The sequence below is a fragment of the Camarhynchus parvulus genome, chromosome 3 (genome assembly GCF_901933205.1).
Source record: "Camarhynchus parvulus chromosome 3, STF_HiC, whole genome shotgun sequence".
Lineage (NCBI taxonomy): Eukaryota > Metazoa > Chordata > Aves > Passeriformes > Thraupidae > Camarhynchus > Camarhynchus parvulus.
The window spans coordinates 56,366,828-56,437,615 of NC_044573.1; the positions used below are offsets into that span (position 1 = coordinate 56,366,828).

The window sequence follows — 70,788 nt, forward strand, 5'->3', positions numbered from 1 at the left end:
ATTCAAATTGGTAAGCAGAGACAGGTTTCCACCAAGTATTTTCTATTTGCACTGCTCTGGGTAGAGTGATGCCAGTCCTGCCAGCAGAGCAGCAAAGTTTAAGAAACATAACCCCAGAAATTAACAGACTTGGTATTCTTTTTGTCAACTGCTTCTGTCTTTTTGAGCATTTGAGTTGGTGTCATCAAGCTTCTCTTTAAACTATATAGGCTGGAGTCATAAAAGCAGACGACAGGAATTCTTGGGTAATCAGATTTGGAACTCTCGGGAATCCACTGAAGGCTAAAATAAAAGACAGAATTGACAATAATCCTTTATATTGCAGTAGAAAACTGTAGAGAACAATAGCATTTACTCAGTCCCTTTTATTAAGTATTTTTCTGCAGTTCCTCTGCCCCTTCTGGAGCTGGTGGTGTTTGTGCAGATATGCAGTGAGCCTAGCAAGCCAGGTGACAGGTTCAGCTGCAAACCTGCACAAAACAATCAGAACAGCGTGCCAGCTTTCAGCCAGGGCAGCACCTTCAGGCAGCTCCCTGCCCTGCTGCAGAGCTAATGCTACCAGAGCTGGGCTGTACCTGAGAGAAAAGAGAGGAAAAGGAGATCACAGCAGCCTGGAGCCATGCTGAACTGCCTGAGAGGCAGATCTGCAGTGCTGCCTCATTCTCATGGATGCTAGGGAATGGAGCAAGAAAAACTATTTCAGTTTTAAGCCTTTTTCGGGTGCTTTTTTGTGCAAATGGCTTTTGGAAAGTATTCATAATTAGAGAACAGGATTTCTTCACACAAGACAGCTGTCTGTTTAATGAGTGTAGCTTTTAGTTTTCTTTCTCTCTCCCACCCTTATGCCTCTTACCACTCCCAAAGGTGCTTTTCTTCTTAACTGCACTTTCATAAAAATTTACTAATTAATTCCTTCTTGAATCTTTACATTGCAGTTAAAATTTGCTAAATTCTGGAGATAATTATGCAAGCTCCAGGCTGGATCACTTTTCTCTGTAGGCCAGGAGGCAGTGGAGGTAGGACAGCGTGTGCTCCACTTCCTGCTGACAAGGCTGCTGCTGCCTTGTGCAAGCCTCCCCTCCCGCCCTCTGCTGAAATGGGGGCAATTTCCACGCCCCACCAGCCTCCCTGCTGCAGTAGTAATTCTTGCAGCCAGGCAACTAACCACTGTCATTGCCTCCTCAGCCTTCATCCCTAATGGGTTTTGTCTCTTGATCTCTCACAAGATTTCACTGTACATCTTTAATAACCTATTTAAAACCTCACTAATGTTTCCCAAACAGCATTTCTTGGACTCAATCACCAAGCCACAGAATCACAGAGTGGTTCAGGTCAGAAGGGACCACAGTGGATCATCTGGTCCAACCTCCCAGGGCGGTCCCAGAGCCCACGGCACAGGATTGTGTCCAGGTGATTCCAGTGAGGGAGTCTCCAGTGAGGGAGACTCCACCACCCCTCTGGGCAACCTGCTGCAGTGCCTGGTTACCCGCACGGTAAAGAAGTTCTTCCTCATGTTCAGCAGGATCTTCTTGTGCATGTTTCTGCCAGTCGCCTCTTGTTCTATTGCTGGGCACCACAAGGAGAGCCTGGAACACCCTCTCGGCACTCCCCCTTAACACACTTACAGACATTGACGAGATCCCTTCTCCAGGCCCAGCTCCCCCAGCCTGTCCTTGTTAAGACTTGCTCGGGTCCCTTCATCTTTGTTGCCCTCAGGGGGACTCGCTCCGGGACACTGCAACCCACAGGCGGTGCACCCCACCGGCCGGGCCCCTGCGCTCCTCAGCCGGCAGGACAGCAGGCACGGGGACAGAGGTGCCGGTGTGCCGATATCCCGGCGTGCCGATATCCCGGCGTCCCGGCGCCACCGCAGAGCCCGGGGGTGGGGCGCCTCACGTGAGCGCCGTGCCCGCGCACGGCGGCGGTCACATGGCCGGTGCGGGGGCGCGCGGCGGTCACATGACGCGGCGGCGCCTGACGTCCCGGGGCAGCCCGGCCTATGGCGCCCATGGCCTCGCTGCTGCTCGGCGCCGTCCTGGCGCTGCTCCCACCCGCCGCGCCGGCCGCCGCCGCGCTCCCCGACTCCTACCAGGACCTGTGCAGGTGGGCGGCCGCCGGGACGCGATGGGGCAGCTGGAGAAGGGCCGTACCGGGGGATACGGGCGAGCGGGGGGGCGGTGTATCTTGGTTCCCGTGCTGCTCCTGCCCTCCGCGGAGCGCAGCACCGGGACTCGGCAGCGCGGGCACGGTCCCCCGGGCTATTGCTCGCCCGTCCCGGGAAGAGTCAGGCCGGGGATCTCCGGGGGAGGCGGCGGCCGTGTCCCCGGGCGTGAGGCCGAGGCTGGTCCGTGGCGAAGGCGCCGCAGGGCTGGGAGCCTGAGGGGCGGCTGAGGGGCCGCTGCCTGCGGGACCTCTCAGCGTGGGTCTCTGCAGATACAGGAAATCTGCGGGCGAGAGGATGGGTAGGCTTGCGCTGTGCAAGGCGCCTGTGGTCGGTCTAGTCTGAAAAACAGAGCGGTGTTGGTTTGGAAGGGATGTCACTTGAGTGTTGGCTTCTTGCTAAGAATATCACCATGTGCCATTCGGTTGCTTACAGGTGAGTTGAGAAAGCTTTGGGAAACTTAGCATGTGGAAGCGCCACCATGATTCATGTCTTGACATTTTTCTGCTCTAGTTTCAGCCGTGAATTTAATATAGCACCAATATCTTGCCAGTCTTAATTATTTAGCCAGAATATGTGGGGTACATACAAGAACACGTTATTTCAATCAGTGTCACTGTGGAGGCACCAATATAGCAGGGTGAGTGTAGCACTAAGGGCAGAGGTTGGATCGCTGATGGGCTCTCCACCTGGCAGAATCTGGGATATGATATAATAAACAATATTATATCCTGCTGACAAGGTTGCTGCTGCCTTGTGCAAGCCATATTGTTAAATGATGAAAAAAGGGGGGGGGGGAAGTGGGTTGGCTTGCAAGAATAACCCATGAGGGTGGCAAAAATTTGTTTTGTCAGATGACCACCCTAATTGCAGAATCGAGGTACTATTGTGTAGCTTTTGGAGGGAATTTAGCTACTCTGATGAGTGATTTTGGTTGTTGTTGGTTTTTTTTCCTCTTTTTTTCTTGGCCTTTGTTGTGTATCTGTGACTAGAAGAATATTTGAGAATCCTATGGAGAGATATGCAGTCTCATTTTCGATGCAAATTACTTCAGCTGGTTTCATTTTGTTACTGGCAAATGGAAATAATTTGCATGTGGATAGCACAATCAGCAGGGATTCCTTTTAAGATGGACTGCTTCAAAAGCATGTATTTGCTGTTGTGCCATGATGGGGAAAAACTGCTTTGGAGGATTTATGTCCAGTAATCCATAATGGGTGAAAGAAAAAATAAGGACTTGTGCTCTGATGGGTGGGAAGTCCCCATGGAGTTCAGTGGTGAAGTTTCTTCTTGGCTACACTTGCCAAAAGACTTTACCAAGTGAGGAATGATGCAGGCAGTGCAGACACACTACTGGTAGATTTCCGAGCCAAAAGTTACAATGTCAGTGTGCAGGGCAAGTCCCTGACCAACCTATTTTTGTACTGGCTTAAAGCGAGGTTTTTATTTGTTTTACAGCTGTTAAGAAAACAGCGTCCTGGGTTTTGTGTGCTGTCATAGGGCTGGTGAAACATCAGCAGCTGCTGTGTCTGGTGTGTGAGTGCAGAAGGTGGGCAAAGAAGGAAATTGCTGGGCGTTAGAAGGCACACTGGCTTTCCTTTAAGTAAGAGTAGGAAAGCTGTTTTGCAGGGAGGAGGAAAGGTGTCAAAACTGTTTTGCGCAAGAACTGCCGCATGAGGCCACTTAAGCTTGAGTTGGAGCTTTTCATTGTTTACTTTGTGTAGCCTTACTGCTGCTATGCTTGGATGGTCTCGGGAAAGAAGAAAAGCTTTCATTCCCTGAAACTTTGTCTAATGGCATGGCTTCAGTCACTGATTTTGTTATGCTTTCTCCTTTGTTCTTGTGTGCTCTGACAGCTGACTGTGGCTGTCATGTGACTTGCAGTTGGAATTCTTTTTTTATCTTCTGTGTAGAGGTTTCTCCAGGATTGCTGCAGTATGAGTACCTGGGAAAGAGCACAGGGAAATGGTTGGATATAGGGAGTTACTGGCCAGCTTGGTCTCTCCCAGTTTTTCTTCTTCCCCTTATATATTTCACGTTATGATGCAGGAAAAATTCTGGAGTCAGAGTTAATTTTGTGACATGTTATTTAACAAAAGAAATCTTGACAGTTTGGGTTTGCCTTCTACATAACACTGCAAAAGTTGCTGTGTAATTTTCCTTTCTTTCTAAAAAAAAAAAGGAGAATATGTTTTGAGTGTGATGGTAGAGCAGCAAATGCAAACTGCAGCCTCTGTGAGCTGTTTTGCCTGAAAATCTATACTGGATGACAGGTGATTTAATGACTGGTGATATTTTTGCCCCTTGCAAGGATAGGAGCTGGTGCATAACTTCAATGATTTTTTTGACTTGTGGATGTAAGGGAATCTCAAACTGCTGAACAACACAGGACTGCTATTACACAGACTCAAAATTTTGGAGGTGTAAGTCAATTTTATTTTATGTTAAATGTGTAGTTTTTAATAACACAACTCCTACAGCTGACTGTACCTACACTTCTGCTCATTCAAAACAGTCTTTTCAGTCTTTGTTGTGAAACCACAGCGGTGCTCATCTGTGCTGCTTGAAAGCCCAAGCTTGGCCTTGGTGAAGAAGCACATGCGGAGTACAGGGAGGTGACCTTTGGGTGCACTCATTCAGCTCTATTAAGTGCTTTGCCATATTGAAGTGGGAGATGTCATAAATAAGATATTACCAGACTTATATACCAATGTGGATGGGTGTGTCACGTGCCTGGGAAGCTGCCACTGTAGTGTCTGAATGTGATTTCTCAGCACATGAGCCTCCTCCTATAGCTCTTGCTTACTTAAATTTCAGGTTGCTACCCCTTTTCTTAAGCATTCTGTGAAATGGTGTAGTAGATGTGGTTTGGAGTGCAGCATGAAAGACCAAATGTCTTCTGGATGCAAAAAGCAGAAGAGCTTGTAGTGTAGCTGTGAGGCTGTCATGCATGATGCACACACAAGAAAACTTGCCTGAAGATACACAGTGTGCGTGGTAGCTGGAAAAGGGGACGGGTGAGCTAGAGCAGAATTATGCATGGGTAGGGATGCATTAACAAGCTCTTGAGGCATAGTGATGGCTGTACTTTGTGCTGTTCAAGCTCTCATTTTCTGTAAGGAGAGCTTACTTTGACATAGAGATTTCTTTACTGTACACATTAATTTGAAAATGGTAGTCACATTTAATAGTGATTTCTGTGGCAAGTGAGCTGCAAGCTTCAAATTTACAGTGGCCATCCTGGAAATTGTTCCTGATCTTGTCTGCCTGAGATTGTGCTGGTTGAAACTGCTGGTGAAGAGCTTTGGATACTCGTTTAATCTCTGCAGATAGCTGAGAAACATCTGGGCACAAAATTGTGTGGCTGCATAATCACATGTGGATGTGCTTTCCAGCTCTGTAGCCGTGGGTTGCCTTGTCTCTCTGCCAGGTCGTCTGTACAACACCCCCTCAGCAAAATGAGCTATTTCAGTGCATTCCCCCGAGAGGAAACACATGATTCTTTGCAACTGTGCTTTACAGCCCTTTGGAGCAGGGTGCACTGTACCTCCCAGCAGTCATGCCTTGGGTGACGCTTTGAGAGCCAAAAAGCTTGAACTGTTGTTGGGGATTGGTGGCAGTGGTCTCTCTGGTGCTCTGCTGATTTGAAGTGGTTCCCTAGCGCTCAGGCCTCAAAGTGGCTCTGGCGTTGGGATTGTGAAAAATGCGTATTTTATGATTGGCTTTTCGCAAATTTTAAAATGAATATTATATGTGTTATGTTAGAAAGTTATGCTGTACTAATTTTCTTAAGTTGTGTGTTAAATACAATTTTAGGTTATAACATAAAGTTAAAATAGAAACTATGCTATGCAAGATACTTTTTTTAAAGAAAGGACTCACACCAAAATAGCAGCCACAAGACACCTAAATCTTTCAGAAAAAAATAATTTATTGCTCTCTTATCAAAAGAAACAAAATTCTTCCTGCCATGCTCAGGCCTGAAGATGCCTTTAGGATTAAGAGGAAGAAGTTGACGATGACCAGACAGAATCCTGTGTTTGAATGGAATTTATGCATCGTGTATGAGGTGTATGCAACAAGCTATTGTTTCTAAGGGTTAATCCTCTGTTAACGTGTGTCATTTTTTGGGCTTATTTTGTCCAGAAAAACCTACCCAGACATCCATTACTCTTTGTTTCTATTGTCTCATATTGTCCTAATACAAATTGTCCAAATTATTATTACTCTAATTATATTGCTATTTTTATAACAATTTTATTACTATTAAACCTTTAAAATTTTAAAAACAAGTGATTAGTGTTTTTCACAGGATGCGCTTGGTGTGACAGGAGTTAGCCTTTCGCACCTTGCTTGACTTCAGTGCCTCAGCTTCTCATCACAAAGTAAACTAGGCTTGGTTTTCCCTTTCTCATGTTATTTTTTATATTGCTTCTTTGATTTGTTAAAAAAACAGAGCTCTCATTTGATGTTGCAGCTTGCCAAAAAGTAGATTAATTTTCTTTTTCGTATGATTGCTGCAGTGTCTCAAGAACAATACTAGGTAGCTGAAAAGGCTGACCTGCAGGCAGGGTTATTCCCAATAACTCGTTTGGACCTTGCTTGCGCAACTGCTTTTGACAGTGGTCTGAGCTGGCCCTGTGTCCTTCTGTGCCTGCTGCTGCTGGTGCATGGCCAGAAACCACCGTGAGCCAGACAGGGAACTGGCCAGGCTCAGTCCCCCTCCGCACACATTCACATGCACCTGTTGTTTTTGCTGAGTTAATTTGGAGAGAGGACAGTCCCTGGGCCCAGCTTGTGTCAGGTGCTTGGGCCAGCAACGCTGGCAGGAGACAGGAGAGCCTGCCCTGGGGGGATTGACGTGGGTGTGTGTTTCATCCCTTAATTGTGGGATAGCTCGCAGTTGGGCTTATCAGAAAACAAGCGTCGTGTTGTGGTTTCAGCAAAAATAACTGTTTGACAGTTTTATTTAGGGCAGACAGCCCTGACCTTGAACTGCTCCAGAAATGGCTGTTTGAATGGTTTAATCTGTGAGATGGCATCTGCACTGAGCCCCCTGGATCAGAGGATGCATCGTGCCCCACCCCACCATTGTAGCTGTTGCTTTTTAAAGGTGCTGATATAACAGCTCCCTAAACTAGCTCAACTGCATTGAAGCAGGGTAGCTTAAGCCCTTCAAACAAGATAACTTCTTCTGGTCCTGGCAAAGAGGTGATTACATCAGGCATCACCACTGGTGGAGGTGAGTGCTGAGCAGGCTGGAGGAAGCCAGTCCATGTGACTCACATGGTCAGGATGGGCAGTGTGGTTGCCAACAGATTGTTTCCATTATGGATTGCAGTACAGAGGTCAGCTTGTATCTTACTGGAAAGTAGAGCACATGCAACTTGAAACTACTCCCAGATACTGATTTAATGCCTGGAGTCTTACTTGTATGAGAAATAATTCTTGCTTTTACTGTGAGAGTACTTTGCATCTCTGTGAGAACAGCTGCTTAGGCTACATCTGGGCTGCTGTTACTCACAATGAATAAATCCCACCTTGCTCCTCCTACACATTAGAAAAAATAGAAGTCTCTGTAACATCTATGAAAGTAATACTACTCTGAAACTGCACTAGATGTTCACTTCTCTGTGCCCCTGAAGTTGTGGTTTGGAACATGACTGAACATTGGATTTGATATTTCTTTTGTGTAGACTGTTTTGAAGGATTCCTCAACCTTCCCTGTCCAGGGGCCTGTTACAGGGCAGGGGGAAGGTCTGGCTTCAGTGACTGCTTTGCTTCTGTTCTGTAAGCTGCACATCTTGTTTCTGTTTTGCTTCTGGCCTGTGGGTGAACTGACTTGAAGCTGCTTATTTCCTCTATTTCATAACATGGAACTGGAAAAGCAAAACCTTAATCTCAGAGTGATAATTCTGTTGTGTGAAGGACTTAAATTCTTGTTCCATTCACAAATAGATTTTAGCTTGCAAGGTCTCTATAAAAACCAACAACACACTGAAGAACAGCCCAGCTTGATCAAAAACATTGTGCCTTAGTATTATATGTTACCTTTTTGTCATCTTCGAAACCAGTAAAAAAAAAAAAAATAGACTACTGAAGCCCTTCAGAAATTTTCAGTTCTCAATTTGAGAAATGCTAACTTTCTGGAACTTCATTGTGAAGAAATTTGGTTTGGATTGAAATGCATTTTCTCCTGGATGTAAAAGCAGCTTTGGTTTTCATCTCTTGCTGTTTTCAGAGCTCTTGAAGATAGGTTCTTCTAACTTCTTTTTTTTTTTTTTTTTTTTTTTTGTGTGTGTGTGTTTGTTGAGAAGCTTTATTCCATTGCTGAACTTTGGTTATTCTGTATTGTGGCTAAATTCTCATCATCCTCCTGCATCGATATTGCCTTTATCCACTTCAGAAATGCAATGGACTAATCTGAGAGAACTAATCAGTATGATTGTAAAAGGTCAGGTCTGCCTGCTTATGAGGAAAGAATAATGGCAAGTATTTGTCCAGGATTGAGACACACACAGTCCTTGAATGCATACTTTTGTTGATGCTTTGGGTATGGCTCAATACCTGGCAAGTAATTTTTGACCCTTATTTTAGGATATAAAGCCTCAAATATAATATTATGCTAATGTATAAAGATTTTCTTTGTTTTTTCAGTTCACAGAGAATGCTCTTGTATTTGCCCTAACTTGTTCCAGCCATCAGTAGTCTGAATTGAACATGGCTGCTGTAGTACAGGGAATCCAAGAGCCCCATAGTCAGTAATTAAAATGGAAAAGTATGTGATATCTTACTGCTGGCTCTTTGATTAGATATTGGATGCACTGGGTTTGAGAGGAATTCTCAGAGGATTTAAAATTTAAAATAAAGTAGCTGAACTGTTGTTGTCCCTTTCCCATCCAAGGACTGAAGTTCAGAGCTGAACAGGAATGGTTTCTCCTCCTGGGGGAATCTGGAGTATGATTATGCTGAGTGGTGCAACACATATGACCTAGAGATTAAGGCAAACAAACCTGATGGGTGAAGCTTCTTATCAACTGAGATTTGTACATTAAGACAAATGCTTCTGTGGGTCAGATAGGTGCACTAAATTTTGTATGAGTTTTAAATAACAGGAATGCCTAATAAGTCCTGTAGTATCCTCAGTTTTCTGATGTATTGATGAATGTGTATTAATCCTACTGATGTTTCCACTTGGAATAGTAAGGCAGCTGGGGAATCCGTTATGTTGCAAAAATCAAGTGTCCAGGAGATGCAGGCTGCTGCCAGTGCCAGAAGAGGGATAGCTGAGCCAAGGTGACAACAAACATTTATTGAGTTGTGCTTTTTTAACAGAGCTTGGCCAGAGCACCCTGATAGTAAGCCAGGCTGTCTAAAGAGCTCCTGGCTCTAAACTAGATGACCTGGGCCTGCCTCAAAACTGAGCTGTGCTGTGTCATGCAGCTGACCACATTTCACTGCAGTCATACTGCCTGCTGTGAGGGGAAGGAATCCTTGCTCTGTCTCTGAACTTTGCTGCATTTGATTTCTTTTCTGCTGTTACTTGGATTTATTCCTGGTTATATTTAACCTGAACTTCGTGTTCCTTTTCCAGTTTTTAGACAGCTGGTTTTCTGATAGGCCTGTAGCTAGGTAGTGTGATCTTTCACTGGGTGTCTTGAGGATAGCTCTGCTTGGTTTCCAGCTTTTGGCATATATGTAATGCCTGAAGGTGCAGCTAGGCCCTAAAAAGCACTGTTAGCATCTTTTGGTCAGAATACTGTAAGACTCTCAACCCCAATTTTGACCCTGATGCTGGGAGACTCTACTGCTCTATTCCACTTAGACTTAGCACTTCTGCCACTGTTGTTGGGCAGAACACTAAGGTGCAGTAGTGTCCAGCCTGACAAAGTCATGTGAGAAATTTATTGGGCTGTCAAGGATAACATATCACAGGTGGTGATCCTTAATCAGGGTGGCCTTCACAGAGATTTGATGGGGAAGAATGGATAATTGGGTGTTCAAGACAGGGAAATATGGACTCAATGTTACATTCCGCAAGTGGTTAAATCTGTTCTGCTCTTAGTCCCAACAAAATAGCAATTATTTCTGGCATTTACAAATATAGAACATAAATAGGAGTTTAAGTTAGTGGTGCTCTTAGCCTTTAACTTGGTTATTTCAGGGACTGGTATCTAGATGGGATGCAATTCAGACAATTTGAATACCATCTGACAGGCATTTTTGTCTTTTCAGTTACACTTGGGAAGCAATTGATGCAGACAAAGAGGTGCTTTATAAAATAAATTTCTGTTCTGGTGTTGAAGAGTGTGGAAGGACAAGTGCAGTCTGTGCGTATGACATCAAGACGAATACCCATCTGTCTGTAGGTAAGTATGTAAGTGTCTTGTAGGTAGTTCAGAACCATGTTAATGGATGCTCTTATAACTGTTGCAAAGTTTGATGTGTTAGCAAAGATTTCCCTCCACTCCCCCCTGCCCTTGGAACTGTGTAAAGCTTTGTTTTTTTGCAGATTTACTAGGGAGATTTGGTAAAACATGATCTGGTTGTAGGTAATGACTTTATGGGGCAGTAAAATGTATCTTATGCTCTAGTTAACTGTAATCTAGTGTGAAAGTATGCAAGGCTACCTCTGGTACATTAAGTGCATCTACTGTGGCAGGGAATGGGCTGTGCACAACTTTGTAAATACTGAACACAGGATAGAGCTTGAGTTACAGCTCTAAAGTATACTTAGCCTAGCCTGATGTAATGTCAGGTCTTTGTTCAGCGCAGGTTACTCTTTGTAATGCAATCTTGGGAGTATTGCTAAGTGTCTGGGGTGTCATCTTCAAGTTGTTCCACACGGAAAGGAAGCCAATTACATGCAGTTCTCTGGTTGTGGTTACACTTGTGAAATCTGGTGTCAGCTTCAGTAGTTCACAGATGTCCTTGGTATTCTGAGGAGAGGCGGACTTGTGCATGCTGATCTAAATATGAAACTGCTGTATTCCTCCACATGTACACGTGATTTCATCAGTCAGAACCACCTTGTGTCTGAACAGTATTTTTTCATGAGTTCATGTGATTTATTTTCATGGATGTTTGTCGCTTTCAAGTTGCTTTTGTGTTTTGGCTAATGAGACAATAACATGAGTACTGTTCAAGAGGTTTCTCACAGTTGACTGTAAGTTCTAATAGAATAAAGTAATAGCGTTCTGAAGAGCAATATCTCCTCAGACTGCTTCATGGTGTCTGCAGAGCTGAAGTCTGATTTAACATGCTTGCCAATCTTGCCAGCCATTGTCAGACAGCTCTTAAAAGAAGCTATGATTCTTCATTGAATTGCTTGAGCTTGAGCTGCCAGAATGCGGTGAAGAGGAAAGTTTCTCATCTGTATGCCAATGCATAGTCAGCTGCCATTCTCCCCACAGCTCTCTATTAACAGTAGAGATGCTTTGGTTTCAGTCTATGGTCGATGAGTGCTTTTCAAACAAACTCTGTTAATGTTGGCACCCAGGCTTTCAGAATCACTGAGTGCATGAAAAAAGGTATATTCAGGCTCCAGAGTTCTCTGGGATGACTGGTTAGATTGCATTTGTATTCAAACTGCAACTGCATGTAGTGTAGCATCTTCTCTGAGGAGTATGGCATGTTAGAGCACTTGATGCTGTTATTCTTGTTGTACATTTTAGGAATGAAACACATTTTTATTTCCTGCTGATGGGGGTCTTAGCTCATATGCTGTTGAGGCTTCAGTTGCCTATGGGTTAGAAGAGAAAGCAGCATCTGAGTGTCTGTTTTAATGTGCTGCTTTGGGTGAGACTGGAATGTGGCAGGTGGAGCGAGATTGAGGAAGTCTGTTCTCCACAGAGAAGTGTGAGAGCTAGAGGCTTGTGTAGATTTTGTTCCAGACTTCTTGTGGAGAGAGAAAGGGTGAACAGAGCTGGGTGGTGAATGAGCAGTATCAAATACTCCTCTGTGTGCAAACCTTGAGTTCCTGAGTGCCTCTGTGCTTCTGAGTAGAAGAGGATTTAGCAACAGATATACTGTGGTCTTGCCAAGGCAGTTTGAAATGACTTTCAAAGGTTAAGCCATGAGTCTTGTTCAAATGGGATATGTTTTTAACTACCCTGCAATAAAGTGCAAAAACAGGGTGAGCAGTTAACATTGTCATTGAATTTTTTTTTTTTATTGGTCAAATTGTCCAAGTTTTGTTCTTGCTTATGCCTCTAAATGCCTTTAAATGCCTTAAAGCTTCATCACCATCACACTGAGTTTAGATCATGCTAATGGGTCATCAAACTTTTTTGTTAAAAAAAATGTAAAAAATCACTCCTAGTGAGAAAAGAGGAAATCTCTCTTATCCAGGTCTAGGCAGGTGTAGACTCCTGGTTACCTAAACCAGCTAAACCACATACTTGTCTTCAAGCAATCCAGATGACATGAGGTTACCTGTATGCCAAAGCTGTGGGCTGATGAAAGACATTTACTTTGGGGAAGAGGGCAGTTTGCCTAATGATAAATTTTGTTAAGTAGTAAGCTTTCTTCAAATATGGGCTAAATCAGTTCTCTTCTTCATTCTTCCAGAAAAAAAATGCAATGCAAACAGTTGTGTTTTTTTTTTTTTTTTTTTTTTTTTTTATATTAGCTGTGCAAGGGATGACAGCTTTAGAACATATGTTTAGGCCATATGTTCTGAGGCAGTAATCAGCCTGTATCCCAGGCAAGCCTTGTGGCTAATCTGAACTGTGTGTCAGTGGCATAGCAGGGTTTTCATGGAGACCCCAAAGGCCTCTCCTCTGCAGTTTTATTGATTAATCCTAGAAGTTTTCAAGGACAGGCAAATGTTTAGTTCATGAACATCAGTGAGGATGGAAATGACATAGTAGTTATTTAACTTTTCAGCTTACCATGATGCCTAGTGCCATGTAGTTGGACTGCTCCTAGAAAATTGAGCTATTACTTTAAGTGTCTCTTAACCCGATGGTGGAAGGTGCACTTTGTCCAGCTGCTGTAGGATGAGTGGACATGAAATGATAGCTGCCACCTAAATCCCTCTTTCTCCTGGGCAACTGATAGATATCGTCCATGAGCGCCTTTATCCTACTAAGTAGCTAAACAGATGGAGTCAATGAACAGAAGATGTTGTGGACAGTGCCTTTGCTACTGATTTAGCACACCTGTGTAATATGAAGTATTTGGTGCTAATTTCTGTGAACAGTACTAGCTGATTTGTAGCGTGTTGCTTTGTGGAAGCAACATATCTCTGAAGGCATGAAGAAACACGAATGATGATTGTAGAGGGAGTTTGATGCAGCTGTGGAAGGAAGCTGATCATGTGAGGGGCTGATGTTCCTTGCCCTGTGAGCAAGGGTGTGATGAGGCATGTGCCCCTGAAGAGACTTACTTTTAGCAAGTTCCCAAACTAATTGTAAGCATGTAAGGGGGAAGAGAGCATATGTGTTGGCCTGTAGTAAACAAGATTTACTGGCTAAACTTGTTTTTTCTTGAATATTACTTTAACTGAGAAAATTGGAATCAGCTCAGAAGTGCCTTTAACACAACGCACTGTGTTTTTAGCACGGAGAGAAGCTAGTGCTTACAGAGCACGAAGTCCTCAGATGGTGCTGCCATAAGTTCCCTGCTAAATGGGAACTTGTAGCTGTATACATTTATAACTGGAGAAGTTTTAAGTCATGTGCATATTGTTACTATATACATCTCTTGCCTAAAAAGTTGTGTTGGCTTCCTTCTGCTAATCTGTGGAAGAAAAGAGGACACCTTGACAGTATCTTCTAAGCAATCATGTGATAAGTAACGCTCTTGCTCCCAAAGCAGTGTGTAGCTCTCAGGTTTAAGACAGCTGCATGGCACTTCGGCTAGCATCAGTGCTGGAAGCTGTAGAACCTGAAGATGGCCTTTTGATAATGTAGGAAATAAAAAAGGCACAAACCACATGTATGATCTTTCTGTGCAGTTTTTTGACTTCTGCTCCTCTTCTGTTCTCTAGGCTGTATTATGTGGGTGCAGTGTAGTTTTCCTTGCCTTAAGTGAGGAGGTAACAGGCTTGGCAAAGCTCCTACAAACGTATTTTTTAAAATAAAACAACATTTGCCCTCTGTGCAAAGCTGCTATCTGCAATGATTACAGATTTGACTTGCTTTCTCCCTAGTGTAGACATAAACTAAAGTGGAAAGGGGGAAGCTGATCCATGCTCACACTTTATAGCATTTTCTGTAGTTCAAACCAAACTAATTGCAGAATTAAAATCTAGTTCTTTAAAAAAAAAAAAAGGAACAGGCTGGAGTTAGCATGTAAGGTCTAAAAGCAGTTGGTGTTTAATATTAACCAAAATGGGCTTGAGCAGGAGTACTTCAGTGGCCTGAGCTGGTGCTCAGCATGACTTGCAATGTGCTCCACCTCTCCCCTTCATGTCAAGTGCTGGGGAGGAGAGCAGTGTGCAGTGGCAAAGCACTGCCCCTACTCATCATGCAGCATGTGAGCTGTGCTAAAGTGGATGGGGGATTTGCACTGAGGCAGTGGATCTGTGCTGGGTTTGTCTGCAGAGAGTGCCTGTGCATGGGCACCAGTGTGTTCTTCATTAAGTAGATTAAAGATTAAGTGGAGCCAGCAATGTGCACCTGCAGCCCAGAAAGCCAGCTGTGTCAAAAGCGATGTGGCCAGCAGGTCGAGGGAGGTGATTCTGCCCCTCCTTTCCCTCTGGTGAGACTGCACCTGGGCTACTGTATCCAGTTTTGGGGTCCTCAGCACAGGAAGGACATGCCTGTTGGAGCGGGTCCAGAGGAGGGTCACAAAAATGCTCACAGGACTGCAGCACCTCTCCTATGAAGACAGAATGAGAGAGTTGAGGTTGGTAAGCTTGGGGAAGAGAAGACTCCAGGGAGACCTTATTGCAGCATTCTGGTGCTTATAGGAGGCTCAAAGGAAAAATGAGGACTTAGCAGGGCCTGTAGTTACAGGACAAGAGGTAATAATTTTAAACCAAAGGAGGGTAGATCCAGACTAGATATAAGGAATAAATTTCTTAGTGATGATGGTGGTGAGGCAGTGGAACAAGTTGTCCAGAGAGGTTGCAGATGCCCCATCCTGAAAATGTTCAAGGTCAGGCTGAACAGGGCTCTGAGCAACTGATAGAGTTGAAGATGTCCCTGCTTATTGCAGAGGGCTCCCTTCTAAACAACAACCATTCTATGATAGACTCTCTCTCATCTTGTGCCGATGCTATTAATATAAATGATATAAAGGCTGAGAAACTGATAAATAGAAACTCGTAGGAGGAAGGAGTGAATTGTGATTGAAACTAGTTGGTAGCAGCTTTCCTTGTTCCTAAGGAGGTGACTGGATTGTAGTAGCACCTGCTGTTGTACTTTTATTTTAGAAAGTGTTTGCAAAAAACCTTTTAGAAAGTACAAGTGTGACTAGAGAGTCAAATGCGATCTTAACTTGGATCTGATCTTCCAAATCAGAAAATCCACAAAGATCTTTAGTTGTACTGTCTTCAAGCATACTGGTATCTCCTGTGCTGCTCAGTGGTTGAAACTAGACCCTGTTTGTTGAACTCCTATGAAGGTGTTTTATTATAACACTATTTTTTCCCCCACCTTCTCATTTTTAAACCCTAGGTGAATTGGCCTTGCAAAAAGTTTCTGAAAGTCTTCTGGAGCTCAACACTACACGTAACTGCTTGCAGCAAGGCAGTGAACACCAAATTCAAAGCAATATTAACTTCCTGTGTGGGAAAACACTGGTAAGTCTAAATCATGTGCTGTATTCTTCAATGGCAATGACAAGTAGTTCTGACTTGCTTTTTACAGAGACTTGCTGTGCTTTTGGACGTACTGATTACTCAACTTCACAGCTTAAAGAAGAGCCAATTATGTTTTACTGTTAAGTTAAAAGTCATAATTTATTGTGGCTTTCAAAATTCAGTCCTGGTAGAAAATTGTTGCAGGTCTGCAGTTTAGCTCTGGTTCTGGGCTCTTCTTTGTCTTCAGTGTTTCTACATGGTTGGCACTGTAGTATTTTATTAGCTTAATATGGAGGAATGAGTCAGCAGTGTGCAGGGTACCATAACAGTGTGAGCCGTTGTTTAATTGTTGGCTGTGCCTTAGCTGGTGAATCTGGCAGGACTGTTTAATAGAACAGTATTGAAGAAAATGACTGACCTCTGTTGTGGGGCAGCATAGTTGACAGCAGTAAACCTTAGGCTTGGTCTGCACATTATTGCACTAATAGTGCTTCTACAGCTAGGTGGGCTTCTGAGGAAATAGTTGTTTGTGAGAATGTGTTTGAAGTGTGATTGGAGATCCCCGAAGAGTTTCTAGGGGCCTGTGTACATGCAGTTCCCTTTAAAATGCTTTTGGAGTTACACCCACCACACACTTAACAGACAGGAGAGCTCACTACAGTCTGTGATCAGCTGCCATATTTGTGTATCTGGGAGAGGTATTTATTGGTGCTGCTCTTGGCACTGACAATGCTATTGCACACCCCCTCTTGGAAACCCAGCCAATTCAAACAAAGTGCCAGTGCAGCAGAGACTTAAAAGCTTCTTGTTCTGTTTCAGCAGATGACTCTTTAAACTAAATTAAAAACCATTGCTCAACTTCAACTGTAAAACCAGATCATACTGATCTTCAGGCTTCTTCTGGTTAGCTCAGTTCTAATACCTGTTTGTCTCGTGACATAGTAAAAGATTTTGTAATACTGTCTGGAGCAACTTTTGTCCCCTTTTATGGCAGGGTTAAATGAGAGAGATAATCAGTTTGTGTGCTAAGCTGCTTCTAGCTGAGGGGATGGAGAGCCAAGTGAAAAATTGTTGTGTTTTCACTGAGAGACATTCAGTTGAACATCCAGTCCTGAACAATGGTAGAACACCCATCTTGAAATATATACAAATATGTATAACATGAGCCTATAAAAATAGGCAGCTCAGGTCAGGGATATTCTTTCTAGCAGAAGAGGTTGCTAATCAGTTGTTTCTCTTGGAGAGAAGGGAGCTGATAAACCATGCGTTGCCTCACTGTGTTAACCTATTTATATGCATTTCTATTGGTGTCTTCCTTTCTAGTAAGCAGATAGGACTGGTGCTTCTGTCATTATCAGCTGGCATAGAGAGCACTTCTAAAAAATGGAATACAGTTACTGCATATTAGTACTGGATATGTTGAGTATTGGTGCAGACTATGGATTTGGCATCCTGCATCTTTCTGAGTGGCCCAACAAAGCTGTTATATAACAATCTTGATGTTAAAAAGTGCCATTAAGAAATTGTATGCCCTTGTTCTTTGATGTGCTGTGGTAAAACCAGTCTGTTTTTCAAAGCATTACCTTTTTCTTACTTAAAATAGGGTACCCCTGAATTTGTAACAGCAACAGAGTGTGTGCACTATTTTGAGTGGAGGACCTTTGTGGCTTGCAAGAAAGACTTGTTTAAACCGGTGAAAGAGGTAATCTATGTACTATCCATGCAGAAGTTACTCTTCACATACGTGACAATTTTACTCTAATTACCTGCCCCCACCCTAGATTAATCCGAACAACCTCCATAAACGTATGTTTTTCACAGGTATGTAAAGCATAAGTGTTGGAAGTTGCTAGAGCTGAGAATTTGGGTGGTTGTTTATAGTAAAGCTCTTTTAAAAGCTGAAGCAAATTAGTCTAACTTTGGATGCCTCATTTTAATCAGCATGTCTAGCTTTGAGCTTCCAAAAGTAAAAAAACTTTTCCAAATACTAACTGGGCTTATATATTCCTGTTCATAACTTCCCTCTACTTGTGTAGCATGGTTTGAATGTAATGTTTTGTTGTTGTTCTAGGTCCCTTGCTATGTGTTTGATGAAGATCTCAAGAAACATGACTTGAGTCCTCTCATCCAAGTTTCAGGACACTACTTGGTGGATGATTCTGATGATGATTCCTTGTTCATAAATGTCTGCAGGGATATAGGTTTGAATGGTTCTTTATGTCACCTGTCAGTGTGTAAATTTCTTGTAACATGGTTCTTCGCCATTGTCTCCGTTAAAGTTGTCCTATGTTCAAAGATCAGTATTTCAAGGCTTAGATAATTATTTTGAACTCCCTACTCTCCAAGTATTGAGGTGTTCAGAGATAGGCCCCTTCTGGATGTGCAAGTACTGTTAGTACACTTTTTCTAAGTGGGAGAGGGCAGCTTGTCTTGTATCTACTGCCAAATAGGACCAGTGTTGTTCACAGGGCTTCATGTGCTCCAGGTTTATTCCTTTGGACTCCAGGTTGTTGCCCAGTTCCTGATGAACGTCCTGAGGTGCATCTAAAGCATCTAAGTGCATCTAAGCTCTGTTTAGGTGCTTGCCTAAGTACTGGTGCAAAGCTAGCACTTCCCTCTCAGTTGAGAGCTATATGTATAAGGAATTAAACCAGAAAAAACATATTTGAAACTTGCTGAAAAGGTTAGTTTAGCTGTATCCTCTCACTGCGATTTTTACTTAGTAGTTAAATATGTGGTTTGTGCCCCTGTTAAGGGTTTAATGCTTCTAGTTGTAGTGAGAGGTCTATTCTTCTAAACATCTCACTAGCATGAAACTTTTTGCTCACAACTTTGAATTAGATGGTTAATAAGAGACAAAGAAGGTGAAGAGTAAGGAGGGGTTACCCCTGACTTGGTTGTGGGAAAAAAAAAGAAACACTTGGCACACTTCTGGAAGTTTTCAAAGCCCTGTGTATCCAGCAGCTGTAGTAGCAAATAGCTGCAGCTATTTTGTCAGGAAGGATGAATTTGCTGTCCCCAACCAGGGCAGCATGAATTACCACAAGCACTGCAGGTTTTGTCTTGTCAATTTTACAGTCTAATGTAGCCTGTTTTTTAGAACTATTTTTAGAAGAACACAGGGGTGAAATGGCAAGATACTTCAGGTAGAGCAGGGCTTAGAAACTGAGTCCTGTAACTTCTTTTCTATGTGCTATAACCAGGAGGTTCAAGTGGAGAGACCAGAAAGTGCCCTGCTGGCAGTGCTGCTTGCTTGTTACATGATGGTCTGGCATATGATGTTGGCCATCCAAAGGAGCAGCTGAAGCTTCAAGACAAAGACAGGTATGCAATTTTTGTGGTAAAACTTCTGTGGGCACTTCAGTCATCTGGCCTGGAAACAATGCTTTTGATAACAGATGAGTCTTCTAAAACGTAACATTAATACCTCTTCAGTGTTGAAGCATTAGCAGAAAACTGTTCAAAAATTCTGTCAGAGCAGTCTGTCCTGTGGTACTGCCATAACAGATCAAATTTTCTCCTTTGTTGTGAGACACTCCTTTTACAGAATTGCAGAACTCATAGAAGCAAGGGGCGATTAGTGCTCTTGGCCCACGGGCAGTAGGGTAAGATTTGGTCCCGTTTGTCTACTGTCTGAGGGCCCACAGACTAAATGCATTTCACTCACTCTACTACCCAGGAGTACTTGAAAAATTGGGAATAGGAGCAGATGTTGCCTTTCTGTGGTGTGGCTAATCTGAAGCCAGAATGTCACTGCTCTGGGAGCTGTTGTCTTCTGCCTGTTAAACTGCACAGAATAATAATGCATAGTTGGGAAGTTGTGGTGGTCATCCTGTTCTCTCATCCAAGTCATCTTGCTATTTGTCTCCCTGTCAGTTGCCATGTTTTATTCTCCTTCTCCTGCTTCTCCTGATCTGACCCACTTGCCTTGCTCCTGTCAATTTCCTGATGAGTTCATTTTGCTGTTAATTCTGGGGGCAGAATGGAAAGAGTTTATATGTAGAGAGGTGATAAAGTACCATAATGAGACAAAACTTGAGTGGATACTGCTTTCAAAAGTTGTAAGAACATTTGCCACATCCACTCTCCAGCAGTAGTTTTGAGAGCAAAACTGCAATTGTCCTGTGTTCCTGTGATTATCAACCAAATTCTTGCTACAATACGAGTCACAAGGCATTCAGCATAGTCTTAAGTAGGGTACCAGAAGATACTGTATTAAGTAATTTTGCTGGGACTATTTTAATTTTTATTTTTAATTAACTCTTAAGATTAAAGGAATGAGGATCTCCCTAAAAGCTGCTTTTAGGAGCAGGGCTGCATTGGTATATTCTATGGAAGTGTCTGGCAAAGATTGAGGATTTCAAGAATATCCTTCTTCTGTAGAGCATGGTGTCTTAACTGTCTTTTTCATTTGTTGTTTTCTATTTCTAGGCTTGTATTGAGTTATGAGAGACAATACGAGCATGATGAAGAAAGGCCAGGCTTCTGCCTAGGCCACAATCCAGCAGTGACAATCACTTTTGTTTGCCCATCAAAGAGGGGAGAAGAGGTAACTTGAATGTTTTAGTTTGTGTTAACTGGTTGGTATTTAACTTTTGTGTTTTATTTATTTTTATTCAGACCTGAAAAGAGCGTAAGTATTCCTGGCTTGTAGCTTGTAAAGAGTGTGAGATTCTAGATGTATGCTTCAAGTCTTCTAGAACTTAAGAAATAACAAGAACCTGAATAGAATTTCCCCAGGAGTGTGTTTTCTCTTATACTGGTGAATTTGGTTGTCCCTTTACAGGGGGCAACAAGGATTCAAGGCAAATCTCTAAACATAGGATGGACTTAGTGTAGAGTTTATCCTGGGCACATTGGCACAAGAGCTTTGCTTGCTAATGAGCTCTCTTCCTCCTCAGTCAGGCTGGGCAGGCTTATAGCTGTTGCTTGTTACTTAGTTTCTTTATTAATCTGTTCTTCCTCAGGGGGAAAAAAAAGTAGCTACTAAGTGTCATTGCATGGCAAGAGTCTGTCGCTTACTAAGCAGACTCATTAATTCTTTTTAAGTAAAATCTGTAGTGCTCAGCTACAACTCAGTTTGTGCAGGACACTGTTTTAGCCTAGCTTGACTGCAATGTGACAGTCACTTCAAAGTAATGCTGGGTAATTTCAGCAACCTACACTCCTTGAATTGGGCAATTGCTAATGCTCTGCCATTTCATATAGTGATGCTTTTTGTTGCAGATTAGTGAAGAGGGAGCTCTTGTCTGGCTAATTTTTGGTTTAATGTCTAGTCCCTCATATGACCTAGATAGGTACCACACTTCACTCTTGTTGCTGCAGAAATAAACCTGACTCTTTTGTACTATCTCTTCGTACTACCTTGCTATAGCTATGCACTTGTAGGATGAGTAGTATTACTGGTGATACTTGTGCCTGTAACTTACCTCATACCTGTGGATCTGCCAGTTGTTCCAGTGGATGGCAGAAATAAAGATTTATGAAACAATTTGAATTTCTAGTGCTTCACTTTAAAGTGGGGAAAACCAAGACTATTGCTTCTCCCGGATGTGCAAAAATATATCACCACAGGAAACTCATCTGACAGAATTGTTGGCTAAAGAGTTCTCAAATATCTGCATTTTGATTTGGACCAAGGGAATCAAAGTTGCTAAAACACCAGTGTGTAAAAGTCTGTTTTGCCTTCAGAGAGCATTTGACCTCTATTTCCAGCATTGAGGACTTCTCTGAGGCAAACACAATCCAAGCTTAGGCCATTTGGGTTCACATCTTTACTTTTTTGAGCACATTAAGGAAAAATATTTTAAAAGTGCTATTACTTTTGCTGTCTTTCTTCTAATGTCTGATGCTTTACTTCTGTTTAGAAGTATTACTACTTGTAATAGTTTGCTACATCATTTGTAAGACCTGTTTTATTTCTTCCCAACACCTATTTCTGAGAGGCCAGAAACAATATTTGCACATCTTTAGTATTAGAGGTGAAGTAGTTGTTACTGATCTTAGAGGAATGTGATACTGTTGCTTTAAAGATTATATTTCAAGTAAGTCTACTTATAATTTAATTTCTGTTCACTTCTGTTTTAGAGTTCAGGTCCCAAACTTACAGCAAAAACAAACTGCCGGTATGAAATTGAATGGGTTACTGAGTATGCCTGTCACAGGGATTACCTGGAGAGTAAGAACTGTTGTCTGACTAATGAGCAACATGATATCTCTATTGATTTAAATCCACTTACTCAATTTTCAGGTAAGCTCAGTATTTTTCTTTTGTTTTTGTGGTTTTTACTAGCCAGTTTTGCATTTTCTTATTTAGGGACAGAAAAAAATGTCCTGTGTTGATATTTGGAGTTTTGTGTCTGTCCTGATGTATGTTAAAACACTTTTTTTTTATTCATTCAGAATATGTCACACCATATGCAGCCAAAGATGACAAAGAGGAGTATTACTATTACTTGAATGTATGTGGGAAAACCACTGCAGGTAACTGTAAGGATGATACAGGATCCATTTCATCTTGCCAAGTAAAACTTTCAAATAACCAGCAAAAAGTGGCAGGAAGATTTGCGAACCAAACCCTAAGGTGTGTAAATGCTCTTCAGCCCTGCTGACTGGTCTGATTGGTCCGTTTCCTGCTTTGATGTTTACTTACTTGTCACATAATCAACAATTGATACAAAAAAATGCAAGCATTTTTTGCCACTTTTTTTGTCAGAAAAACTGTAACAGTATATATACACAGGATAGCATTAGCAAACAAAGGAGCCAGTGAGGTTGGCAGAGGCCATTGGCTAGACCAGAAGACTTCCACTGACTTTGTTGTCCCAATTGCAGATTGTGGTGCACTGCCTGTTGTCCTCCTTCTTATATGTTTTAAATGTAAAGCAGTATCAGAGGAAGCTGGTTCCCAAGTGGCATATAGGGATACTAGTTTGCATGAGATTGTAAAACAGAGATTTATTCATGTGGATATGATCTTCCATTCTGTCTGTGACAGGTTTGTTGCAGTGATCTTCCAGAAGTACGACTTCCTCCTCTTTCAGAAACAGCCACACAATAAACTGGTGGGAATAAATATCCCACCATACCTAGGGGAGTATTAGAGCATTCTTTAATTTCTATAGAAATTAATGAAAAGTGATCAGAAAAATCAGTGGATGCAAGCCTTCATTGCTGTAGAAGTGTCATTATTAATGTTGAACTAACATTTGTTTTCCCTTGGAGTGAGACAATTAGTAATTTAACAAGAATGTGACTTTGGTTATGTGAAGAACACTGTGTGATCGTCTGACACTATATTTCTATCTAAAACTGACTTCTTCCTCAGATACTCTGATGGGGATCTCACTTTAATTTATCCAAATGGGGATGCATGTAGTTCCGGCTTTCAGAGAATGACTGTCATAAACTTCGAGTGCAATGAAACAGCGGGTGAGTTTAACAAGCTCTGACAGCTCTGCTCAGGGTTTGACTCCCATGCTTGCTAGTAGACCTTGTGCTCAAATGAATGCTTGTTTTGAGCCACAGCTAACACAAGAAATTGTTATATCAAGCAGTAATTTTGATGGCTGGCAGGATGTGCTGTGTAGTAGCACTGCTAGTCTAAATTTACACTGATGATTGAGAAGATGGAAGTATAAAAGAGCCTTTTCTTCTTAGCCAGTGGTAAAAAACCAGAAACACAAGTCCTCTGCAGCAAAAGGACTTTTTGTCTTCCTTGCTCGTTGCTAGTCCTCAAGTCTTCTTGCTTTTTTCCCCTTCCCCCTCTAGAAACCTCATTATGTGTTCATCTGTTTCCCATGTTAAGGTAATGATGGTAGAGGAACTCCAGTATTCACCGGTGAGGTTGACTGCACCTATTTTTTCACTTGGGATACAAAATACGCATGTGTTAAAGAGGAAAAAGATCTCCTTTGCAGAGTTACTGACAAGAGAAAACACTATGACTTGTCACCTCTTATCCGCACTTCAGGTATGGCAATAAAAACTAGCTTTCAGTTACTTCTGCAGTCCTGAGTTTACATGCCATCTCCAGTGCAGTTATTTACCTGAGTATTAGTCAGCTTTTGTTGTTCTTAGTGAATTTCTGGGATGCTGGTGTTTGCTTCCCTCATTCCAAACAGACTGAGCGCCTTAGTCGCCATGTCCATGACTGCCTTGGTTGCTGCCATCATAAGTGGTTTTCAGTCACAGAATCACAGTTTGGGTTGGAAGGGGCCATTAAAGATCATTTAGCCTAACTCCTCTGCCATGGGCAGGCACACCTTCCCCTAGACCAGTTTGCTCAAAGCCCCATCCAGCCTGGCCTTGAACACTTCCAGGGAGGGGGCATCCACCATCTCTCTGAGCAGCCTGAGCCAGTCAGGATCTACCATGGCTCAGCAGCTTCCACCCAGTGGCTTGTGCAAAGAAGACACATCGAAAACGGGTAGGATTTGGCAGCTATGGCTTCAGGGGATGGATGTAGGTGGTAATCTCAGCTGGTGGGGGAATGGAGCTGAAATCAGGGCTTCTGTGTGCTGGGGGATGTTCTGAAGGAGAGGTCATCACACAAATGTGGGGTACCCTATAATAAAAGACATTTTGGTATGGAGATGCTGAATCAATTTAGCCAGATAACTTGTTCTTAACGACCCTCTATATTTCAGAGTCAGCCCAGAACTGGGAAGCTGTGGACAGTAGCTTTTCAGAGGTAGGAAGGAAACATTACTACATCAATGTCTGCCATAAGGTGTTGAAGAGGGGAGGAGCTTTCAGCTGTTCAGATGGTGCTGCTATTTGCTCTGTAGGTGAGTCTGGGGTTTTTGTTGATGGTGTTTTTGGAGTTTTTTTGGTTCACTGGTTTTTTAAGCCCCTGAAGGCTTGGCACTTCCTGCGCAAATGGGGTTGGTTGTCCTGAGTGCCTTCATTTGTTCGAGGAAACAGAAGTTAGGAGCATGTTTCTTTTGTGATCTCAGAGATGCTTGAAGAAAGAATGCACAGCTTTTTCTAACTAAAGACCTAAAGGCTTAGCAGCATGGTTTGGCAAGGTAAAATCAAACTCCTAATGATGTTTTCTCGTTAACTAGACAAGTGGAAAGTCTTAGTATCTAACAGAAGCTTCACTACTTTTCAGAGAAACAAAAGTTCTGTATTTACTGTTTTTACAGATCAGCAAAACAACAGTAAGAATCTTGGAACATTTGTATCTTCTCCAAAAAAGGTTGGAGAAAATATTCAACTTATCTATTCAAATGGAGACAGGTGTCCTTCTAATGAAAAAGAGAAAATCCAAACGGTCATCACTCTAATATGCAGACCAGGTGAGAACATCCATGCCCTGTTCATTGATCCAGTTAAAAACTGTAGGTCATCTAATAAGCCCAGACATGAGTGCAAAATATTAGCATGTGCTGAATATTAGCATGTCTTCTATCTCTTTCTATGCAAAAGCTTGAAGCATCAGGGTTTGTTTACTAGGATGATGGCAATATAATTGCAGATATTTAGTTATTTACCTTTTATACAGCTACTCTTTAAAAACTCTTGAAATAAGATTCTTCCAAACATGATTAAAGTATGCTTAAGTGTTTAAAACTCCACAAATATCTGGAAGCAATAGAAATATCTGGAAGCACTTTCTTTCTCTAGTTGTCTTGATGGAAAAGAGTAGTTCTGAACTGAGATCAAATACTTTAGCCTTCTTTTCCAATAAATATGGTTTGTATCTAAACTGCTGGCAGTTTATGAAAGGAAGTTAATATTGTTCATGTTGTTTATAGTAGCCTGCTAGTTATCTCCCAGGAAAATAGAAAATCTGTGTTCCTCTACCTCAGCCTGAGGAACTTGGAACTTCCAAGTGTCCTGGCTGTTAGGATCAGATTATGCACTATTTGCTAATACAGCTATTGCTTTGTAGTAAAACCAGTTTTGTATATCAAAATACCAGTTTTGTATTTTGTATATCAAAATACCAGTTTTGTATATCAAACTAGACTTTTTTTCAAATATTGTGATGGTTCTCAGGAGCAGATTGAGCCCTGTGGCTTTACTTCTGGAGTAAACTTTTATTTTTGGGGAGGATGATGCAAAGTCTGTGAAAAATATTTTTGGTTCCATTTTCAAAGAACAGGTACTTTAACAGTTACCTTGACTTTTGAGGAGAAATTAGTTTCTTAGGTGTAGATTCCTAGTTCCTGTTGGCAGCCTGGCTGTCTCTATATGTAACGTGTTGCTCTTGTGATACCAGGTGATCTAGAAAGTGCTCCAATCTTGATGGCAGAGCTTGAGTGTTCATATGCATTTGAGTGGTATACTGCTGCTGCGTGTGTCCTGTCTAAAACTGAAGGAGATGACTGCCAGGTGTCTGATCCTCAGGCAGGTATGTATTTCTGTTCAGCAAATCAAAAGGTCATTAGGGATAAAACTTATGCCACAACAAATAAGTCCTTATGATACCTGGGAGCAAAGTGAGTTCAGCCTAATGCTAAGTACCCACAGTTTTAAGTACGTGCATATGGAAGATCAGAACAGCATGAGCATAATACTCTCCTAGCGAATGTAGGAAAATAGATGTATTGTGTATTTTACTGAAGTAGATCTCTCTGTATAAGAAACCATACTTTTACTTTATCCACTTTGTTTCTGGAACAGTAATTACAGAGAAGGAGACTTATTCAGGGGAGGTGAACTAGCCATGTGACTGACTGAATCAGAACCTGTGAGAGATATCAGGACAAAATCGAACTGATACAGTTTATTCCTTCCTGATCAGGCTTCTCTTTTGATTTATCACCTCTGGCCAAGGCAAAAAGTTTCTATACAGTTACTACTAAGGAGTACTGGTTTTACATAAGCGTCTGTGGCAGTCTGCCTGATGACCAGTGTCACACAAAATCGGCAGCTTGCCAAGTAACGCGGAGGTGAGTAACTCATTCTCTTGGCTGTAAGGGAAGATCTCTTGTTGCATGATGTGTTGTTATCGGTGTGCAACAATGAATAATTTGCATGTAAAGTAATTACTGGGCTACCTGTAATAGATTCAGGTAATTAGCATATAATTTGCAGTAATTATACTGCCAGCTGTTTCAAGCCAAATGCACATATATGTAACCTTGCTTACAGCTAACTTGTGAGATGGAATGTGCCCGTTGCTCTCCCTTTTGTTATTCATAGGGACTGTAAATTCTAGATTAACTGCTGCAGCTGTAGTAAGGCAACCTATAATCCAGAGATTGAGGGTCAGCTCTGTTCCAAGAACTGGCCTAAAGAATGTGAGCTTGCTGCACTTGGGATGAGCAGGGGCTGCCTTAAGTAGTAGTGAAGCCCAGATCTTGGATGTTGTACCATATGGCCTTAGGTTGTGCCAGTGGATATTTAGATTAGATAGTAGGAAAAGTTTCTTCATGGAAAGGGTTGTCAGGCATTGAAGCAGGCTGCCCAAGGAAGTGGTGGAATGGCCATCCCTGGAAGTGTTCAAAATATGTATGGATATGAACTTGAGGACATGGTTCAGTGGAAAGATTTGGTGGTGGTACTAAGGTGATGGTTGGACTTGATCTGGGAGGTCTTTTCCAACCTTAACAATTTTATAATCTCCCTCACTAAATTGGCTGTTCCATGTACGGTCCTAGTGTGTACTGCTACTCTGACAGCATCACTGCTTTTGCCTCCTATAAATTATGTCTGAGGTAGCATCAGAAATACCTGTGCATTTCAGGTTCCAGGTCAGCCTGCTGCCAGAGATGGGGTACTTGGCCCTGAGTTACTCTCCAGCCAAGGACAGTTTTCTGCAGATCCTAGAAATGTTCTTCAGAGGAAGATGATGGAGCTAGGTCTGATAGAGTCAATGTTAAGTCAGTGACAAAACACTCCTGAACCAAAGCTGATACCTAGCAGAGAGCTGTTGTGCAGTGCTAGGTCTTCATTGCCCATATGTAATTGGATGAGGCCAGTTTGACCCCAAGATGAGGGTGTCTGCAGTTTGACTTCCACTTTGGAGAATGAGAACTTGATGGTATTGTCACCCTTTTAGAGACAGGAGTATTCAAGTTTTCTAGATACCTTAGCAATATGTAACTTCCTTTCCTTTTCAAAGTAGGACATCTGTTCATGTTTTAAGTTTGCTTTTGGCAACGTTCTTTTTATCCTAGCTCACTGAGGCCTAATCAACCTTATTTAATTATTATGCCTTATTATGGTGTCTTGTATAAACTTACGTGGTTTCTATTTGTAAGACTTCTCTTAGAGACAATTTTGTGTTCTGTTCACTCTCAAAACTCACTTTTTATTTTCTAGTAACGATCAGTCTTGGAGTCTTGGACTGCCCAGTTCCAAACTTTCCTATTATGATGGCCTGATTCAGTTGACCTACAAAAATGGTGCAGCATACAACAATGAGAATAAAACACAGCGCTCTACCCTTATAACTTTCCTGTGTGACCATGATGCTGGAATAGGTCAGCCTGAGTATCAGGTAAGAAGTTCTATATGAAGAAAGGAAGGATCTCCATCCTAAAATACTGACAATAGCTACTAGGTCCGTACAAGCAGGGTGTTATGTGTGGAAATACCCAGTATCTGTAAAGCAGACTAAAATAAATAGTTATTTCTCTTGGTATTTTTGACTCTTGTTACAGTCATAAAGCTTTCCTTGACCAGTAAACAGTAAGCTGTTTACCTGGATCCAGATTGTTACCTCACTCTCTTCTAGTGGGCCATGTAATTAGTGCTTTTGGTTGTCTCGTATTTCTAGCTGGAAAAAACCCAAACTGGCTGAGAAGTAACAGATGATATGACTCTGTACCCAGCAGACAGTGGTTTAACAGAACCAGAGCAGTTTTTTTTGGCAAGAGCATTTTTGGTGACACAGGGAAAGGCAAGATCTGTGACAGGACAGACCAGCACAAATCAGTCTGAGAAGATATATCCCAAAACCAAGGGGAGATACCAAGCTTGACATATAAACCAGTAGCTGTGAGTCACAAAGTTGTCAATGTAAAAAGCCTCTCTTACCTATTCTGCTCATTTGTAGAAAGAAGATAACTATACCTACAACTTCAGGTGGTACACTGAACATGCTTGTCCAGAAATCCCGCTGGAATGCGTTGTGACAGATCGCAACAACATGGACCAATATGACTTGTCAAGGTAGGAAAGTGACACGTTCAATGTAACTTAGCTATTCTAGTTTGGTGTTCTGTCTGAAGTTGGTTTCCTGTGTAGGCAGCACCAGAAGCTTCACCTCTTGTGAGAGTCTTGACTGCAAGTATGGTGAAATCCCTCTAGTATGTTGGCTTGCCTGCTAGGCTGTAAACTGACTTTTTGGGATGGTTTTGCTTATAAAAATGTATTACCTTGTCAACTGTGCTCTGTGTCCCAGGAGTATTCTTTCTAATTGTAGCACTTGAAAATGAGGGGGAGAAGTTAGTCGGGAATGCCTTAGGGTTGCTCTATTTCTTGAGACTGAGAAAGCTGGAGAGAGTCTATGAAGCATGTGTGTCCTTAGAGCAGAACTTTCTCTTTCTGCTCAGATTAGCAAAATCTGAGAAGAGAGGTGAAAACTGGTATGCCATGGATAATTCAAGACCAAGTGAGCGCAAGAAGTACTACATAAATGTCTGTCGACCCCTGATTGCTGTCCCAGGATGTGACCGGCGAGCATCTGTCTGTCAGATGGAATATAAGCAGGTTTCTGTGAGTACCCTTTCCAGCCCAACTCAGAGCTGGTTTGCCACATGAGTGAGACTGAAAGAGACACAAGTGAGATTAAAACAGCCATGTGAATTCTGCCTCCTTGTGCAAAGGGATATTCTGTGTACCATAATAGTTGCATAACCATAGCAAAATGGTAGAGCTCCTGTCCACCTCTTCAAAGAATAAAGCTTTAATTTTTACAAGTGTACCTATGTCATGTTTGACACTGATGATTTTTTGCCCTGTGTTTCAGAGGCAGACAAGCTGCATCTCTTTTATATGAATTGCTGGAGTCTCAGAGATTGCTAGGAATACACATTTCTTTAGGAACAGGCTGTCCTCTTGGATATTTTGTCATGTTTCTGGCTTGGTTTAGATTGAACTGTGGAAAAAATTTGTTTAAAGATTCTTTGTTGCATCCCTGCCCTCCCTGAGCTTGCTTTGGATCTGAAGAGTAGATTAGATAGATGTTGCCAAGCAAATAAGAAACAACGCTGGTGGATGTTAGGGGCCTCTACTTCTGTATTGCCCTGAACTATAACAATTTATCATGGAAGTGATAGCAGCTGATAGGCTGAATCGACTGGTTGCCCTGATTGACTTCATTGCTGCTCAGAGCTGTAGGGAAAGCTGTGCTAGAGGCTCACCCAGCCGTCCTAGTTCCTTCTATCAAACAGAGACAACACCTTCCCCCCTTACTGTTAAAGGGGATGTGTTAGTGACTGAAGCCAGTCATTGCCAACACAGCACTTGAGAGATAATTATTGCTCATTCCCTGTGGTTGCAATGGGCCTTGTGCAAGGCTGCTTCCTTTACACGTAGAGACGCTTTAGGGCTTTATTACTTCACTGCTTGAGATAATGAGTAAAAGGTGAGTGCATTGGGTCAATCTAAAGAGTTGTTAAAAAAAAATATAAAAGGGCAGAAGTCTGTGGACAGCTGTTTTGGAGGTATATTCTTTAGTTTGTTCCTGCTATTGACTTAAAGAAGTTTCTTAAAACTAGGAAACACCAGTTATGTTGCAGTGACAATGACTTCAGACTTTGGTAGTAGCACCTACTGTCTTTCTAGTGCTCAGTTTCTGTCAGTGATTTTTAGCCTTAGCTAAGCATGGCAGATCCCTAAAGTCAATGCTGAGAACACTGGGAGGCTTCCACAAATTGTTTCAAAGAGCTCTACAATAAATTCTACCTATTGCAGAAGACACAGGCCTCCCTAAATTGCTAAGCTATGTAGCCCAGGAGATGCAGATGGGTGTTCTAAGGTACTACAAGCACCTTATTGTACTAAAAATAAAAACAACAAAAATGGAACTGTACCTTGTTGTGGAGGTTGTCTGTTAAATACGTGAAACTTGACTATAGAATGGGAGAGAAATGTTGAGAGCTTTTGTTGTCTTCAAAGCTATTAACCTGTGTACAAGAGTACTGTAGTAGGTATCTTCTTTTTGGTTGTTTCTATTTTTTTTAAAGTTGTTGACATGCTTTTCTTATTTCTAGGCTTCTTATTCTGAAGTCACCTCTATTAGTAATCTTGGTGTTGCCAGCAAAGAACTAGTAATTGAAAGACCTGGACATGTTTCTCTAACCTATGCAAATGGCTCTGTGTGCATCAATGCTGATGGAAAGACAACTACCTATACCACCACCATCCACTTTGTCTGTTCCAGGGGCACTCTTGTAAGGACAAATGATCTTCCAGTTTTTATTTTATCATAGTAGGTTTCTCATCCTATAACATGAAGCCACATGAAGATGTGTAGTGTATAGCAGATTTGTGGCAAGGGAGACTGCTTGAGGGTTTGAAATTGAGATGTAAAACCAAAACTGATTTAGATGCTAGAGGAGTACATGTCTGAGTACTTTATGGTAAACAAGAACTAGATAGAAACTAACAGCCTTGATGAACAGTAGTATTTCAGACTAGTCTAATTAGCATGAAAAATACATGAGTACTTAAAACAGCAAACATTGTGGACACTCTTAAGCGGAAAAATATTGTGAGATGCATTCTCAGGCTTAGGTTCTGCATTCTCCATAGGTTGTTGATTCTAGAATTCTTAAATCTGTAGGGCTTTTTGGGCTACAACTCCACATATTGGAGATTAGATTGAGGGGATTATTGGACTTAAGCTTGTGTAGACTTGTTCTTCCTGGCTTTTTGAATCTGCAGGTCTTGCTTTCCCCTTACCCACATGACCTTTAGCCCAAGAGGTGTGGTGAAAAATCTGTAACATGGAGCAGTTATGAACTGCTTTGCTTTTGTCTAAAACACTGACATGAAGTGTACATAATAAATATTCCTGTTACCTTGTTACCTCACCTAACAGATTTCTGTTGCTTTACTTTTGCCTTTTTTTTAAATTATGGACTATGTATTATACACCAAAACTCCTCAGAGCTTAGACTGAGACAAGATCTAGTTATACGTGTCTAGATTAAATATTGACTTTAATCTGAGTATTTGGATGTCAGATTCAGTTCTTGGCTAGTGCTTGGTCACATAGTAAATGTTTAACTAGAATAAGTTTTCAGTGATGACCTTCAAAATAAATCGGGGAGAGGGAAGTGGGGTGGAAATTGTGTGCCTTTGTAGGGAAGTCTTTTAGAAGGACCTGACAGTTTCTCTAAGGGGGAATCTCAAACATGACAAAGTGTTAGCTATTACACTTACTCTGGTCTTCCTCTGCAATCTGTTTCCAGAGTAGCAGCCCACGGTTTATAGCTATTCTGGATTGTGTGGCCACTTTCTTATGGGAAACTGAGGCTGCTTGCCCAATAAAGGAAGCAAAAAATGATTCCCAGGTGAGAAAGGAGAATATAAATTGTATTTATAGTCTCAATGTACAATGTTTATTTATAGCACTCTTGGTTTCTCTGTTTAAATGGCACTTGAAGAAAACTACCTAAAGTGAAGTCTTAAGTTGGTCATGATGTAGTCTTGTGATATCTTATCATGTTGTATTTTTGAAGTGTTTCTGAAATGCTTAACTTCTGACAAAAATACTCAGGTGCTTTCTCGTGAGAACAGTTTACTTCCTCTCGAATGCTTCATTTAATGTTTCATTCCCTTGCTATGTTGGTAGTAAAACTGAGTTTATATGTATGGATATGTAATATCCTTGTTTTCTGCAGATCATCAGATGAGGCTTTTCTTTTTTCACACTAAACCATGAGATTAGCTTGGTTGCTCAGAGCATGATGCTAATAACACCAAGGTTGAGGGTTTGATTCCTGTTTGATCCCCATATGAGCCATACATTAAACAGTTAGACTCAATGATCTTTGTGGGTCCCTTCCAATGCAAAATATTCTGTGAAATCTACTCAGTTGCTTCTGCTTTACAGGTCTCAACATAAACACATTAGTGTGAAAACAGCCCTCAGTTAAAATTTCCATGCGCTTAGCTAATATGATAGATGCCATCTGTTAAATTCCACTTTCATATGTTGGTGTGGCTGATGTCAGTGGACAAAAAGAATTGAACAAATATACAAAAGAATTGAATTAAGCTACTGCCAGATCTGTTTTCTGGTGTTCTCTATGCAGGGTAGGAATATGTCTAAATCACTGCTTTGGTTCTTGAAACAAGTTAGAGGTAAAATAAACAGAAGAAATGTAGAAGGAGAAAATAATTTTGTTGTAATTTTTTTTCCCAGTCGTGCTCTGTGCGAGATCCAAACACTGGTTTTGTGTTCAACCTGCAGCCATTGGCTTCTGAGCAAGGGTATACAGTTACTGGCAATGGGAAAACGTTCTCGGTAAGGATTTTGGCTGCATTCTATGTTGTTTGAGTGCTGTTGTTGCATTTTTTGTCTTGCGTAGTGATCTAGGGGAGCTTTCACTCAGTCCTCTTAGGAAGTATGAGTTGGCAGGAAAGCATTGTGGTTGAGGGAGGGAATGAAAGATAACTTCATTCGCCTTAATCTTGAAAGCATTAAACTTCTGGTTCTTGGAGAACATGAGGTAGCCACACTTTTGAGGCTCCTTTTTGAGGTAGTTTTCCCCTCCTGGACTCTGTTGTGTACTGCCAATTTATCTTCTGATTCTGAAGAAATTGACAGGGAAAGCCTAGAAAGCCTAGAAAGGGTCCATATCAGTGTTTTTAATGTAATCTGCAAGTGTCAGTGATCCTAGGCTGTCATAGATAATACCATAGTGATATCTTTAGGCCAAGAATAAACATCCTTTACTCCTAGTGGGGAGAAATTATGGACCCCATAATCTGAAGATTGAGCATACTCTTACTGTATTATAGTTGAATTTCTGCACTGCAAGACTGTGTTGTTTCAAATAGTTCTCTACAAGTGTTTTACTGATGTAGAAATGGCTATGTGGACCTTGTTTTTCTGATGCAGTTAATACTATGTACATCTACATGTTTTCACAACTTCTAGCTAAACATTTGTGGACACTTGCCATATTGTGGTAAAATCAATAGGAAAACAGCTGCTGGGTGTGAAAGAGAAAATCGTACACCTCTGAGGCCACTGGAATTGGACAAAACGCTTTATCTCTCCAGTGAAGGGTTTCTAACTCTTACCTACAGAGGCCCTCTTCATGTGGAATCAGGTGAGTTCAGGAAATACACAGGGTATTGTAAAAACTTAGTGTTAGTGGTCTTCATTCCTTCTTTTGTTCATGTGCTGAAGTATATTTGGCTTGGTATTAATTATTTAAACAAGCTTGCTCCTATGGAAATTTTAGGAAGAAATGAAGTTACACAGAATGGTAATGGCTCGGTAATACATGTGCATTTCAAAACTCTAGGAGAGTGACTCAATACACTATAGGGTTTTCTCCTTAGCAGATGAAAAATACTGGTCCTTGTATGGAGAAATGGACAGTCAGATTGGGAGAACAAAATGAACTCAGGTTCTTTTTCTAAGTGAAGTAATAGCTTTTAGTTTCAGTTTCATGGATAATTCTCTCTAAAGGTGTTTCATATCTGAAAGGTCAGTTTTCAGTAAGCTTGTGCTCTCCTGTATGGAATTTTTTGAATTAGTGCTCCAATACTTCATATGCACCTACTTCATGAATTATATCTTTTGCAGGTAAAATGAATTAGAAATGTATATCTGGCTTTTTGATAGTAGATGCTCTTCAATTATACTGAAACTGAGCTTTGTAGAAAGGAATATGACATCTTAACAACAAAAGACCTCGGGAAAACTAGGTTTTGGATTCAGGAACTTCAAATGCTTCAGCATGCTTAATTGCTGGGGTGCTATCTCTTATTTTCTCAGTTGCGACATTTTTGTACATAGTATGTAACAGTGATTAAGCTCTTATGTATTTTAATTTAAGAGGTTCTACTATTTTTATAACACTACTAAGCATTTTGCTGACAAATACTACTCCCTGACATAATTCTGTCACTTCTTGGGGACTAAACAGAACTTAACATATAGTGCTTTGATAGGATCAGTATTATTTGTTCTGCAGTCATTACACTGAACTTCTTACAAACAAACAGAACCCTCAAACCAAAACTTTGTGGGATGTAATTTAAAAGCTGCTTGTTGCCACTGGTGGTGTTTTAAAAGGTTTCTGTTTCTTCATGTATGTCAAAGAACATAGGGAGTAGAGGTCAATGAAGGTAATCACGTTGTTGAAGTGTGTCAAGGAGACACATTTCAACAACATTGATTACATTGTCAAGGCACATTTTGGTCTCTTATTTGTAGAGGCAGTGGTGGCTGCTAGGCAATTTTTCATGGCTCTCTGAAGAAGACTTGCATATTTACAGCTGAAAACCCATAATCAGCAAGATAGTATTATCCTTGAAGCAGTTTTATTAATAAGAGACTATTAGAAAATTTTGAAGTCAAGTGTTAGCTTGAACTTAAATTCACATGTTCCGAACAGAACCATCAGTAGATAAATGTTTGTCTTATAGGAACATCAGACATGTTCAGAGTGACTTTCATTTGTAATGATTCATATCCTGGAGAGCTTAAGTTTGTGCGTGAGGAGATAAACAGCGTGCTGGACGTCCATGATACTTTTTTTGAGTTTCACACAGCTCTGGCTTGTGCTCCTGCTCCTGTAGATTGTCAGGTTACAGGTAAGTACCTGGAATTTAGGTGGGCTCTTTCCCATGTTGAACAGCAAACTTCTGCTCAGTGGAGGGCTTTAAGAATACCTATTGAGAAGACATTTGTAAGACTTAAAATCCTTGCAGAAGTTGTAGGGTGGGAGAAGAGGTAAGTTGCGTGAAGCAGGCTTAACTTAGAAAAGCAGGGAAAGAAGCTAATTTAAAACATTGTGGTATACACAAGAAAGTTGATAATTACTTTGAAAACATTTAATCATTACTGTGACTGATGCTGCTTCAGCCCAGCTCTAAAGAAAATGAGTTAATTTAGTATTGACATCTGTAAAAATGCACCTGTGATTTGTGGAGAAGTTACATTTGGGGAGTAACTGTCAAGGGAACTATGTTCTGCATTTGGCATGGTGATGTTTTTGTGGCAACAGTACATTCTCTTAATACATATCTAATGTGATTCTGAAAATTATTTTGAATTGTGTATTCATTAGTGAAGCTGGTATAATTTCAAATCCAGTTCTGCTGCAAGTATTGAGTTCTCTCAGCTTACTGCATTTCTTCCAGATGCTGCTGGCAATGAGTATGACTTAAGTGACTTGAGCAAAGATGGTGAGCCGTGGGTTGCTATAGACACTTCAAAGGAAGCAAAAAAGCGAACGTTTTTCTTGAATGTCTGCAAGCCCCTGCCCTACGTGACTGGATGTCCTGGTAAGCCAAGTGGCAAGCGCTTCTTAACTTGAGTCTTCTGATGCAAGACCTTACAGTCAGAGTGATGTCCCTGGGTATTTTAGTAAGATTTATTGACTCCTGTCTCTTTAATCACAGAAATAGCATAGATCTGGGTGACATATGTCACCCATGTGTCTGGGTGACATATGCAGGAGTATTAATAAGCAGACTTCCGCAAGCTGAGAGCAGTCTTAATGCTGCTCATCAGGACTCTTGCATTGAGATGTATATTAATGCATTTGGGAAAATTGCATTGAGGGCAGTATTGCCAGGATCTAATTAATATTAATAAATATTAATATTTTTAAAAGAAGATAGTATATAAAGTGTCGTAGTTTAACCCCATACAGCAATCAGCCCCATTCAGCTGCTTGCTCACTTCCCCACCAGCAGGATCAGGGTGAAAATCAGAAGGGCGAAGGTAAGAACTTGTGATTTCAGGTAAAGACAATTTAATGGGCAAAGCATAAGCTGGGCATACAAGCAAAGCAAAACAAGAAATTAAGTCCCTGCTTCCTGTGGGGGAGGCAGGTGTTCAGCTATCTCCAGGAGGGCAGGGCTGCATCACATGTAACAGTGACTTGAGAATAGAAGCACCATCATTCCAAATGTCCCCCCTTCCTCCTCCTTCCCCATTTTATATGAGCATGATGTCATATGGTCTGGAATATCCCTTTGATCAGTTTGGGTCACCTGCCCCTGCTATGTCTCCTCCCAGCCTCCTGTGCACCCCCAACTTCCCTTGCCATGTTATAGTAAGAAAAACAGAAAAGGCCTTGGCTCTATGTAAGCCCTGCTCAGCAGTAACAAAAAATCTCTATATTGTGTTCAGCACAAATCCAAAACACAGCCCCATACTCACCACTGTGAAGAAAATTAACTCTACCCAGCTGAAACTAGTACAGAAAGTTAAATGTTGTTGAAGCCTCCTAACTGAATGAAGCCAGAATGAGCAGCTTATGCCATGTCTTACTCCATTTCTAGCCGGTTTAATGTATTTAACTGTACTGTAGTCTTTTACAAGTCTGTGGAATCAGATAAATTAGTGCAGTTTGAAAGATTTGAGTATGCAGAAGTAACTTGTTATATTCCTCAAAGGCTTTAGCTACACAGTGTCTCTAACTGTATTGATGAATATGTGTGTGTGTTGTGTTCTGCTTCAGAAGTTTGAGACAGTTTACTGCAAAGCTCTCTTAAAGCTACCCTGTTCTATTATTTTACAATCAATTTAGCACTAGTTGTCAAAGCTTTGAGCTAAACCCCAGTTCTTTTCCTGTAGGTGGTGCCATAGGATCTTGTGTGAAATACACTGATAAAAGTAAGAACCTGGGAGTCATTCAGATAAACCCCCAGGCTGCTACTGATGGGTCGTTAAGCATTATCTACTTGAATGGTGACACATGCAAAGATAATCAACGTTATTCCACACGTATCATCTTCCAGTGTGATCAAACAACGGTAATTTTCTCTTCTACTTGCTAGCAATGAGGATTTTAGTGCTTGTACCAAAATAGACAGTGTTTATTCCTCTTAAAATGGAGAGACTGATTCTAAAAATTAAAATCTTACATACTGGGTTTTTCCTTGTCTCTTCTTGAAAAAGCTGTCTGTTTACTGAACCTGTAGAACACAATTGTGAACTATCATGGAATCCTTTTTCCTCCTGTGAGCCACCAAAAGCAGCTCTTTGCTGAACATAAATACTGCAATTTGATACTGGAGACTTTAAACTCTGAAACTGCAGTAAAAGAAAAAAAGCCATGTGTGTATGTTTTGAGACTTGCAGTGTAATTATTAGTAAGCCTCCTTCATATGGCTCTTTTCTGTAGGGATCACCAGTGTTGGAGCAAGAGAATGACTGTGAGTTTGTCTTCGTTTGGAGGACTTTGGCAGCATGTCCTGTTCACAAAGCAGAAGGTAAGTAGTTATTTGAGATTTAAAGTATCAGTCAAACTGTACAAGTAATAAATACTTGAATGAAACTATGTCAGTTTCTTGCCCTGTGAATCTTCGTGTAAAAAGTGTTGGCTTGTGGAGGAATGTCTATTCTGAGCTTTAAGCTAGCTACAAATCCTATCTAATGTCAAAGATACAAGTTAGGATGACAGGCAAATGTACTTGCCTATCTAGGGAAAGAAGATGTAGTACAATACTTTATCAAAACAGCATTATTACCCTCTTGTTAAATCACAGACAGACTTGCTAGTAAATATTAAAGCATCAGTTTTCATGAGAACAGAGTTGATTCTGTGCCTGGCAGGTCTTGCCCTGTCCCTCACGAAAAACTGTGGAAGCAAGACTAAACTTGACCCTTGTTAGACAATGGCGGGAAGGCCAGAGGAGGAGTCTCAGTTTGTATTTGACTCCAGGATGTGCAACAAGAAATCACAAGTTCTAGTTCTGATACTTGATTGTCTCTTAGATGGAAGATTGAGTGTGTAGGCATCTTCTCTGCCTTTGCAGGCTTTGTTTTTCAGCTTGTAGATAATTCCTTATTCCTTGTTCCTAGACTTCCTGTAAAGGATCTGTCACAACGGTCCTAGTCATTATTGAAACTGCTGATGATCTGACATGGCATGAGGAATGTTCACAAACTGCTGCTCTGTAGTACATAATTACTGTGCAGGATGCTGGTGACTGAATTGTGGTTTTGAAGGAGGAGAACTGATGTCTTTAGCTGGGTACCAACATGTATGATCGAGAAGAGCATAATGTTCAAGTGATACAATCTGATGATTTTTTTAAAAAGCTTCAGAATATTGAGCAAAGGGTCACTTTAAAACTGAGGACTTGAGCAACGGCAAAGTCACTGACATATAGCAGCTAATGAGACTCAGGAAACTAGAATTTTCCTAAACCTTATTTTATATGCATCTTTGTAAACTGTTATAAATATTTCCTATGACTGGTTATTTTCTTAACTCATCAAACTTCAGAGCTGTTAAAAGAAGATACAAGACTGACATCTAGGACACCTCTTGCTTTGATCTTGTGACCTTGCTGTTCTTTCCAGATAATTAAGCCAGTTCTGGACTTAGTGTCTCTGATTTTGTACTTTACCTTCAGCACAGCTGAAGGAAGAACTTGAGACCACTCTGAGGAGGTTTTTGAACTACAGTGTGGCTTTTGCATCAAGCTTTAGTAGCAGTTATAAAAGAAATGTGCTGTTTATACTAAGAAGGTTCTTCAGTGTCACTGCCTTAAAGTAGCTACTCATTTTTGTGGTCTTATTTGTCCAGTGAGCCTTAATTGTCCCCAGTGTATTTGAAGGCTAATAGGTCTTAAGTTGTATTTTAAATTGTTAACTTCTCTTTAAAGGAAAAGATTGCCAGGTGAAAGATCCAAGATATGGTCACGTTTTTGACCTGAAGCCGCTTTCCAATAAAGACATCAAAGTGAGTACAGATGAGTATGACTACTACTTCAGAGTTTGTGGAGAAATAAAAGAACCTTGCCCTGCAGAGCATCACAGTGTTGCATCCTGTCAAGTAAAGAAGATGGACCCTACTTTCAAAAAAGTAGCAGGTACTGCACTTACCTAAACAAACCTAGGGAACAGGAAGATTAACCAGGGTGTAATAGAAGAAGGGTACTTGCTTATCTAGTACATCTAATGAGATAAAACACCTCACTGCTTTTGCTCAATGTGCAGATAAAATGGCATATGTGTAGTTACCTTGACACTCAGTTATGAATGAATTCAGCCCTACTGTGCTGGAGTAGTAGTCCCACAATAACTGGATTGCAAGTTTTAGAGGAAGCTTGAGGTCTGTCTGTATATTCTTTAATTGCGCATTTTATTGCTGTTTATGTGACCCTGTTGTCAGAGGCATTACTGCAGTTGTGTTGCATTACTGTAGCTGTTAACATTTCTCAACTCTTTGCTTCTAGGCTTGCGTACAGACAAACTGACTTTCAAAAATGGTCTAATAATGATTAATTACACCAGTGGAGAAAAATGTCATAAAATATATGAACGATCAACTGCTATATTATTCTATTGTGACAAGACTAAATCTGAGGTTAGTTTCAAAACATGCTTCCTGTACATACTGTCTTCCAGAGTTACTCTCTTTTTTAAAGTATGGAAGGTTAGGGTGAAGAACGTGAATGTGCCTAATGATTTACAGATTAGACAAGCAATTCAAAGGTCCTATGAGGGGACAAAAAGATGAAGAATGTTTTGAATCTCCTGTTTATGGATGGTACCTTTATCATTGTCCAGGAAGATCAGTGCATATTGTTCCTTTAAGGGATGGCTATCATTACCAGAGCTCTTGGAGAAGTTGGGAAGGGATGTTCTTCCATAAATAACAGCTGTTTCTTTGTAAGAAATAAAAAGTAGAAGGTTGAATGTGCAGGAAAGCAGGTATTACATGGCCAGACTAAAATAAGCTGGTTACTTGCTTTTGGTATCTGATTTGTGCCTCCCTTCCTGTTCTTAATCAATTGTATATAGAATTACTTTTGCTCTTCTTATTTCCTGGGGGAGGCAGCAATTCCTAATGGCTGCCCTTTTATCAGAAGGGTGCATGTGGATAAACTCAGGTTTGGGAGAAGCCATGCTTAGCTGGTCAGAGGCATAGTGTGGCTCTAAGATAATATGTGTGTTCTTGGATCTTCCTGAGGCATGACTGACGCATTTCATTGTTTCCATGTGTCTAAATTAGAAAGCAAATTAATTTTGTATTATGTTCTTTCAGCCTGTGTTTTTGAAGGAAACTCCAGACTGCACCTACATGTTTGAATGGCATACTCCATATGCTTGCCCACCTGTTAAATCTACTGAGTGCTCCTACAAGTAAGTTGTTTCCACAAAATTGAAATGGAGCTGTATGTTGAGAGAGACAAATACAGCCTTCTTGCAATTCAGTGCACTCTGCTCCTTTAGCTGTTGTGTTTTGACCACCTAATGTAGCATTCAATGCCAATGCATAATATTTAAAATAAGTTTTGCAATTTGTGCTTCTGAAAACTAATTTAATTGGCAAAAAACCCCCCAACTTTGAGATTCTTTTGGAGAATAATAAAACGGAGCTGTTTGGTCTGTATTTATTGATGGTTGAATGTTAGGTGGTTGCAAGTGTCAAGTTGTTATTTAACAGCAGCTAATTTAAATAAGGCTACAACTGTCTGTTTGGAACTTTCACCAAACAGTGCTTCAGGAAAAATGTCATTTATATCTGTCACAAGCAAGTATTAGCTCATTAAGATTGAATGTGGGGTCAGATGTGGCTAATATTTGGCCCAGAATTTGGACATCTGGCCTCATTCTAGGTCTCTGCCCTAAGGTAAAACAGTGGATTTTAACTGTGTGTTAAATACATACCCACTGTAACTGTGTGTATGCTTGCCATGAACTGAAAGCCAACATGCTTGAATTAAAAGTTGGAATTACTCTTGCATTGGCTGAGAGCTGTGTGCATGTGGACAGTTTCTGTGGGAATAGCTGGTGCAGTGATGTTATCCCTCTACTGAATTTGAAGTTTCTGGGGACCACTGTGTCTGATGCAGACTTCCAATGTAATACTCTGCTTAGAGTTATGAGGTTGAAATTCCTGTAGTAACTTAAGAATTGCAACATTATTTTACATGCCTTTAATCTTTTGTACAGGGATGCTGAAGGAAATTTCTATGACTTTTCATCCCTGACACGACACAGGGAGAACTGGGAGGCCATTGCTATATCTGCTACTACGCAGAAATACTACATTAATGTCTGCAGGCCTTTGGTACCATATAGTGCTACACGTAAGTGCAAAATACAGATATATTCTTCCTATAGCTAGGGAGGCAAGTGGCAGGACAGTACTGCTGGTGACTGTTCTGAGTGAAATAAATCACAAAGCAAAGCATATGGAGACAGTGGTGTGATTTTAGCACCAGAGGGAAAGGTAGATTGTGAGCCTGATTTCCATCTGCTTAGTGGGTGAGATTCACTAGCAGCTCTTCCCTTGATAGCTTTGACACTCTAGCTCTTCAGTCCTTATCCAAAATTTGCTATAGCTCTTAAAGATTAAAATTATCAGTTCAGAATTTCCCTATGGTGTCTTCTGACTGACTCTACATTTCATACAGTGCAAGGCCAGACGGTAGCCTTCCACTCTGTAGTAATCTACTTCCCCTGTGGTAGCTGCCACTACTTTTTGCATGTTTTTAAGTGAAGTGAGACAATTGTTGCTAGTTGCAATTTTTGGGGAAAATGCGCCCCAATGAATATGGTTTGGACAATGGCTTGGAGATAGATCAGCCGTGATATACCTGAAAGTAGAGTAGTGGACCTTTATTCCAGGCAAGTACACCTTACTAACCTTTGGAGTAATAATGCAGTTTTTGTTTATCTATATAGGTTCCTGCCCTTCTGATGCTGCTGCCTCCCTCATTGAGGGTACAAAATGTACCAGTCTTGGGGAAGTGGCTGATGGTCCTCGTTGGGAAAATGTCACTTTTATCCTGAAATATGTCAATGGAGATCTGTGTCCGGATCAAATGCGGAACAAAACAACAATATTGCGACTCAAGTGTGATGAAAGCAGAATTGTAAGTGGGTTCCTTCTGCTGGAATTTTATGTGTTCATGCAAACAGAAGGACTTATAGTACTTATAGAATTGTAGATGCTGAGCAATTTTTAAGAGATCGTTTTGTACACTCTGTTAGCACAAATTTTGTCATCTATAATAGTTTCAGATTGTCTGCTTGCATCTTGAAGATGAATGTAGTGCAGGTTGGGAAGTGTTTCAAGTAGTAAATAATGCTATTGACTGTGTAGCTCTTAATTCTTGCACATCTCTATGCCTTGCCATTAAGTACTCTTCCATTTGATGAGATTTGAATTGCCTTTTGGATTTTCTATTGCCCTAGGCTACCTTTAGCTCTCCACTCATTAATTTTATTTCTCCTGATAATGATTCTGTACTATTGTGTATTTGACATAATGACAGTTAAATACTCTGTTCTTAGATTAATTCACTGGACTGTGATGATCTGTCAGGTTTTAGGACTGGTGTTTGAACTGAGCTCAGCTACAGACTGCAGGGATAAACCCATTGGCATGGAATCTTACACTATCACTCTATAGTTGCTCTCTCCACTGTTTTTTGTTTAGGAATCAAAGCCAGAACTTATAACTGCCATTGAAGATTGTGAATATACCTTCTTATGGTTCACGGCTGCTGCATGTCCTCTTAAAAGCAATGTGCAAAATGACTGTCGGGTAACTAATCCTGCCACAGGTAAGGAGGAGGCCTCAGGATTTTATATGTGGAAGAGGCTGCTGGAAGCAGCACTGCTGTGTTTGTGTTCTTGAGGGACTTTGTTAGTAAAGAGCAATATGACCCATCATCTGGATAGTGACCAACAAGCTTACTGATGGTAGAAATCTCTTGTACTGCAATGTCACTTGGAACATAAATAGCTGATAGTTCAAAACTAGTTTTTCCTCTGTTAATGTGAATAAGTAACTGTTTTCCTAGCAGACAAATAGCTTAGCTTCCTACTAAATTACATTACTGAAAGCTTATAATACAAAGAAGTATCTTGATTTTGAATCTGAGTAAGAGATTAAATTGTTCCCTGATCTCCCTATAGGCCACCTCTTTGATCTGACATCTTTAAAGCGAGAGTCTGGCTATACCATCAGTGATTCACACAACAGAATAATTGAGTTGAATGTTTGTGCTGAAGTTAAAAGTTCATGTGCTAATGGAGCTGGTAAGCAACTTCTCCTCTCTGGTACTGTAATCATTGACTATAGGGTAACCAAGAGAAATGCTTATGCTCAAGTTTACTGTAAAATGTGATGTTTTACTGCAAATGCAGAAGGAGTGAAGGGAGCAGCTGGTGCCTGTACTGACTAGGAAAAGAACCTAAAGCTGTTTTAGGAAATGAGGCCATATATTTTTACCCAACACCATTCACATGGGCTCACTTCAAGTCCCAGTCCCTTTAGTTCCTAATGAATGGAGATGAGGGCAGGAATGTAGTTGCTTCTACTGCATGTCTTTAATGCTGTGAAAATGGAGACATTACAATCTTCCAGCTAGGATGAACTTGATAGTGCTGCATTGCTGTAATACATCTGCACTGGGCTTTGTGTCTGCACTTCAAACCTTTGCCCGTCCTCTTTCTAACTTTCTGTTCTGTTCTGGGTGCTTCTGAAACATCAGCAGAAGTTCACTTTCTGCTTAATTAACTGGTTTTATAGCTGCTTAATTGCAGGTTGAATTACTAGCTCTTGTGTCAAATTGAATATGAAAATGAAATAATACTTAAGCATCTTAAATGCTAAAATAGGAATATTGCTTGTCGTGAAAATTATTTTTGTGGAGCTGGAAGAACATATTGGATTGATTTGGTTTTTAAGACGCATCTTAATAAAAATATATATAATCTGTCTGACATATTGTGTTAATTGCTTGGTTTTCAGAGATGTGATAACCAAACACTGCTCTGTGGCTGCTTAAGCATGTATGGGTGCAGGACATTCAGCTGGTTGACGACGTAATGAAGGCAGTATTTATTTAGTCTTTGTGTCAGTGCAGTTCAGCTCAGTTTAGTGGCAACTCTGGATGCTGTGGCAAAGCCATTCTTTATTAGGAAAATTAAAATGATGCTAAAATCTTAATGTTCCTGCTGTTTATGTTGTATGGTGCAATTTTTGAGGGCAGTTGCATCAGACTTGATCTGTTTTCTTAATTTTTCTTTTTTCCATTTTAGCTGTCTGCATCACAAGTGGCCAAAAACCAGTTAATGCTGGAAGACAGAGTAAAACTTTAAGTTATGAAGATCAGGTGTTAAAGCTTGTCTATGAAGATGGAGATCCTTGCCCTGCAGACCCTGCACTGAAGCATAAAAGTTATTTTAGCTTTGTGTGCAAGTCTGATGCTGGAGATGACAGCCGTCCTGTTTTTGTGTCTTTTGACGAGCAGACATGCACTAGTTACTTCTCTTGGCATACTTTCTTGGCTTGTGAAGAAGAGGTAAGAGTCATGTTTGCAGAAAACACTCGTGGGACTTAAAATTTCTGAGAGTGGTTAGATATAATAGCAGTATGTTTTAAATTCCTTGAGAGAAAGATTTCTTCCTGTAGTACAGAACCCAAGTTCATGTAGGAGTTCTTGAATGCTTTCCATACTAACGTTTAAACAGGGGTGAGCAATACTTGACAAACTCCTTCTTAGCGTGTTGAGCCAAGTTAAAACTTCTAACACTTGAGAATAACCCCTTTGTGGAACCTACTTAGCTGCTTTAGAGTTCAAATTGAAGCCATAGGGTGTCATGTTGGGAAGCAATGGTGAAGATCCTCCACTGCAGTGGGCCAGCAGAGCTGACTTGAGGAAGGATAACATCTCTGTGCATGGGGATAATCTTTGTTTCTGGGCAGGTGACTAGAGGCCAGGCAAGTGCAGGATCAATTTGCTTGGTGCAAAACCCAATAAACCTTGACAGAGCGAATTTAGAGTCTGCTTCTGATGTACAGCACGTGTTGTAACAATCTGGTCAGTTTGGTTGAACTGATGCTCCAGACAATGCATTGAGGTAGTCTTTAGTTAATTTTAGCTATTTAAAAATGACCAGTAGAGGGTGGGTGTGTGCATGGAGTAAAAGGCAGCACTAGGAATAGAAGGCCAAATGAACTATTGGATGAGTCTAGATCTTTTCTTAATACCTGAATATTTTCTTTTGTGACTCTGCATAATCATTCTTTTTGCTGCTTTGATTACCTCTAGTGTGACTATCATTCTCTGCAACACGTCTGCAACAAGTTGTTTTTCCTCCTTATCACTGTTTCTACAATACTACAATAGCTCTTGCTTCCATTTAGAAAAAAGATGTTCCAATTTTTCTTTCACCAACAGGAACTGCCACATTCTCTCCTTCAGCTACACACAGTTCTGGTTTCCCCTTCAATAATATGTACCGTGTTGCAATACAAATCAACAATACCTAACCCCGATGTTTTCTAGCCTGTTAATTCCATCTGGTGATCTGTAGTGACATTCTGATCCCTTTTTTTCACAGTGACCCAAGCTATTTCAGTATGATGATATCTAGGTAATGACAATGATTATTTGTCCTGAAATTTAATGGTAATTGTGTTAGTTGCTTCTTTTCCAGTATCTAAAGAAGAATAGATTTCCCAAATTCCTCATAGACTCTCAGTAGGTTATGCATTTTAAGAGTGTGTGAAATTGGTTCTGAGGAAAGGCAGTACTCAAGCCATCAACTTGCAATACACTAACTTTACATTGTTATAATGTTGTAACCGGGCTTGTTTCTTGGAAGTGGTGTGGATGAGGAGAGGAAGGCATGGGGCCTGATCTGATGAAGTCATAGTGACTATGTGTGCTGGTGTATGTGTGCCAGAGCTTTGTCTTGGTATTCTTCTGATAGGGACTCCATTCCATAAGAATGTTTAAATGATCCAGATTTTTCATGTGCTGCTTATAGGTGCTTAGCATTTATAGACAAGCAAAAATTATAACAAATTTACTTACTGCTTTACTTACGTTTGAAACTATTAAATGTAGCCATGCTTCTGGCCCCAAGAAGGATAAGGTGTTTGTCAATTAATCAAAGCAAGTAATAAAAGAATAAGAGCAGTAAATATACCTTCTTGTAGGTGAAGTGCTCAGTGATGAATGGCAGTTCCATTATTGACCTGTCTCCTCTGATCCATCGCACTGGGTATTACGAGGCATTTGTGGATGAAGATATTACAGATGTTTCTCCAGATTTCTACATCAACATTTGTGAGCCTCTCAATCCTATCAAAGATGTCAATTGCCCGCCTGGAGCAGCTGTTTGCATGGTTCCTGTTAATGCATCACCAATAGTAAGTACTATGCCAAAAATCACTGAAACGTGCATTTCCTTAATAGTTTAATATAGTATCCCTGCCTAGAGACCTGATTTGAACCAGAGGCTTGACAGTGGATTAAAGAAATGGAATGCAGAATCAAAATCTCCTCAGCAAAGTTCTCTTTTATTGCTATTTTTTAAGTATTTTCCTATACTGAACCCCACTGGTCTTTTTTGGATGTCTGAAGATTAAATACAGTGATAAATCTAAAAATTGCTACAGAGAATTTTTTTTCATGTAGCGGCAAAGAATTTGTGTGCCCAAGTGCTGTGTGCCAAATATGGACACTGGGAAGCAGAACGTCTTAGCCATTCTGTGGCTTAATTGATCTTGTGATAGGCTGTTGCAATTGGAAGCAGTCTAGATGCTAGTATGCTTCAAAATGCACTTAGGTCTTTCTTGTGAGAACTTGACAGCTACATAAGTAGCAAGCCTGTTATAGAGGATTGACTAACTTGACTGTGTCATTACCTTGTGAGAGCTAGGCTTTTTCTTTTGAGGATTTGTTTGCAAGCTCTTGAAGATAGATGCAAAAAGCTGTGATTGTTTTCAACGAATTTCCATAGTCATGTAGGGACCTTATTCCATTGTTAATGCTATTTTTAAGTGATGTGGTGTTAATTTGGCACATTGATGTAAAGAAGAATCTACCTCTAAGTGGCAGAAACTTTTGTCAAGCTCAGTGAAAAACTATTTTGAGTTGCTCACCTTCTGTTTTGTTAGGATTGAAATGTAATGGCTGTTCTTTGAGTATAGATGCAAGTTTTCGAAAGTGTAGTAGTTGTGCTTCTGTGTAAACCAAATAGATGAATCTGAATTGATCTGAATCTCTGGGCTGATCTGGAATCTAGGTGTGTCCTGTAATTCTATTAATACATATTTTTGCTTGTGTAGGATATTGGTCGTGTTACTGAACCTCCCCAGTTCAATAAGGCAGCAAATGAAGTTTACATCACTTACAACAGCACTACTCCTTGTCACATAAACAACGGATTGAACTATACTTCTATTATTGTATTTCACTGTGGCCAAGGAACTGGTCTGGTAAGACATCTATTAAACTTAGGTTGATATTGGAATTTAGTGGAAAGTGGGTAGTAACCAGTGTTAGCTTTGTTTAAAACTAAGTCAAGGATTTGTTTCTATAATGTATGGATGGACTCGTTTCAAGAAGAAGTATCATATTTGTTTTCTTGACTGGCCAAAATTTTATTGAGGGCATGAACTTAAGCTTGAGAGTAACAGGTTCTGATGATTTCAAGCATCAAATTCTACAGAAGTAATGTAATGATAACTTATTGCTGATATTAAACTTAATGCTGTATTGCACCTCGTTTAGATCATAAAGTTTGTACTTGTACCTCAAGCTAACACAAGAACCAGTATACCTGTAGAGGTATTACTCTGAAGTGTTCCCCCTATGCTGTAACATTTTCTATAGTCACACACAACTTTAAAGATTTGCAATTAGTTAACTTGTGTTTTTATTTTGTGTTAACACCTGGACACTAAAATGAGCTTGCCTGGTGATGTGAATCTAATGCTTCTTGAATTTTTTTAATGCTTCAACAAACTGTAAAGAAGCACTTTGATATGCTTTTCAAACTAGAGCATGCTGAAGATCATGAAACCATTTTCCATCAACATAGGGCATGAGCTGAAACTTGAGGTAGCTCTGAATATTATACATACTAATACTTCAGTTTAAAACATGATAAAGTAAACAATATTCTCTCTAGACCTTGACTCAGTGAAATTTCCTAATGCTCTCTGCATCAAGAAGCACAGCTCTCACACTTTTGCTTCTTGCAACTGTGCTGAACATCAAAATCTCAGCCCTAATTAAGAAGAAAGCTTGTGTACCTTGATTGTTTTGTGGAGCTAGGTAGAATGCACTTCCCTTGAAAATTTTTTTGGTAGTGGTTATAATACAGTGTTTGTCCTACAATCAATGAAGTCTAGCCATGGTAGTAACGGAGATTAACTACTGGGGAAGGGGGAAAGTGCAGAGACAACAACAAACTCTCCAAAAATTAAATGTGTCTTCCTGTGTTCTTTGGTAACAGGGTATGCCAAAGATGATAAGGAAAGTTGACTGCACATTTGTGTTTGAGTGGGAAACTCCACTTGTGTGTCCTGATAAAGTGAAAACTTTGGGCTGCTCTGTGATTGATGAACAGCTGCACTATACATTTAACCTGACCAGCCTTTCTGGAAAATCATTTGAGGTAATGCCTTCTTGTGGTGTGACTGTTTTTTTTTTAAATTTATAATAGCCTATTGCTATCAACATGTTGAAACTGCAGGAAGGATTTCTTTTAAGCATTCTGTATGAGAAAAACCTGAAACGTGCTGTGGTCAGTATCGATACTTGTTTGGCTTCTGACAGAGGGAATAATATTAGAGAGTATAACATTTTAATGTTTTTGAGAGTGAAGTTAATGGACACAGTGATGGGTAAAGGAATGAGAAATCTTCACCTTTGACAGACTCTTGGATGAGAAAGCAGGTCTGCTGAACGTATTTTATCTGTGATCCTGTGAGCTTTATCTGCAGTTTAGTCATATTAAGGAAGGCCAGACTTGAAAAATTAGTTATCTCTTCCTCCTGCAGTATGCAAATCCTGCCTGAGACTTGGTTTTATGAAGCACTTGTGTGATTTTGTAAGCACTGACTCTAGACTTGCTGTGATGCTTCTGATTGTCTACACAGGTATTTTCTGGAGCCAACAATTACCACATTGGTGTGTGCAGTGTAGGCTTGCCCCAGGGAAAATGCAGAGATGGGGCAGTGTGTCTGACATCCAAAAGTGGTGTGTCATCTTTTGGAAACATAAAGGAAATGAGAATGGACTATAGCCACCAGGATGAAACCGTCATCTTGCAATACACAGGAGGTGATCGGTGCCCTCCAGGTGAGATTGAAGCAGACCCATTCTTTATGTTCAAAACTTGTCAGAATATTTTTCCCTTAAAACATGAGGTTTTGTTGTGACAGGAGGAAGCAACCAAGATTTTACATACAGCAATAGAAACATGCAGTTTTGCTAAATCACAAGCGTCATACTAATCTGGCAAAATCAACATGTATCTCCCTGGAAGAGACAGTGCAACTTTTCTGTAGGGATAATTGTTGCTAATTGTATAGCTACATCTGGTTTTCTAATTGGGTTTAAATTCAATGTTTCAGTATTTCTGTTGTCTGCCACTGACCTTTCTTTAGTATTGAAGTACAGGCTTTGAACAAAGTTCTGAATACGGATATGCCTCTATTCTGCTGTGTGTATTTATGAGATTATACCTTTCCTTCTCAGTGACCTACAAGGGAGAGCTCTGTGTGTTCCCCTTCAAGTACAAAGGGAAGACCTATGAGGAATGTATTACAGAAGGGAGGAATAAGCCATGGTGTGCTACAACTGAAAACTACCAGGGAGATGAAAAGTGGGGATTCTGTAGTAGCAGTAAGTACTTCCTATACTTTATGTACAGGGGTGTTAACTAACACAGAGATTTATCTGCACTAAAATCCATACATGCCTGCAAGCCTCCTGTAAAATCCACTTTTTCTTTTTTTCCAACCTTTCTGCTTATAGCAACTGCAAGAAAGGAATCTACCATTATCTTTACATGTGATGAAAATGCTGGTGATGGGAGCCCATACCTTCTCAGTGAGACTCTTGGTTGTGCTGTGACATTTGAATGGAAGACTCAAGCTGTTTGTCCTCCCAAGAAAATTGAGTGCAAATTTGTCCAAAAACACAGAACATATGACTTGAGAATGCTCTCTTCCCTGACAGGATCATGGATCTTTTTCCACAATGGGAACTGGTGAGTAATAAGCAACACACAGGCAGCAGCTTGCTTATCAGTAAAGTTGCAATGTGGCATAGAATTTCTGTTTAGTCCCTGCTCAGTGTCTTTAAGCTGTCAGTGCTTAACACTTCATATAAATGAAAAAAACTGAGAAAGGAACCCTTTTTAGCTGAAGGGAGTGAGTAATCACATGCTTCATTCTCACCCTTTCCCTCTATTGGTAACCCTTTATAAAGGATGAATACATCTAAACGAAAAGCTATTTTAAAACTTTGTATTTGAACTGCTATCTTAAAAATGTAATTTTGTTATTGAAATGCTATTTTTTTGGATTCTTAATCTTGTTGAAGAAAAATATTAATAACTTAGTTGCTTTCTTTTGTCTCAAATGTACAACTTATTTTCTGTTGTTTTACTGGGGCTTTTCACCCATGTTTCTCAGTGTATTAGCATAGTGGAAAATATGGATGTCAGGAAGTCATCAACCTCTCCAGCCTCCCTCCTCCAGCTAGGAAATAGAAATGAACTGGCAAGGATGAGAGTGTCTAATTCTAAACTTATGATAAACTGTGGGGTAGCAAAACGCTTCATTCACCACCTTGCTAGGAGTTCTCTGCTCTAACGTTTCCAAGCTGATATAACTCCAAGGAGATGCTGAATTTAGGGTAGTACTATAACTTTTATAAATGAAAAAACTTCAGGATATTTCTTGACTCTGTTCCAATTCCTAGTCTGGACCTAGGTCAAAATTAATTAGTGACCTAATCTGGTAAATGATCAATTTTTTTTTTTAATTTATCTTCCTTTTAAAAATTTTTTCGGCACAGTCTTTTACTTGAAAATGATAGTTAGAAGTAATCTGCCAAACCTTAGTACATGTTTTAGTCTGTCAGCTAATTTGAGATTTAGTTTGTTGCAACCTGTCTAGCTTGCCACAAAGATTCTAAAGTTTGTTTATCACTTCTTCAGTTTAGCCTAAATGAATTTTAAAGAAGTTTTGTCTTCCATATTCTGTATAGGTACTATGTGAACCTTTGTCAGATGGTGCATGAGGGACCCAAAGGCTGCCCTGAAAGAGCCAGTATTTGCAGGAAAAGCTATAATGGAGATGTTCAAGTTCTTGGACTTGTTCATACACAGAAGCTGAATGTGACAGGTAGAGTTACTTTTTCTTCCTGTGGAGAGCTAGAGATTAAAGGTTTAAATCTTACAGCCTGGTTGTAGTAGTTTTTAAATTATGCTGAAGCCTTTATTTTGAAATATTTTTATCAGTGAATCTTCTGTTTAAAAATGAAAACCTAATGTGATGTTTAAGGCATGAGAAAACATTGAAGCAATTAAACAGTTTTGTCATTAAAGCTTTAAGAAATGAATTATCTATCTGAATATTAAGAAACCCTTTTATTACAGTCAGGATACCCAAACACTGGCGCAGGTTGTCTAAGGAGGTTGTGGAGTTTGCTACCTTGGAGGTATTCAAAGGCTGTCTGGACACAGTCCTGGACAGCTGGCCACAAGTGACCCCACTTGAGCAGGGAGTTTGGACCAGATGACCTCCAGGGATCCCTTCCAACCTCAGCCAGTCTGTGATTCTATAGTTGTGAGAGGGCAGAGGAGCAAAGGAAATTTCTGACAGCTGCTTACAAAAACCTTTTGTCACTTTTTTTTTTCTTCTAGGTGATACAGTGTATATTAGTTATTCCAGTGGGCAAGAATGTAGGAACAATAAGAAAGTGACAACAATTATAGAACTGAAATGTGCAAGAACAGTTGGCATGCCCATGCTGCAGAGGTGAGTAATAAACTTACATACCTTCATGGCTGATTTATACCTCTCTAGTAAACCCTTAAATCTCAGGACAGGAACTCTCTGCTCTGTTGGACAGTCCCTAAAATAATCCATGGTCTGTGCTTGGAAGGTATAGAGTCTTCTGGACTTTGTGCAGTTGTTCCTTTCCATAAACATAATATTTTGTGTTTATCTTAACATTTTTGGGAAAAAATTAGCATTCTGCTTCCGAATTAAATCTGACAATGGTTTGGATGCTGTTGTTTTCAGTGTCAGTATCCAGTGTCATTGTACAACCACTCTTACCTCTGTCCAAAATCCATTTATTAAAGAACATTTTCTGTAGGTAAGTGATTGAGCTAATAAAGCATAGGTTATTTCTGCCTCAATACAGTGTATTTAACCAGAAGCTCTCTAAAATAAGGTATATATGCATGATCACAAATACTAAGAAAGCTTGAGGACTTTTTGCTTTGTCTTGATATTATTAACTCAGTATTGCTTGTAGAATTGGAAAACTGAACAAAATGCTCTTGTGAGTCAAAGAGCTAGGCAGTAAAGTCTGACTAGCGGTCATGGTTTAAGAATGGTATTCTCTAATTCAGTGTTCCCACTGAAACTACACACTGCTTGTTCCCCCCCTTTCCTGTTCTGAGGGCTGGAGAGGAGATGTGGGAGCACAAAAGGTACAGATTATGGGTTGAAATAACAGTTTACTGGAAATAAATGAGTTAAGAAAAAAAACCAGTAACAGCAATAATACCAATGACAGAGGGTACAAGAAGGAGCTGACTGATTTAAACAAGACAACGATAGGTGACTGGTGTCCCTCTGCCATGCTGTGCTGGCCCAGGAGGGACCCCTTCTCCCTAGAAAAGGTGTCTTCCCCCCTGCTAGGTGTTCCTAGCAATGATGTGAGCTGGTATAGATAACCTCTGGGTCCTGGCCATGTCCTTTCCTGGCTACTGCAAAAATACTACCCTGTCATGGCCAGAACCATGACACTAGCTTATACCTCTTGTCTTGCTTAAATAAAAGGCAAGTTTAACATGCTGCAGAAAAGGAGCCTGTTGTGTTTGCTTGCTAAAATATATCAACCAAACCCTTTGATACACGGTGGGAATTCTGGAATTTTCAGTAGGAAATTCAGGTGCAGCCAAGTCTTCTAAAATCATGAAACTGCAGAAAAATCCAATGTAATTCTTCAGATACCTTTGTTTTGTGTGCTGCTTGGCTATTTTAGCTTACTCCAGGTGTGATGCTTAGGCAGGACATTGTCACATGTGGGTTTGCAGTTGTCTTTTCCTTTTCTCAAGATGCTAAAAACTTGTTACTCTTTCCTGGAATCATCAGCTTTATCTTTTATTTGGTAGGTTTGATGAAGAAAACTGTGCTTACTACATCACGTGGGACACACGTGCAGCTTGTGCTGTGAAGCAGCAGGAGGTAGAGGTGGTGAATGGAACAGTCATTAATTCTGCAACTGGGAAAAACTTTTCTTTAGGGGATGTTTATTCCAAGTGAGTAAAACAAACCCAAACAAACCCCAAAACAGCAGAATGGTAGAACTAGTTACCTTTCTGGAGAAAATTGCTAACCTGTGCCATTTTTCATAGCTGCAGAGCACACCACGTGGTTCTCACAGTCAGTAGTGTGTATGAGCCACTGAATCATGCTTTTGTCTTCATACTATCTTAAACCTTTGAAGGTATTTATGTGGTCTCTCACACATTGAGGGCAGTATAGCTGGAAAAATCTGCTTTCTGTCCTTACAAAGGATTATATTTATGCTAAATATAATCTTTATTTCTACTTCAAGGAGGAAGCCACAGTCCTGAATCTTTTCTGGTTGCTGAATCACTCAGCATGCTCTGGAATCAACCAGTGATAGCAGATAGCACCTACCACTGTTGCCAGTCTTATGTCTTAGGAATAACCCCAACATGTGAGTTTAGGCTTAAGAATAGATTTTTCCTCTGTTTCCTCAGGTTGTACACAGCTTCTGGTGATGTACGGACAAATGGTGATAAATATGTGTATCAAATTCAACTTTCTGGTATAACAAACTCAAGTTCCCCAGAATGCTTTGGAGCCAACATCTGCCAGGTGAAAACCAACGAGCGGCGGGTTCGGAGAGTTGGTTCTGCCAGAAATGCCAAATACTATGTTGATGGTAAGTACGTACTCACCAGACAGAATTGCTTGATGCTCTGTGAATTGCTTCAACAGAAAATGGTTCTTGGTTGAGTCTGTCTAGCACAATTTAGATTTCTTCTTTTTTTTTTTTCTCTGTGTAAGCTCAGTTGCAAATATGGTTTTAATAGGGGTTAGGGCTTGACACTTGAAAACAGAAAGACTTGAATTTGGAAGACTTTCATCTCCTGTTTTCATCTGTGCTCATGCTGCATGAGCAATGATTTCCTTTAGGTAGCTACTTTTTTTTTCCCAGGGTCTAGTGTTTACAGATTGTTCTCAAGGAAGTAAACTGTTTTTTCTTCTTGTTGTAGATGATGATTTGGATGTCATATTTTCATCTGACTCCAGGTGTGGTAAAGATAAAACAAAGTTTGTGTCTTCAACCATTTTCTTCCACTGCAATCCAGAAGCAAAGGAAGGCATCCCTGAATTCCTTCATGAGACAGCAGATTGCCAGTATTTGTTTACCTGGTACACATCTGCTGTGTGTCCATTAATGTGAGTAGATAATGTGCATTAATGTTTCCTGAAAGCAGCTTCTGTCAGCGCTTTTCATTAAAAGGCTTTTTTGTATTTATTTGTCACAGTGATTGGGAAAAGGGGAAAAGCTAAAAAAGCAGTAAGGTTATAGATAAACTGATGATCATGTATGCAGTGTTCGGCACATGACTACTGAATTAAAGCTTGCCAAACCGATCTGGATTTACAGCTGGAGAGGCGCAGTGGAATTAATATAATTGTTTTCACTAAGTAAAAGCTACTGTAGCTGACAGAACATGCTATTTCATGTTACTGAGAGGAGCAAACAGTTTGTGTGTGAGATGTTTAGTCCCCCTTGCCTTACCGTCTGGAAAACTTTGAAGCTGTGACAAAGACTGGCCTTCCCCTCTATCTGCCCACTTCTTTATCCTGGAATGGAATATCAGTACAGGTGTTCAAGGAGCAATGAAGCATTTCTGCAATTAAATATGATCAGTTAATCTACTGATTAGTTAGGGGACAGTGTTAAAAGGGGACTGTCTGTATCTAGGTGCTTGCAATGTTCCTGACAGGTAGGCAGCCTCACTGTGAAAAGTGGAGTGACTACTTCTGGGAGTGTTTACTTTCTGGCTGCTAGCTTGAAAGCACAGGCAAACTCTTGATTCTGATTTAAATCTGTTGAGGGAGTTTGGTGTGTGTAGTGCCATAGTCAGATGAGAGGTAGATAATTTCTGTAGCTGTTGGAGCTTCCTCATGTTCAGATTCAGTTCTAAAACAGCAGCTTTGTGTGGATAACTGCTGCTGTATAAGCTTTGGGGTGCTTAATTGTGCTGTGCAGTCTTGACTGTAGTTTCATGCACTATTTGATAGCATACTGGGATGTAGGCACAGTACATACATTTGGGTTTTTCAGGTTGTTTTTTACGTAGATGAAATCCCCTACATTCAGTTCATGCAGCTGTTAGGTTGGAATGACTGGATGGTGTGGCATGTCTTCTTTTGATCTGCTGTTTCTAATCCAGTTTAACAAAATTTATCAATAGATCTTATCTTTTCAATTTACATTGCTAGATCAACCAATGATCCAGGAAACAATCATCACCAGACAGATGAGGAGACCCAAATACATAAAGGTCTTTCAAGGAGAAGCCAGGCTGTTGGTGCTGTGCTTAGTGTCCTCCTGGTTGTTCTCATTGCATGTCTCATAATCTTGCTGTTCTACAAAAAAGAGAGGAGGTAAGAAATTATTAAGAGGCTTTAGAAGTTTCTTTATCAGAACTTGGTTTTCTGCCAGAAATGAAATGGAACTAGTAAACTTCAGAGGTTTGGGTTCTGTTTTTCAGTTGGCAGCATCAGCTGTCAAACTGCTGGTTCCTTCAAATTCTCCATTACTGTCTGAAGGCCCATGTAAAGAGAGCTGGGGTGTACAGCTGAGTTGGTCTAGAATCTCTTGTGGGCAGCTGCTAATTAAGGAGCATAAAACAGTATGACAATATTGTTAGTATTTGATATCCCTCCACTTTCATGGAATCAGACTAGATCCATACAACAGTATCAGGGAAAAAGTGCAAGTCCTGCTGTTCCTCTGCTTTCCAGATGACTTTTGGGGTGTTTTCACCTTAGATATGAAGGCCAGAGGGGTTTCAGAACAGTAAGTCTGAAGCTGTAGCAAGGGGGAAGATGTACATCATCCTGAACTGGATTTGGATAGAGTGGTTCAGGGTCAGTGTGATAGGTTGTAGCTCATTTGTTGACATGCTTTATGTTGATGGTAAAATTCCAGTGAAGAAAAGCAAGGGCTAATAAGTGGATATAGTGTTCCTAATATAATATTCTTTCCTTTGTTTAGGGAAATTGTAATAAACAAGATAACAAACTGCTGCAGAAGATCATCTGGTGTTTCTTACAAATACACAAAGGTAATGCAGTGACAAAATCAAATTTGTTTCTTGTCGCGTTTTCTGAATAGGAAGCTTTTGCTAATAAATAAATAACCCCCTTAATTCCTTATTCCTTAAGTGCATGGAAACCATATGGTGTGGCATCAGGAAAGCCACATAGCTGATATATATATATATATTTATATTGTGAAATGGGTAAGGAAGATGCAGTTGAGAAAATGAAGAGCAGTCCATAAATCCCCAAATAACATGTAAATGTACAAGAAGAGAACCAAGTCAGTTTCAGCTCAGTGAAAAGTGATGCTCTTGCAGTGCTTACTCTCTCACAGCTGCCTTAAACCAAGGCCGTGCATGCTGCGGGGTCTGACCACTGGAGAGATCAGTGTGTGTTGGTCAAGAGTGGCAGATGCAGTCTCCTCTTTTCTTTTCTTGCAGATAAGCAGTGAAGAAGAAGCTAATGAGAATGAGACAGAGTGGCTTATGGAGGAAGTTGCAGCACCAAATCCAAGAACAGCCAAAGGAGGGCAGGAGAACGGTCACATTGCTACAAAGTCTGTTACGTCTGAAGCCCTTACCTCTCTCCATGTGGATGATCTGGACAGTGAGGATGAAGTGTTAACTATTCCAGATGTAAAGATTCAAACAGGAAGAGGACTAGACAAGAGCAAGCACCCACAAAAGAAGCCACACAATTTTGGCAGTGATAACAAATCTTATTTACTGAATGGAGGAAAGGAAACAAAAGCAATAGCAAAGCCAGGCCAGCATCAGGCACAGAACTCTACAAATACAGCATCGTTTCATGATGATAGTGATGAGGACTTGTTGAATATTTAATAACCCTTCTTGTGCCTAATCAAATATATATAGAGAGATTATATATAACAGGACAACATTTCCAACCAAATACGAGGACTTCAGCCTGAAAGATTTTTCTGAATTTTGCCTTTAACAAGAAACCATTGAAAAGGGAAGAAGAGAAAGATTTCTTGGTTGTTTACAATGATCTGTTCAGTAATGACTGGATTTCTGACATCCAGTTGGCTGAGTTAGTTGACTCTCTCTAGCCAGGACACTTTTTTTTTAAGTCTCAGCATAGATGTTAAATGCTTGCTTTAAAAAGAGAAACCTTTGAAAGGAAAAGATTAAGGCTTAATGAAGCCCCTGGCTTGTGAGACTCAAGTTATCCGACTACTATCGTTTTAACTCCTTGTATTTATTGATCCTCACTACTCAGGTTTGCTTAATAGTAACATGTTCTTCCTGCCGGCAGGGTATTCTTCTATGGGCTCACCCATTGTGAGACAAGGAAAAGTATAACTTTTGTGTGTTGGGATGATTTGATGTAAATTTTGGAACTGGTCTAATTTATCCTGTAAATTTGAATATCCATTCTAATTTAAACAGATCATTGGTTCAGAGGTGTGGACTGAAAGGTACAATTCTGTATAGCTTTAGCCTGAAATGGTTGCTGTTCTTCGCATGGTGTTTTTTTTTTTTTTTTGGTACTGGTCATATGACTGACTGCATCAGTATTTGCCTAAGCAGCTGACAAGCACCCAAAGATTTTTTTTTCCTTGATTATGGCTGGACTAGGCCAACTGCACAGAGAACTGGACTCTTCAAGAACGTAGAGGCAGAGTTCCTATAATACAGTCTGCACTACCCAGTTTGTCATCACCAAGAAAAACCCAAGGAATAGAGGAGCCCTAGTCTACATAATGCCTCTCTCTGGTATTAATTTCAAGAAAATAAATCTGGGCCAATATTTTCTGATAGCCTAATTTCTAGTCTGTATGCTATGATCCTGGCCATGATCGTTGATTTGAAATGTTGCTGGTAATAAATGCAAGTCAGTTTTTCTCTAGCAGTCTTGCTCCTCTCCAGGTGTTTCCTAAATGAAATTATGGACAATGTTAGGGTTTCAAAGCCTTGTACAAGAACATGCATTGGTTAGAATTTTTGAAACTTTTTGTTGTTCCATTTGGCTGGCTTATTCAGTTTCAACAATGGTTTCTTTTTATAAAAACTCCATTTTGAATCAAAATAGTGTAATATAAAGTATTCAGCAATTTCAATAAAAGATATGAAGTGGGTATTCCAAATCCCACATTTCAAGTCTGGAATCTTTCTTGCACTATTCTGTGTGCTGCTCACCAGCCTGGTGAGGCCCTTTCCTGCTGTGATGGTTAATACTTCAATCATGTCACTCAAAATGAGAATCAGTGTTTGATGACAAAGATCAGAATACATAGGCAGGCCCTGGTGGTGTATTCATTCTTTAATCAGGCTTGGGTGTTCCTCTTGTATTGCTACAAGTGTAGCTGTGAGTCAGTTTGGCTTAAGCTGCATCTTTTCAAACTTAAATCAGCATTTTCATATTTATAGTTAGGGGAGCTTGCTGAAGTGAGAGGCTTGATGGTGTATTTTTAATTCTATCTGTTATCATTACAACAGTTCTCTCAATGCATGTCAGAGGGTTCTGCTTCCCTTGCCCAGGTCATCAGGGTTGGCATTTTGGAGTTACTTGATCCATGAACCAACTGCATGAAATTATTTCTTCTGCTAAAATCACACGGTCTCTTGGTTTGGGCTGTGCCTAGCAAGGCTTAGGTAGAACAGAGCTGCTCTGTCTGAGAGCGCATATCTGAGCAAAAACAATGTTATAATTTGTATCTGACAGTGGGTGACTTCAGTGCCTGGTCTTGGAACTATTGCCCACTTTTTACCCAGGCATTTGTAGGTAGCCTGGCTGAATCTTCCCTCATAGAAAGCTGGATGCATAACCAGCTTCACCAGATGATTTTTCCCAGAAGAATACTCAACTATGTGGAGGGAAGGGTTATGAGAATAGCAGTGCCCAGATGAGTCTGTACAAATGGCTGGGCCAGGAGCAGAAGCTTTGCTAGTCAGCATCACAACTCCTTGGGAAGTGTCCTTTAGAAACCCACCTGCCTGGCAGAGTTCACACAGCCCCTTCTGGGCTGGCTGCAGAGAGAATGGTGGGAAATGGGGAAAAATAGCCTAGTCTAGATCAAACTTCTGTAGTTCAAGTGAAACTTTTGCACACCATTACCAACTGTTTAAATAAAGCTGTTGGAAAAGAAGTGATGTGAGCGGGTTTTGGGTGTGCTTTTAAGATGCAGCCTAATGCCTTAGCTTCACCCACTTCCCAGGCAGGCTTTGACTTCCGTTCCCTTGGCTCCAGCTGAGTGCACACCTCCCCCTGCTGAGGGAGGTTGCAGGGGCTGGCTGTGAGTGTGGTGACTGCTCTGCACGTTTGTGTCCCTGTTCCCCTCCCCAGTTCCACATGGAGCTCCTGCAGCCAGGGAGGCAAAGGTCTGGAGTGGGGTGGTGCTGTGCTTGGCTGAGGGTGACACAGCTCTGAGTGGCCAGGAGAGGAGTTCTTGTTAACTTGGTGTAGATGCTCCTGACAGAGAAGACGATGGAGCAGGAGAGGAGAAAGCACATCTGTTTGATATGGGGAAGGTTCTTGAACTGTTGGTTTGCAAAGCAGCTTTCACAGCTGCTTAGTCTTGATCTGTAGTTGATGAGCAGTGAGATGAAGTTCTGTTTCAATGCCTGGTCCAGAATGGCCTTCTAAGCCTGGTTTATTTTTTTCAGAGTGTATTGTGTCTTTAATTCTTTTTTCTTTGTTGCCTAAGCTATTCCAATTGCTTTACAGACGATTTTTCACTTTTCAAAAACTGTCTTTTAAATGTTACCTCCACTTAGGCTTTTCTTTCTGATGGAAGGCTGCTGTGGTCAGCAAAAGATATGGGAGTAGCTGATATCTATCCATAGGTAGGACAATGTACCACTGGAGCCTAATAAAACTGCATTTATTTGAGGTGCCTTCAAGGAAGCCTACCTGAAGTCCTATAGGTCTTCTGTGGTAAAAAAAAAAAAAAAAGCTGTTTTGGCCATAGACACTGTATAGTATGGCTTTCCACAGCTATTCGCAGTGCATAATTCTGTAATGAATGCGTTTTCTCTTTTGGATCGCTGCAAAAATATGGTCAGGTGAAAGTGTGTTCCCTGATGGGGAGAGGTTTTCCTTGGGAATGGAAGAGTGTGGAGGGTGAGGGGTGAGACACATGTGACAGAGGAGTTTTCAGGAAAGCTGGTCCTTTGCTGCTCTATGGCTCAATGTGTAGACATTCCTTTTTGAGTGTACCCACCTGTTTTTTACAGATCCTGGTTAAGAAGCTTTGCTCATGTGGCGCCCAGCCATTCTGCACTAAACCCATGTGTTGCCTGTATGCTGGTAGAATTTTCCATCTATGTTTGCTGCTTAAAAATGCCTATTATTTGAGGAGCTGACTTGCCTAACTAAAAAAATAACCCCCAAACCCCCCAAAAAATCTGAAGGGCTGTGACCCATAGGAGCTGTTCCAGAGAACAGGAATGTATAAGTGCTCTGATTAGGGGTTAAAGGCAAATTCACCTTAGGTGAATTAAGGTCTGATTTCAAATGAAACCTAAAAAATAGAGCTTGCAACATGTAGTTTAATAATTTATAGAGTTAGTCTTGACTTTTGGTCAAATATCTTTGTAACTTAAATAGCTTTGCTGCCAACTAAATATATCAGGGCTGCAGAGAGGACCTAGCTGAGGTCTTTGAGGTGGTTTGAGTGCCAAAATGCCAACCCTAGATGACATTTTAGAGCATGTTGGCGAATTTGACAGGTTCCAGAAGCAAATCTTTTTTGTCCTATGTTTGTTATCTGCCTCCTTCACCCCAGTGTACGTGGGGGTCGTCTTCTTCGGGTTCACCCCCGAGCATCGCTGCTTCAGCCCCGGGGTGGCTGAGCTGAGCCAGCGCTGTGGCTGGAGCCTGGAGGAGCAGCTGAATCACACAGTTCCCCAGTGGGATGGCCACGGGGCCAGCTTCAGCAGCCGCTGCAGGAGGTACGAGGTGGACTGGAACACAACAGGCATCAGCTGCACCGACCCCCTCGGCAGCCTGGGGGGCACTGGGGACCCCGTCCCCCTCGGGCCCTGCCGGGATGGCTGGGTCTACGACTCCCCAGGGAGCTCTATCGTGACAGAGGTAAAAACAACCCCCTTTGTCCCGTCCCCTTCTGTTACAGCTGAGGTGAGGGCTGGGGGAGAGGGTTGGTGGAGCCTAGGCTGTGTTAAATATCCCCTGCTTACCTGGAGGAGGGATTGGCTCTTACTGTGAACTTGCGCTTGGGGGTTTACAAGTCGTTGTCCCTCTGTCCTTGCTGTGAAGTGTTGCCTTGGCTGCTCAGGAGGCTTATATCTCCAGCTGGGGAGCAAAGCATATTTCAGCAAATAAATCCCCAGGTAGATAAAGTCCAGTTCTGAATGAAATTCCTGTCACATGAGAGGTCCAATTGGTGAAGGAGTGTAAACAGTGCAGCTAGCAGTGCTGCAAACAAAACTGGCCAATGCAATGGTCTTGATTTCTTCTCCCCACCCTCTTCTTTTTTTCTTCTTTCTTTTTTTTTAATGAATAATGTATTTTAGAATTGGTTTTAAATAAAAATGAATTGCAGTCAGTGTAAGGAAAGGTATTGCTTCCTACAATTAAACAGCTTAAGTCAGGAATAAACTGTAGAAATTTTATTCTCAGAAGGAGTGTGAATAAACTGAAAGTAGTACTTAAGCTACTTGCTGTACTTTAGCAGTTCAGGTGCTTTAAGAATAAACCAGTTACTGGGATGACAAGCTTGATCTCATCATAGAAAGTTCCACCAAATATTTAGAGGCAGTCAGGATTCTTTCCCCTATATGTCTAACACAGGAGCAGTTAAAATCTGTGCTCTAGCAACTTCAGCATTCATAGTTTTCTAAGAGATTGGCCCTGGATATAAGGGGGTGCACTCTAAATGTACTTCTTTCAGCAAGTCATGGGCTGTGAGATAGGAAAGGGAGGAAGTGAGGCACCTCAAATGCAGACTGAGCCCGGTCTTCTACGCAGCAGCAGCTCAGCTGCACATCTCACTGGAAAATGCTCCAGCACATCCCGTGGTGAGATGCCCCCACCATCATTTCCTGAGGCTGTGGGAAGCTGAGCACTTGCAGTCTGTGTGCGCTTATGCAGTCATGCTCTCACATCAGCTGTCTCCCCTCTCCTGCTGAAGGGGTGCAAGGCCAGGCACACGGGCTTCTTCCTTCATGGGGTAACCAGATATGTCACATCACTCTGCATTTTGTCAATGAGTTCCTGGTTGTGACTGTTTCTGTGAAACTTCTCAGGCTCTGACATGTTGTCCCCTGCTATGACAGCTAAGAAAAGGAAAGGATCGTGCAGTGTAAGTCATGTTATTTCAAAGGGAAAGTTTGCATATGGAAGAAGGTCCTTGTGGGAAGTCCCATAGAGCATCAGAAGAAATATTTGGTTTTGTGTTAATTATGGATGCATAGATTCAGTTAAACCCAGCTACCAGGAGGAAGGGAAGGGATTCTCAGTCATTTTAGGAGAAGTTTTTGCAATAGCTTTTTCTCTAGTAGCTTTTATGTATTTATACCAGTAAGGTAGGACAAGACTAGATGGCAAATATATGTGGGTATCCATGTGGTATAAAGCTTGGCCCCGCATAAAAATGTCTGCTCTCCAGACACATACAACAATGTAGCTGAGCTAAAGACCAGAGCAGAGAGAAAATGCTGTAACCTCAGGGCAGATGCAGGTACATCCACCCTTCTCCAGAAAGCCAGTGCTCCATAGGACCTGGGACAAGGCAGGCTCCTGAAGGCATCTAAGATGCTTCTAGTAAAGGCATCACACAGTCCTGAGTGGTCTGTGGTGAGTACTCTGCCATGCCAGGGTATGAGGCAACAAGAACTGCTTAGAAATGTTCACCATCAGCCACAAAAAAAAAATGCTGTTTGAAAAACTCAGGGTGATTGTCAGATCCACGCTGATTTGATCAATGAGGGCAACACAGGTTCAGGTGCCAGTTTTGACAGATAATAACTCACTTATGCTCTTTCCAGAAAAGAGAGATGAGACATGAATGGGAGATGCCAGTAAACTGCTCAAGGGCTTTTTCCAGTTTTTAATGTCGGACAATTAGTTAAGTTAGTAGGATTTCTGTGTGCTGGCAAAACAGGCATTGACCCAGAAACATGACCCATTTAAACAAGTTTAAATCTTTAACTGAAGTGAAGGAGAGTTGTGAACGTGAGCCAGTTCCTCATTTCACTCTTTTGTCTCTGACTGTGGTTGCTCCTTCAGTTTGACCTGGTGTGTGAGGACTCCTGGAAGTTGGATCTCTTTCAGTCTTCTGTGAACGCTGGGTTTTTTATTGGCTCCTTAAACATTGGCTACATTGCAGACAGGTACGTGTGGGCTGACAGCAAAACCCCCTGACCTCCCTTATCTATGTTCAGCAGCCAAACCTAGATAAAGGTTGTGCAAGTGATATCATCTCAGCTCTTCTGAAAATAAGGTCATCCTCCTGGACCTTCAGTGGCAGCATGAGCCAGTATCCTGCCTTTCAGGTTGTGTCTGGTTGTTAAGACAGATCTGCTCAGAGAGCCCTGCAGAGCCCATTCTATTTTAGAATTGTACACCCCAGACTTCCTACTGTGCCATATCAGAGCCCTCAGATGTTAACCAAAGCCTGGAAATACATGGTTTGGATCTCCCACTTAACCTGCCACACTCTGTGTGGCTGCAGTTTGGAGAAGTTTACAAAGAGTTGTCACAGATTGCCAGATGTGTGCAGCAGCAGTCACTGTGAAAAAGCAGATAACCCCTCTAGCTCCCTGTTCAGAGCCAGCAGAGTCAGACTCCCTGGCTCAGGCACCTGGGGTTAAAGAGAAACAAATGTCAGTACTCGAGGGCCTGTTTTCCCCCTTGCCCCCCTTCTGCCCAGGACTGTTAGCACAGCAGGCTCTGAGCTGCTCCAGCTGAGAAATGCAGCCCACTCACAAGCAGATCCATACATTACTGTTTTAAAGGTAAAGGTTGTGGTGAATACATCCTTTATAAATCTGGTGCCTGTGGAACTATCAGAATCATAACATTAACCCTTACTTATTTTTCAGTCCCAATGTAATATATGTAAACATGGGACTATTCTTTTTTTCCTCAAAGTTTTTGTGGAATTGCTGAGCAACTGGCACAGTAGCTTTTCATGGCATAGAAAAGCAGATAAGTGAATAAGGGACAAAGAAAAAAAGCATGTCTCTATATCACATAGCAAAACTGGATTTTTTTTCCCCCTGAAGATACACAAAGCTCTTACTAGTTTAAAATACTTCCATGATTAGTGGTTTCCTTCATGCCTATCATTTTCCAATCCAGGTTTGGCCGTAAATTTTGCCTTTTAACAACAATTGTTGCCAATATTGTGTGTGGACTCCTTCTGGCCTTCGTGCCCAGCTACCTGTGGATAGTCATCATCCGGTTCTTGCAAGGGCTGGTCAGCAAGGGCTGCTGGACTTCAGGCTACATCCTGGGTGAGTGCAGGACCTGCTCCTAGGAGCAAGACTAGCTGCAGATGATGAAGGAACAAAACTCAACTCCAAAAAACTTGAAAAATAAGCCATTTAAAAAAATGCCTCCCATGGTGTTTTATTTAGGAGTTTTCTCCCTCTTTGGCTTCCCAGGATGTTTACAAGCACTGTCATTAGGGAGAAACAACAATAGTGGTGGTGTATTAGGGTTCTTACCTCAAGATAGGCTTTCCCCTATGGTGCAGCTCACATTTGCAGATCTGTCTGGGCCCCATGGCTCCTCTTCCTTCCATCAGGCTCTGGCTAGGGAAGGTGACCAGGCAGGCACAGCCCCTCTGGCCCAGGTGCAGACAGGACGTGGACAGAGGAGGCCATTAAAGAAGCAGGCAGAGGGTGGGGAAAACTTGAGACATTTTTATGACACAAAGAGGGAAACAGAGAACATAAAAACATCAGAAGAACAGCACGTACTTGCTGATAAGAAGACGAGGTGTTTTGTACCTGTGTGTATGCGCTGGGCTGAGCGGAGGCCAAGCCATGGAGGAGCCAGCCTGTGTGGGTGCCTCTCTCTCCCAGGGCCCTGCACCAGCTGTGTCTGCTGGTAAGGCACAGCTGGGCAGCCAGGCTGGGTCTGGGACCATCTCAGGACCTCCTTCTGCTTCAGGGTAGAGCTGCTTGGGATTTCTCTGATTTTTCTGGAGTGGAGTTCAGTCTCTTGTCCAAAATATCCAACTGCAAGCAATCACTGAAGCAGCAGATTATTTTAAAAGCTGACCTACAGAACATTAACTGGGTTAGGGTGGCAGGTGGCTGTACCCAATATCTCTGAGAGATATGCTATTCATTGTGATAGTGGTAAAAATGTAAAAGTCAGAGCCCTAAACTTCCATGAAATCTTTCAATGCGGCCACCTTGCTAATTCAGTTATCCAGGTGTCTGGTATAAATAAAAGCACCTACAGACTGTCTTTTGCTAAACGTGATTATTCCTTCCTGTGCATTTCTGGATGCTTGCTTGGATTCTTAGATCTTTTCCTGGCATGTATGAAATGTCCATCCCCTCTTCTGGGGAGCTTGAACCTGTTTTGGAGCATGAAGTCCTTTTCAGAACAATGTTTTCCCCCATCCTGATATTTTCTCTCTGTTATATCTTGTTCCTCCTGGAATCTCTTGAAACTCTCTTATGCAAAAGATCCCGAACCAGCCCCAAAGCTCCCTTAAATTTGTATCTTCTCCCTAAGGGTGGCCAATACTAAATGTCCAGGGAAGGATACAAGGACAGAACAACCTTATTATCCTGCTTGTATACCTTCAGCTGCTTCTGGCTCAGTGTTGCTGAGCCTGAGATGTTTTTGTGCATCGTTCAGCTGAGCAGCATTAGCTAATCTGTGGCTCCAAAACTCAACAGCTCATTTGGCTGCTAATTAGTTCCTTACTGTTATTTTTCTAATAAATGTGACTTTCTTGAAGTCACACAACTGGATGCAAAGTGTGCTTGTGCCTGCCTGCTGGAATAGAATCACAGAATCACAGAATTTCTAGGTTGGAAGAGACCTTTAAGATCATCGAGTCCAACCCATCTTCTAACACCTCAACTAGACCATGGCACCAAGTGCCAGATCCAGTCTTTTTTTAAACACATCAAGGGATGGTGACTCCACCGCCTCCCTGGGAAGATGATTCCAGTATTTGATCACTCTTTCTGTGAAAAACTTCCTCCTTATTTCTAGCCTGTATCTCCCTTGGCGCAGTTTGAGACTGTGTCCTCTTCTGTCTGTTGTTGCCCAGAGAAAGAGACCGACGCCCAGCTCACCACAGCCACCCTTCAGGAAGTTGAAGAGAGTGATAAGGTCACCTCTGAGTCTCCTTTTCTCCAGGCTGAACAACCCCAGTTACTTTTAATTCTGTATCCACAAGATACAGAGACCCACAGATGTGTGGCTCTGTGCTGTGACGTGGAGTAGCGAAGAGCAGATGAATAGTGATCCCACCCTGGCCTGGGAGCTCAGAGCCATCCTCTGATACAGGCTTTCCTTATTACTTGGAGTGAGATGCAGGCTGAAAGCCTGTTGTTTGGGAACAAAATATTCCGCTTTGTTCTTGGGTTGGAGACATTACGTATGATGTTGGCATTAGACTTCACAACAAAATCTGTCTGTGCACTTTTACGAATGCCTGATTTACTCTGGGATCTCTGCAGCAGAGGACACTGCTGGATGCCTTAGGCCAGTGCACGGCCAGCAGCAGTGTTTTCCTCTCTGCTGGAGTTTGGGTGCCAGAAAAGCGCAGCAGGGGGTTTTGTTAGGAGGCATTATGCCAGGAAGCCCGTGATGACCAAGGTTTCTCCAAGGAGTTACCATAGCATTGGTCCTGCAGCATGCCCCTGGGTGGTTCCTGCCGTGAGGGGCAGGCAGGGAGCTCACACGTCCCTGTGCACGCCCGCAGTGACAGAGGTGGTGGGCCCGCAGTACCGCAGGACGGTGGGGATCCTCTACCAGGCCGCCTTCTCCGTCGGGCTCCTGCTCTTCGACGGCCTCGCCTATGCCCTCCCGCACTGGCGGTGGCTGCAGCTCACGGTCACCCTGCCCACCTGCTTCCTCCTGCTCTACTACTGGTGAGTGCCCTTTTGGGGTGCCTCTGCCCAACGCCCAAAAATCCCGGCTCCTCCTGCTTCCCACGGGTTGATACTGGGAGGAACTGGGTGCTCCTTTCTGCTACACACACCTTTTGGTGCAAAGAGGGGGCTCCCAGCAAGAGGGAGAGGGAAATAGGACCCCTCAGCAACTGAGGTCTTGTTGAATCCTGGCATGTGCACCTCACCTGACCTTGTGTTTAAAAATGAGACCACTTGGAAAAACACTGTGGGAAAATTGGACTAGTGTAATTTACTACTTTCTTTAAGCAATTCATAAATGAAAATAGTTGCCTTGGCATAGCTTAGTTGGTCTTACACTGAAAATATGATTATTCACAAATTGTCTAATGCTAACATAACTGTAACAGGCTGTTATCGTGTTCTTTTAAGGCAGAAAAGTTGCAGTTTTTGTGGTCCAACCAAAAAAAGAAGGACTTGGGTCCTCCTTCATTTAAGTTTCTCTCTTATCTTTTTAATAAATATTTTTTGCTTTGAGTGCTTTGGATTTGACAAGTTGTCTGGGTGGGTCAAGAGGTTAAGAATAGTAGAAAGAAATTTGTTGCCTTCCTTCTTCCATATTTTTGAATTGGTAAACCAGTTCTAACTTAATTAGTACTTCTTAACCTGTATTGGCAGAAGTGAAAAATGGCTCCCTAAGAGGAGCTGGTTTGTGGTGAATGGGCTGGATAAAGTGACAGCACTACTCTCAATCAAAGCTCCTCCCTGATTTATCTTTAGTAAACTCCTCTTTGACTAAAGCCACTACCTCAACTATTCTTCTTCCAATCTCAGCCATGGGATGTACTACTTTTCCTGACTGGAGGAGTGGGAAGTAGCACATGAAACCCACCCAACCAAAAAAAATAAAAATCCACCGACCTCTATTTAATCCCTCCAAAGTCTCTACTCATGGGAGAATAGGTAGGCTTTATGTTTTGTTGTATAATGGCATCCACTCGCATTGTAGGTGCCTCCCAGAGTCTCCCAGGTGGCTGATATCTCAAGGAAAAAATGACAAAGCTATGAAAATTGTCAGAAATATGGCTAAAAAAAATCAGAAAAAGATGCCTTCCCATTTAAAGGTGAGCTCAGGGTTTGCTTGTACGTGCAAGTAAGCATCATGACAGTACCTTGCATCAGTTCCTCCCAGAGAAATTTAATGTGCTATGTACTGGCTCTTCCATAGGATATTAAATTTGAAGAGGAAGATTGTGGAAAGCAGAATCCCTCGCTGATGGACCTTTTCAGGACACCACAGATAAGAAAAAACACGCTCATTTTGATGTACAACTGGTAAGAATATAGCACTAGACAGCTAGTTTTGGAGCTCTGGATTTGACCACTCCATCAGGACACGGATGTCTGCTCTCTCACTATCTAACAAATCTAAGACGCTTTTCTCTGCCCAGGTTCACGAGCTCCGTCCTCTACCAGGGGCTCATCATGCACATGGGAATGGCTGCTGAGAACATGTACCTGGATTTCCTCTACTCTGCACTCGTTGAGTTCCCAGCTGCCTTCATCATCATCGTCACTATTGACCGTGTCGGGCGGCGCTACCCCTGGGCCGTGTCCAACCTGGTGGCTGGGGCTGCCTGCCTTGCCACAGCCCTCATCCCAGAGGGTGAGTCAGCTGAATGAAACCCCGTGGGGCTTCCCAGCCTGTCCTCTGGCACCTCCATGCTGCTTTGTGAGGGTCCCTTTGCCACTGCTCGCGAGTCCTCACTGTTCCCGTTCCCTCACTCACACGGGTGAAACAAAAAAAACCAAATATCCCTTAAAAACATCAACTGGCATGGGATTAGAGGTCCCACAGATGTTGTGTCAATTGACACCTGGGATGCTTTTAAATGTGTTGAATGTATTTTCTCTGCAGACATACATTGGTTAAAAGTGATTACTGCTTGCATTGGGAGAATGGGAATTACGATGGCTTTTGAAATGGTTTGCTTTGTAAACACAGAACTGTATCCAACTTATATCAGGTAGGTGCATCTTCTTCCCAGTTGGCATTTGGCCTGGAATCAAATAGTTGAGGCTGATGTGTATGTTATGTTTTATGCTAAATTAAGTTATCCTCAAATGTGTCAGAATTACACAGGTACTATTTAACATAAAGTGAAGCACAATTAAAATGCTTAAAAAAGGTAGCTTAATAAAGAAAAGAAATGTACTTTTAGACAAGAGGAAACTCACATGACTGAAACAAAGGGAAAATTTGGGAGAACCAGGGTGGGTGAGGGATCTGAAGTTCCACACAGTGCCTGGATCTGTCCTGTGTGAGGGTGAGAGTTGTGATCCATCCCTTTCCAGCTG

The 70,788-nt window shown here is 41.3% G+C and overlaps 2 protein-coding genes across 2 annotated transcripts in view; both read left to right on the forward strand.

The window, feature by feature from the left end:
- The first annotated feature begins 1,967 nt into the window (after positions 1–1,967).
- Positions 1,968–59,523, forward strand: IGF2R (insulin like growth factor 2 receptor). Its single transcript, XM_030945189.1, has 48 exons — positions 1,968–2,103; positions 10,397–10,530; positions 15,787–15,911; positions 17,515–17,613; positions 17,983–18,112; positions 19,115–19,235; positions 20,343–20,460; positions 21,999–22,161; positions 22,314–22,494; positions 23,239–23,342; positions 23,719–23,883; positions 24,560–24,700; positions 25,061–25,213; positions 26,140–26,271; positions 26,665–26,812; positions 28,188–28,365; positions 28,924–29,039; positions 29,423–29,585; positions 31,085–31,264; positions 32,288–32,389; positions 33,244–33,345; positions 33,982–34,156; positions 35,484–35,651; positions 36,201–36,344; positions 37,645–37,823; positions 38,195–38,282; positions 39,684–39,890; positions 40,257–40,387; positions 41,069–41,166; positions 41,980–42,116; positions 42,715–42,905; positions 43,472–43,598; positions 43,954–44,076; positions 45,082–45,344; positions 46,988–47,200; positions 48,122–48,271; positions 49,294–49,455; positions 49,940–50,141; positions 50,541–50,687; positions 50,820–51,054; positions 52,059–52,195; positions 52,717–52,831; positions 54,202–54,348; positions 54,817–55,001; positions 55,336–55,522; positions 56,576–56,740; positions 57,354–57,423; positions 57,841–59,523. The coding sequence occupies exons 1-48, from the start codon at positions 2,000–2,002 to the stop codon at positions 58,240–58,242; spliced, it is 7,407 nt and encodes a 2,468-aa protein (XP_030801049.1). The 5' UTR covers positions 1,968–1,999; the 3' UTR covers positions 58,243–59,523.
- Positions 59,524–62,024: 2,501 nt separating this feature from the next.
- Positions 62,025–70,788, forward strand: part of SLC22A2 (solute carrier family 22 member 2) — a 10,627-nt gene continuing 1,863 nt past the window's right edge. Inside the window, exons 1-8 of the mRNA XM_030945675.1 lie at positions 62,025–62,458; positions 64,613–64,716; positions 65,687–65,841; positions 68,283–68,451; positions 69,440–69,554; positions 69,659–69,765; positions 69,882–70,096; positions 70,349–70,457. Of these exons, the coding sequence (XP_030801535.1) occupies positions 62,048–62,458; positions 64,613–64,716; positions 65,687–65,841; positions 68,283–68,451; positions 69,440–69,554; positions 69,659–69,765; positions 69,882–70,096; positions 70,349–70,457 (1,385 nt within the window). The 5' untranslated portion in view covers positions 62,025–62,047. The remainder of the gene's footprint in view (positions 62,459–64,612; positions 64,717–65,686; positions 65,842–68,282; positions 68,452–69,439; positions 69,555–69,658; positions 69,766–69,881; positions 70,097–70,348; positions 70,458–70,788) is intronic.

What these genes read in the sequence shown, in the direction of transcription:
- IGF2R (XM_030945189.1), top strand. Translation starts at nt 2,000, where the DNA reads ATGGCGCCCATGGCCTCGCTGCTGCTCGGCGCCGTCCTGGCGCTGCTC. An exon ending in TTTTTCCACAATGGGAACTG is followed by an intron (nt 51,055 to 52,058) that starts GTGAGTAATAAG and finishes TATTCTGTATAG; the next exon opens with GTACTATGTGAACCTTTGTC. An exon ending in TTCTACAAAAAAGAGAGGAG is followed by an intron (nt 56,741 to 57,353) that starts GTAAGAAATTAT and finishes TCCTTTGTTTAG; the next exon opens with GGAAATTGTAATAAACAAGA.